The following is a 72089-nucleotide window of genomic DNA, read 5'->3' as shown; positions in this document are numbered from 1 at the left end:
TTAACCTGTCTGGACCTTTGGACTCTCTTTAGTCTACATAGAAAGGGTCTTGAAGCCAGAAGACTGACAGATTGAGAAGAAATGGAAGAATCAATAAATTGTAGATCTTAATGAGATAGTAGTAAAAGCCAAGGAATGAAGCTGGAGTGGAAAGAGGTGGTCAGAGGAGTTTAAGACTCGACATAATGTAAGGGTTGGAGCCATTGTGGGTGATGTCAAGGTCCCGAAGGAGAACTCAAGTAGCTTAAGTAAGGTGATGGCAAAGGGCATTGGTGTCAGGAGTTCGTGGAACTGGGAACTCAGGATGTTGGGTTGATCTTCTATATGGGAGCCGTTTGCCTAGCATGTGTGAATTTAGGGCAGAGAGAGGAGGGAGGAGTAAGAAGCACTGTGACCAGGATGAAAAAGTCTCAGTAAATGAGGATGTTGAAGGATGCTAGATCGAGGGAGGCGGGGTGGGGGATTCAACAAGGGTTTTTAAATAATGTGAAATGAATTAGAGAAGTGAAACTAAGGAGAATTTTAAAAAAGACAGCTGAAATTGTGGTAAAGAGGTTATTAGTGAACTTCAAAAAAGCAGCTACCCCACAGTAAGAAAAACCAGTATTCTAGAGAATATCCTCTAAATCTTTCCCCCTTCCTTTGCATTTCTGAAGTGGTTCAGGCTTTTGCTGCCTTGTATGAAGATAGGTTTCCCTGACTCTAACTTCACTCCATTCCAGTCCAGATTACTACCACCAGACAAATCTTCCTTAAATGTATTATGAGTATGTCGCTCCTTTGGTCAAAACGCTACAGGCAAAGAGGCAAGTCAACTACCTAAAAGAAAGTGATCCAAGACCCTTCTTATTTACCTAAGACTGAGGAGTTTCCAGGAATACAGGACTTTCAGTGCTAAAACTGGGAAATTTCCCAGCAAATCAGGATGAGTCAGTAACCCAGAAAAAGAAGTCTCTATTATTATCCAAAGATCCAGTAAGTTAATAAAGCCCATTAGAATACTTCCTCATACAAGGCCCACATTACCAGTAAATTGAAGATCAAAACATAAACACAATGAAATCACAGAACCACATCACAGACAACTGCCAACATCTTACAACTGCCTAGCTGCCATAATAGAATTTCCAAAGCAAAAGCTGAATCCCCAGAATCCAATTTACAATGTATATTACAATCTAGAACCATATTGCTGTTATCAGTCACAAGGTGTTTAGATCACTAAAAGTCCCACGTCCCAGGCAAACAGGGTTGATTAGTTACCCATGACGTTATTGGCTTTTTAAGAAAGCAAGAACAGAAGAGGAAAGGGAAATGTCTTTATTAATTTGTTTTCTCCGGATTTCCCATCAATCTGTGGTAGTTGTTCAGATTTCATCTTCTGTGAACCCAAAGACTATTTCTATAAAGAGATTAATAGTAATGGTGTTGGGCTATTTAATGAAATAGAAAAAAAATAACCATAAACACTACAATCAAAATAAGGTAAATTAGGGCTTCCCTGGTGGCGCAGTGGTTGAGAGTCTGCCTGCCGTTGCAGGGGACGTGGGTTCGTGCCCCGGTCTGGGAAGATCCCACATGCCACGGAGTGGCTAGGCCCATGAGCCATGGCCGCTGAGCCTGCACGTCCGGAGCCTATGCTCTGCAACGGGAGAGGCCACACAGTGAGAGGCCCGTGTACCACAAATAAATAAATAAATAAATAAATAAATAAATAAATAAATAAATAAATAAAATAAGGTGTATCTTACAAAACTAAACATACCCTTACCAGCACTCACACTCCCTGATATTTACTCAAATGAGTTGAAAACTGGTCTAGACAAAAACCTGCACAGAAATTTTTATAGCCATTTTATTTATAATTGCCAAAACTTGGAAGCAACCAAGATGCCCATTAATAGGTGAATGTATAAATAAACTGTGGTACATCCATACAATGAAATATTATTCAGCAATAAAAAGAAATGAGCTATCAGTCTGCAGAAAGATTTGGAGGAAACTTGAAAACATATTGCTAAATGAAAGAAGTCAATCTCAAATGGCTGCAGGTGCATGATTCCAACTTTAAGACATTTTGGTAAAGGCAAAACTACAAAGACAGTAAAAAAATCAGTGGTTGCCAGGAATTAGGGGGAAGGGAGGGATGAACAGGTGGAGCACAGGGGATTTTTAGGTCAGTGAAACTATTGCATGATTCTGTAACTCTGGATATATGTCATTATGTATTTCTCAAAACTCAGAGAATGTACAGCACAAAGAGTGAACCCTAATGTAAATTATGGACTTTAGTTAATAATAATGTATCAACATTGACTTACCTTTTTTAATAAACTTATTTTATTTATTTATTTTTGGCTGTGTTGGGTCTTCCTTGCTGTGGGTGGGCTTTCTCTAGTTGCGGCGAGCAGGGGCTACTCTTCATTGTGGCGTGCAGGCATCTCATTGCAGTGGCTTCTCTTGTTGCAGAGCACAGGCTCTAGGTGCGTGGGCTTCAGTAGTTGTGGCAGGCAGGCTCAGTAGTTGTGGTGCACAGGCTTAGTTACTCCGCGGCATATGGGATCTTCTGGGACCAGAGCCCGAACCCGTCTCCCCTGCATTGGCAGGTGGATTCTTAACAACTGATCCACCAGGGAAGCCCAACATTGGCTTATTAATTGTAACAAATGTGCCACAATTATGCAAAATGTTAATAATAGGGGGGCCTAGGGCCAGGATGGGTGTGAGGCAGTATGTGGGAACTCTCTGTACATTCCGCTAAATTTTTCTGCAAACTTAAAGGGCTCAAAACAGTCTATTAATTTAAAACAAACAGGAATAATTGACTCCACCCCTCAAATGTAGAGTCAATTGGCTTATAATCAAATTGAATGCATTTTTTCCAGAATATTTTTTCAGAATATTAAGGTGAAATCTGAGAATTTTACAATGGAATTATCCATAAAGTGGAAAAATCAAATTATGAAAGCATTACTGCAGTGTATTAAAAGTGAAACAATTGCAGACATAGAAAACAAACTTATGGCTACCAAAGGGGGGGCAGGGAGGGATAAATTAGGAGCTTGGGATTAACAACAACACACTACTATATATAAAACACAGTAGATAAACAACAAGTTCCTACTGTATAGCACAGGGAACTAGTCAATATCTTGTAATAATGTATAATAAAAAAGAATCTGAAAAAGAATATATATGTGTATAACTGAATCACTTTGTTGTACACCTGAAACTAACACAACATTATAAATCAACTATACAGTACTTCAATTAAAAAAAACATTTAAAAAACAAAGTGAAACAATGTCATCATATTTAATGTCTTTTAAAGGACAAAATTATAAAATAAATGGTGAGAAATTTGGAAAAATAAATTTGCAACAAAATGACACTTGAAGGGTTGGAATCTTCATTGTAAAAGGAGATTTTATATTCTAATGAAGAAATAAGCAAACATTCTGATAGAAAAATAAGCAACGATTACGAACAGGGGATTCACAAAAAAAGAAATACAAATAGGCAATTAACATTCAAAGCATTCAAATTGAATAAGAATCAAAGAAATGAAAAAGAAATGCCAATATTCACTTATCTAGAGGGTGTAGGCACTGAGCACTGTCCTACACTGGTCGTTCTGGTATAAATGACTATGACTTTTCAAATTTTCAGCATACATCAAAAACCTTAAAATATGTGTACTTTTTGACTAGTAGTTCCACTTCCAGGAATTTATTATTAGGAAATAATTCAGAGGAACTAGCAATGTACTACAATTCATACTGCAGTCTTAACTATAATAGGAAAAACTAATAGGAAATAATCTAAATCTAGGAGATCAGTTAAATAAATGTTAGGATACCATACAAGGTAATATTGTAGTTATCGAAAATGGTAATGAAATATTTTATAATTCATTGACATGAAAAGATCTCTACATCATACTGTCAAATTATAAAAAGTTTCAAAACAACTTGTATCAAATGAGCTCAGGTACACAAATTTGAGAGGCAGTGTTATGTAATGGGTCAAATCCAAGGCTTCAGCATCAGACAGACATGCACTCACAGCTCTGAGATCTGCTGCTTATTGGCTGTGGAAGCTTGGGCACATAATGTGACCCACCTAAGCCCTAGTTTCTCATCTGTAAATTCAGGATAATAACAGTATCTACCCCTTAGGTATGTTGTGAAAATTTAAGGAAACAACTTACACAAAGTTGTCAGTAATGGCAAAGAAAATTGTCTGAAAAATTACTAAAATTTTAATAATAGTTGCCTTTTAAAAAATATTTATTTATTTGGTTGCCCTCGGTGTTAGTTGCAGCAGGTGGGTTCCGTAGTTGTGACATGCGAACTCTTAGTTACGGCATGCATGTGGGATCTAGTTCCCTGACCAGGGATTGCACCTGGGCCTCCTGCATTGGGAGCGTGGAGTCTTACTCACTGTGCCACCAGGGAAGTCCCAATAATAGTTGCCTTTGGATGGTGGGTTTTGGTGTGACTTATGACTTCTTTTATACTTTCCTGTATTTAATTAAAATATATATACATTACTCAAAAAACCCAACAAAACCATTTTTTATTACATGCAAAGAAAAATGACTAAAATATATCTATTATTTGAAATATTACAGCAAGAATGCATTTACTTATTACTTATGGAACTTTAAAAAACAAACTGCCAGGATATAGACTAAAATATCAAAAGCAATTAATCTCTGGATGATAGAATTCTAGATGACTTATTTCCTTTGGTATAATTTTTCTCTATTTTCTAAGCTCACACAATGCACAGATAGTACTTGTATAATAAAAATATATATATAGAGAAAAAATAATTATGTAGATTATTTATCGATGTTGAAATAGCTTCACAAATAGATTACTAAGTGAAAAAAACCAAAAACCACCAAACAAAATGTAAATATGTACATACATAGTAAGAAACTAAAAGTGCATACACCGAAATGTTAATAGTGCTTATCTTCTTTTTAAAAATTTTTATTGGAACATAGTTGATTTACAATGTTGTGTTAGTTTCTGCTGTACAGCAAAGCAAATCAGTTATACATATACATATATTCACTCTTCTTTTAGATTCCTTTCCCATATTGGTCATTACAGAGAATAGTGCTTATCTTTAAGTATTTGAATTATGGCTAAGTTTTGTTCCACATTATATTTTGTGTTTTCAAATATCCTGCATTAGTCATTTATAAATTCTATAATGAGATAGAAATATTACTAAATAAATAAGAAAAGTTAGAAGCACATAAATGATAGAATAAGAGATTATTTGGGTTAGAACCCATAGGCTTTCATGTTAGAATATAAGAGCGTGTGCTAGAATAATAATGTGGCTCCTATAACTGGAACATAGAAGACAGTAAAAAACAAAACCAAAACCAAAAAATGTTCTCTGAATGTATGCAGAAAAGATAAGGTTAAAATTGTGATATTCTGATACTCACAGGCTAGGGTAAGTCCAACGCCTGTGCAGGCTGCCTGCCCTCCCAGAGATTTGCACCTAATATCACCGTGAACTAGCAAAACTAAAAATTTTCAACATTGGCATCTCTCTCCCCTAGGTCATTCACAGGTCTCCTTCATTCCTGGAGATTAAACATCTTTCCAGGGTCCTAGATTCATGCCATTTCTCCTGGTATTTCCAGCTCCTCACTCCTAAATTAAGTGAGGGCCAACTCTGCACAAGAAGACAGACTATTTTAGAGAAGGTATGTGCCTCACATTTGGCTTTGCATTTCTTCAAATCCAGGCTCCTGCTGATGAGACTGTTCTAGTCCCAGAAGCGAATGCGGACCAAGGCCAGATCCTGCTGCCACCATGAGGAATGGAGTTGCACCAATGTGCAGCTAGGTGCCTTTGTAGTCTCAGTCTTTTCTGCTGCCAGAAATAGTTCTCCATCTCTGCCTATTGGTAATCACCAGCTGAAGCTTCGAGCAAGATCCCTTCTCAACAAGAATCCCACCCATGAAATCCTACTTCTGAAATCTTGGTCCCCTGTATGACCACACCAGATGCTAATCACATACAGTTAGGTGAAAGCAGCCTGACCAGGATCCTGCATCATGCATGTGGCTACACAAAGCTTCTCACCAGGCACATACACGAAGGACCCTTGGGGTAAATGCCCACTCTTTATTACCAGCTCATGCTGGCCCCAAATCCTATCAGGTCTCTTGCTCAGCAGCTGCGTGGGACAGTGTGGACTCCCCCACGGATACTTTCGACTTTCTGACTTAGAGTGTCCCAGACACTAATCACAGGCATAGAAGAGGTGAAGAGATAAGAGCATTACAAGAGCAAAAAGCTAAGAGTCGCCAGAGATGACTGATGGGGAAAATATTCTCTCAGCCACTTTCATTTATAACAATTTCAATCCCACGACAGAATCTCCCACAGAATCACCGTTTCTGTAAATTCTCCATTTCTGTTCTAGTCACTTGAGTTCTCTTTACTTTGGAAGGAAGGATGGAAACCTTGAGCTCCCCCTGGAGGTAGGAGTGTGCTAGTAAGAGTCTCCTTGGACTGTGGCTCCTGACTCACCCCACCCAGTTCCTCTTAGCAGCGTCCTTAGTTAACTTGGTTGCTGACTTTTGCCCGTTTCCAGTCACCTTCTAGGTGACCTGTCTACAACTTCCACGACATCTGACTGGGGCCTCCATGCTCTTTGTATTTTAGCTACTCTAATCTTGATGATAGAAAGGGCCCCTTACCCAGCTGCACAGCTCGTTTCGCGGTCTTGTCTTCCATTCTCTTCTAATACAAACACTTTGTTAGGCGTATGATTCTACTTGACATCTCCCCAACGTGTTCCTTTCCTCTGTATCCTTATTACCCTTCATATTACCTAGAATTCTTTTCCTTACCCTCAGCCCTTATCTCCATTCTGAAAATCTTTTTCATCCCTTAAAAGCCCAAGTCCCAGGGCAGTTTCCCCATACCCACCTCTGAAATCCTGTAGAACTTGTTTATAATGCACTTATGTATGCTGCTTTGTATTTTAGTTATCTATGTATAGCTTATCTTACTGTATCCAACCAAATGCCCAGCATGATGACTAGTGTGCAGAAAATAAGCCTTAGATAAATGTTGAATTTTGTTGTTGAAGGATGATTTTGAAACCGTGCACTTCAGACTGGGACTTGAACCCATGCGGCCGGGACTCAAATCCAGCCAAAACCCACGGTCTTCCAACTGAGATCACACACCTGGTTTTAGGACTTAACGAAGCTCAGGTTCTTAATGTCGCAACACAGAAAGAATTCAGTGAGAGACAAAGTGATAGGTAAGAAGTGGATTTATTTAGAGAGGAACACTCCACAGACAGAGTGTGGGCCATCTCAGAAGGTGAGAAAGGCACCAGGGTATGGGGTTGTCATTTTTATAGGGGTGGGTAATTTCATAGGCTAATGAGTAGGAGGAGTATTCCAGCTATTTCAGGATTTCCAGGAATTGGGCCACTGCCCACTTTTTGATCCTTATGGTCGGCCTTAGAACTGTCATGGCGCCTGTGGGTGTGTCATTTAGCTTGCTGAGGTGTTACAATGAGCGTATACTGAGGCTTAATGTCTAGTGGAAGTCGACTCAACTGCCATCTTGGACCTATTGAGTTCTAATCACTTTATGTTATGTCCTCGGGCTAGGTCATTCCTTCAAAGGTTGTGCCCTGCCCCTTTCCCTCCTGTTTCAATTTCAAACATCCCATTTGCAAAGAACAGAGATAATCGCACTTTTAAAAAAAAAGAGGGGGGCTTCCCTGGTGGCGCAGTGGTTGGGAGTCCGCCTGCCGTTGCTAGGGGACACGGGTTCGTGCCCCGGTCCAGGAGGATCCCACATGCCACGGAGCGGCTGCGCCCGTGTGCCATGGCCGCTGAGCCTGCGCGTCCGGAGCCTGTGCTCCGCAACGGGAGAGGCCGCAACAGTGAGGGGCCCGCGTACCGGAAAAAAAAAAAAAAAAAAAAAAAAAAGAAAGAGGGGAAGAGAGAGAAAGAAGAGAAAAGGAATGAGAAGATAAATGTCCTGAGAATCTGAGCCTCTTGTTGAAAGAGCTTTGGATTGAACATCAGGGACCCTGGCTCTAGTCCCAACTTAATAAACTAAATGACCACTAAACTATCCTCTAAAGAACCAAGGCAGTGGGTTATATGAACTCTATAGTTTATCACCATGCTGAAATTGTATGATCATCTCCCTATTTAGGCACACTGATAGCTAATTAAACAAGATATCATTCATTCAGATTCACCTACCACAGAGCCTAGCATAACATGTGTGCTAATAAATGGTATAATAGCTACTCTTTTTTTCACACATAGTGGGAACATTCTGCAACATTCTCAATTTTAAGAAAGGGAAATTTTGCCTTTATCCACTGAAGATGGATGCATACAGGACTATGTGTCTGCTAATATGGTAATAAAGAACCATACAACTTGTTTAATCAAAAATATTGCTGAAACATTTGTCTTCCCTCTGGATATGTACTTTATGGAAGAACTTTCAGTGGTTGGGTCTCTCATTAGGCTGAAATTGTTTTTCTTACCATTTTTTTCCTCTAAGTCTTGCCATATGTCATTTTAGGTAGAAGCTTCCATTCCAGCAAATAAATGGGAAACTGAAAAAGAGCTATGCCAAAACAAATTCTTAGTCAACCATGTCATAGTCTGGGAAGATGTGGAAAATCATTTGACAAGACTCTAAATGGTAAGCAAGGAAAGAGAAGGGTAACACTTGGAAGCCAATGAAAAATGGGAGAGAATTTTAAGAAGTTATGCCAGGAAAATAAACAGATTCTAAGGGATTAAACTAAGTTTCTGGAACCTAGGACGATTGCAGAAATTCAGATTAATACATGTACCAACAACTCTTTTATCAAGGATTTTATAGAAATGAGGAGATCTACCTATGGGACTTTTAGAGTTTGCTAAAGTTTAGTTCTTTTGATTTCTAAAAAGCTGATTAAATTTCAATATTTTATTATGATGTTTTCCTGACTTATTTAAGAGAATTCCAAACTACCCACTGTCCTGCAAATATGTAATGTTCTTTCAGTCCTCTGTGCCATCGTGGATGCTATCTCCTCCTCCTGGTGTCCTCCTTTCTCCCTCATCCTTCAAACCATATTTCAAATCTCTGTGAAGACATCCCAGACTCCAGTCAGCAAAGTACGTTGCTCCCACTGCCGTCCTACAGTCTTGGCTCAGAGCTCTATTATTTTCATAATCACTGGGGCTCTGGCTGGGTGAAGGCAGGTGCACTCAGTTGGCATCAGCATGGAAAGTGAGGAGGAAACTGATCAGGACAGCAGTACTCAATTACAAGAAGTTAGGGGCCTTACTTTACTGAGCGTCTAATATTACATACTATGATCTGTTTATTTTTTTTAAACTTTATGAAATGTTTTCTCCTGGTGCTGTTCTGAGTATATTCTGAGTGGCTCTTCATAGAAGCCAAATTGTGGGGAACAAAATCTTGAGGAGGAGGGTGCTGACCCAGGAGGGTGGAGATAAAGACTGCTCAGTCTCAGAAGACTATAAGAAGCGAGGTCTAAGTTTACCCACTCCCACGTCTTCACTTAGTAATCCTCCTACAGTTCTTCAGATTTCAGCTTCCTTAGGAAAGTGTCTCATGCTCTTTCTGATGAGAACAATCATAGCATCTGTACCTCTCATTTACAGCATTTACCGTAATTATAAATCTATCTGTATATGAGATTCTTTGATGGGTATCTGTTCCTACCACTAGGCGCATGAGAGTAAGGCCTCATGTCTGGTTTTGTTCACCACTGTGTTGCAGGAAACAGAGTGGGGCCAAGAGGATAGTCAGATCCCAGGTCTCAGGCGAGTCCCTGGGACAGCTGCTGAGTGTGGGTTCTTGGCTTCGTGCAGGAAAGAATTCAAGAGCGAGCCATAGTAAAGAGAAAGAAGCTTTATTCAGGGAGAAACACACTCCATAGACAAAGTGTGGGCCATCTCAGAAGGTGAGAGAGGCACCAGGGTATGGGGTTGTCAGTTTTTACAGGGCTGGGTAATTTCATAGGCTAATGAGTGGGAGGGGTATTCCAGCTATTTGGGGGAAAGGGTGGGGATTTCCAGGAATGGGGCCAGTGCCCACTTTTTGACCTTTATGGTCTGCCTTGGAACTGTCATGGCACCTGTGGGTGTGTCATTTAGCTTGCTGATGTGTTACAATGAGCATATACTGAGGCTCAAAGTCTAGTGGAAATCGACTCATCCACCATCTTGGACCTACTTGGTTCTAATCAGTTTATGTCATGTGTCGGGCTACGTCATTCTTTTAGAGGTTGTACCCTGCCCCCTTCCTGTATCAGTTGTACCCTAGGTCCTAGCACAGAGCCCGGCACATAATAGGATTTCAACATTTGTAGAGTAAATGAATATTTTTACATGAAAAGCAATAGGGTAAAGGGAGTTGAAACATAGATTTAAAGGGGCTGCTTAAAGTAACTTAGCATACTGCTAATAATCAATGACAGAATCTTACACGTATGAGGACTTGGTGAGAGGGCATGAGAGGCTTATTTCTTCCTAACTGTATATATGTTGATGTCTTTTCCAACTCTCTGACACCAACTGGGAGTCCAACAATTCAATTCAACTCTGACACTATCTACCTGGAGTTAGCATCAGATCCCACAAGTTAAAGGGCTCATCCCACAAGATTCGCCCCACTTTCAGATGCCGATTCCAAGTCCCAGGCCACTCATGCTTCTGACCCATTAGATATAAATCAAGGATTACCATAACCTCCTCCTCAGGCTCAATATTTTGCTAGAATGATTCACAGAACTTGGGGAGTCACTTTACTTACATTTACTGGTTTATAATAAAGGATATGAATGAACAGCCAGATGAAGTGGTACGTAGTGTGAGATCCAGAAGGGTCCCAGTGAAACAGGAGGGAAGGGGGCAAGACATAACTTTTAAAAGAATGACATAGCCATAGGACAACGATAAAAACTGGTTAGAACCAACTAGGTCCAAGATGGTGGACAGTTCGACTTCCAGTAGACATTGAACATATTCACATAATGAATACGTTCATTGTAATACATTAGCTAAATGACACAGTCACCAGTGCCATGACAGTCCTGAGGCCAACCATAAAAGGTCAAAAAGTGGGTGGTGGCCCAATTCCTAGAAATCCCCAACCCCTCCCCAAAATACTTGGAATAATCCTCCCACTCATCAGCCTATGAAATTACCCAGTCCCTAAAAACTAACCATCCCATATCTGGGGGCCTCTCACCTTCTGAGATGGCCCACACTCGGACTGTGGAGTGTGTTTCTCTCTAAATAAATCCACTTCTTACTTATCACACTGTCTCTCACTGAATTCTTTCTACCATGAGACATGGAGAACCTGAGCTTCATTAAGTCCTGAGACCAGGTGTGTGATCTCAATTAAAAGACCATGGGTTCAAGTTCCAAATCTGAGTTGCACGGTTTCACCAGTGCAGGAGCTTCTGTCCCTGTGCAGTTGGGTTTTGCCACCCTCCCAGCACCTTGATGTGCTCACCACTTCAGAAGCTCTCTGGACCCCATCATTTAGGGGTTTTTATGAAGGTTTCATTACATTGGCATGATGGATTACATCACTGGCCATTGGTGATTAAACTCTGTCTCCAGCCCCCTTTCCCCTTCCAGGAGGCGGGGCTGAAAATTCCATACTTCCAGTCAATGTTTGGTCTTATTGGACACCAGCCCCCATCTTGAAGCTATCTAGAGGCTTCCCAAGAGTGGCGTCATTAAAAGACACTCCTATCACCCTTATCACTCAGGAAATTCCAAGGGTCTTAGGAGCTATGCCAGGAACTGGGGATAAAAAACATATATATCCTTCTATGATACCACAGGGTGGGAATTAATTTAAGGGCATAAATTTAAGGGTATATACAGCTAATAAGTAGTTTGTAATTATAATGCTGGCAGAGTTGTTAACTGAGGTTTCAAAGGTAATAGTAAGTCATTTGGTTACACTTGTATTTCAACACAATTAATTTCCCATTAACTTCTTCACTGGGGAAATTCATGACATCAGCATGTCTTCACTCAGTAATTACAGCACTCCCCTCCCCACTTCATCTAGCCCCAATACCATCTTACTCTGAATCATTTATCTGATAATTAGATGTCTTAGACACTCTTGAGAATGTGTGGCTGAATTACATATTCTGGCACTATGATAGCTTTTCTAGGAAGAGAGGGGTGGATGCCCTTTAATAACCTTAGGCCCCATACAAGATTCATGAACTTAGGTCTAAACTTTCTTTACTTTTCCTATGCTCCAACATTTAATATATCAAAAGATACTTTCCAGTACAAACTATAACTAAGCTGATAATTTAAGGGGAGAAAACCAGACCTTGTCAATTTACACACTGCTGCTCAAAATTGTTGCTGACAGGGTAAGAGAAAGCAAATCATATACAACATACAGATTAAGACATTAAGTCATTCATTCCCTCAAGTTTATGTTGAATGCCTGACACTAGGCATGTAGGAGACCTCTATGATAAAATGAAAATAGGACGCCTAGAGGATGTGACGTGAACTCAAGCTACCAGCAAGAAGCTCCCAATCTTGATAGAACAAAAGATTATAGAACAAAATCTATAATTAAATACTAAGATAAAAGAAGCATTCTACAGAAATATGAGGGAAAGGCAAACAAATCAGATTGGGGATTAGGAAAGATTTCCCAGAAAGCTAAGTTTTCAAGGATGAGCTACATAAAAAGGATAAGGTAAAAAACAAACAAATAAAAAAGGGTAAGGTAAGAAGGAGAGAGTATTTTAAGCAAAAGGAAACATATATATGAAAGAGCTCACGACTTAATCAGTAAACTACAATTCATGACAGATCTTTACATAAAAACATGCAATCTATGAACATTAATAAATACAAAGCTCTGTTCCCAAGCGAAAGTACATCCATTCTTTCAGATATGCTGGAAGGAGTTAGTGGTCAGGTGAGGTAATTTTAGTCCTAGTCATGTCAAGTGACGTAAATGGATTTAGGCTAGTTCTAAATCCATTTTCATTAATTCCTTTGTTTGCAGGGTGGCAAATTCAAATGGCTACCATGAGTGAAGCTGGCAGGTCGGGGACTGAGGTGAACTGGAGTGAGGGCTGAGGGGAGCTGTGTCCATAGACAGGGGCGGGCAGCCTGCGACATCAGCTGATTGTACCTCGCCAGAGGTAGCCTCTGCGCTGCCTAGCCTTGCTTCTCTCAAAGCAAACCAGAAACCTCGTACAACTTTGAAATGTTGATAACTAACTCAACATTTTTTTTTTTTTTTTGCGGTACGCGGGCCTCTCACTGTCGTGGCCTCTCCCGTTGCGGAGCACAGACTCCGCATGCGCAGGCTCAGCGGCCATGGCTCACGGGCCCAGCCGCTCCGCGGCATGTGGGATCTTCCCGGACCGGGGCACGAACCCGTGTCCCCTGAATCGGCAGGCGGACTCTCAACCACTGTGCCACCAGGGAAGCCCTAACTCAACATTTTTACATGTTATGCAGGCCAAACAATTTATGTAGTCCAAATTCAGTCTGCTGACCACCACTTTATGACCTTTGATCTTTGTATATTTGATATCTTTGCTCTTAGCTTCCAATTTTTCACAAAAACTACAAATGGTATTAACCCTTCATGTTCAGTAAGAACAAACACAGCTAGAGTATCAACAGTGTTGGAAGGAAGAGACATACAGTTAGTATAGACAAAAACAGATGTAGTAAAAAATTGAAAGTGACAAACGTATGTACTTGTAGGATAAATTGTTCATTAATAATGACAATTCTGAAGGACAAGGATCCAATCATTCAATCATTCCTATACCGATGCCATCAGCAATAATGAGCAAAAAGAATGAAAAGTGACTGTCAGAATGAAAGGCTTTAACAAGTGTGCACCTAGAAAAGGGAGATCAATGCCAAACGCCTAAATAAAGTTAATTCTGGACAAAGACCGCCGTGTGTTTAGGAACTTAAACACTGAACATGATAAAAATGCTGCTGTGAGAACTTCTGACACAGCCACAGTTAGGTTCCATAGTTTACGGATATTTTAGCTTCCAAGGAGTTTCCCACACTTGTAGCCATCACCAAGGAGGGGAATCACCTCTCCTGGCATATGTTCAACATAGTGGAAACTGGTCTATAGGAAAAGGTAACTTACAGATTATTAGAAGGCAAGAGAAAAGAGCATGTCTGGTTTGCGATTTTAAAGACTAACTGGTTTTGTTAAAGCAAACATTGTAAATGTTTAAAAATCCAAATAGTTTAAAAAGATATACAGTAGCAAACAAGTTTTTCTTTTGCGCTAAACCCCCAGTTCTCCTCCTAGAGGTGACTACTATTAAGAGTTTCTTATATTTCATTTCATATTAGTCAGCACATATTATACATTTATTTCTGCAACTTTTTTCCCATTTAATATATTTTGGAGATTGTTTTATATTAATTCATATAGATATACCTTATTCATTTTAAAAGCTACATATAAAAATATGCCATAAGTTATATAATCAACACTCCATAGATGAATTTATATTGTAGTCTTTTGCAATTATAAACCGTTAAATCTGTCAGTTTTGAAATCTTTAAAGAATCTTTTTGGTGGAACTGTACCCTAGGCCTGCAAGCTTAAACGTCTCTTAGTCCGTTTGGTCTTGGGAACAAGTGGACCTAAGAACAGCCATTTGGAAATGAATTTGTTCATAAAAAGAGAAGAATCTGTGTCTGGAAAGAGGGTAATGTGACAGAATGATTAGCTAGGAAACTAAATTCAAAATTAGCAATATCCTAAAGGGCCTCATGTGATAACCTAAGGAATTTGACTTTATCCTGAAAGTTATTCAGAGCCACTAACTGGTTTTAAGCAGAATGGCTATGACATGGTTATAGTTATGTTTTAGAAACTTACTGTAAAAAGAATGAGGAGAGTACAGTGGAACCAGAAAAGAAGTCAGGAGGCCAGGAGAACTATATAAGTAACTCAGGAAATAATTTATGATGATTTTAACTAAGTGATGGCAGTGGACTGAAGAGGAGGGGTATGATATTAGAGAACTATTAAGGGAGTAAAACTACAGTACTTTGGACTGACTGCACAAGGGTGTGATTGAATGGGCAGAATCTAAGATGAATACCAGGTTTCTGGATTGGCCCACTCAGTGGATGGTATTAGTCACCAAGGCAAGAGGAGCAAGTAAACGGAGAAGGATGTTCAGTGAGTTTTGAACATTTGACATTGACCTTCTGGAGCATGTAGGTGGTTATGTCAAATAAGTAGTAGAACATATAGGTCTGAAGCTCAACAAGAGCGCTACACACCAATAGCCGTTATCAGCATATATTCCATAGTTGAAACTATGAGAATGGAATAGGTCAACTAAGGGTTACATATTTGTTGATAGAACAAAAGGAAGAGATGATGGGATCTTAAGGAAAGGAGACATTTAGGTGGTAGGTGGAAGAAAAGAAGCCAAGGAAAGCAGTTTAAAAAAAAAAGGCCTTCAATGAACATTCAAAAATTAAATAAAAGTGACATACATGGGACTTCCCTGGTGGCCCAGTGGTTGGGAGTCTGCCTGCCAATGCAGGGGACACAGATTCGAGTCCTGGTCCGGGACGATTCCACATGCTATGGAGCAACTAAGCCCGTGTGCCACAACTACTGAGCCTGAGCTCTAGAGCCTGATAGCCACAACTACTGAGCCCACGTGCCAAAAAACCCAAAAAAACAAACAAACAGAAAAACTGACATAACAAAGAACTTGAATATTGGCATAATAAAGGATTCAAATAATTTTATCTTGCTTGAAATTCACAACAACCCCACGGTATTTAAAGCAGATGCTACTATCAGAGTCCCATTTTAGAGGCGACTTAAGCTGATTTAGATGACTAGCCCACGATTTCACAGTTGTTGGGTTTTTTTTTCAATTAATAGGACTCATTACTTTTATTTTTTTTTTTAATTTTTATTTATTTTTGGCTGTGTCGCTGTGCATGGGTCTTCATTGCTGTGCACGCAGGCTTTCTCTAGTTGCGACGAGCAGAGGCTACTCTTCCTTGCGGTGCACGGGCTTCTCATTGCGGTGGTTTCTCTTGTTGTGGAGCACGGGCTCTAAGCACACAGGCTTCAGTAGTTGTGGCATGTGGGCTCAGTAGTTGTGGCACACGGGCTTAGCTGCTCCGTGGCATGTGGGATCTTCCCGGACCAGGAATCGAACCCATGTACCCTGCATTGGCAGGTGGATTCTTAACCACTGTGCCACCAGGAAGTCCCAATTTCACAGTTTTTAAATAGTAGAGCTGGAACTATAACAGGTCTTCTATAGATCTTCATTCCACCATGCTGACTCTAAGTTGCTTATGATTCAGAGATATACAGACTAGCAAAACCAGGAAAGCAGATGTGGGAAAGAGATGATGCTAGTACATTATCAACCTCCCTCAATAACCCCGATTCCCAAGTTTTTTATACAGTAGGAATTTAAGGCTCGGAGAAGTTTACAAAGACACTGTGGGCCTTCCATGGTGGCGCAGTGGTTAAGAATCCACCTGCCAATGCAGGGGACACGGTGCGAGCCCTCGTCCAGGAAGATCCCACATGCCGCGGAGCAACTAAGCCCATGTGTCACAACTACTGAGCCTGTGCTTTAGAGCCCGTGAGCCACAACTACTGAAGCCACCGCAATGAGAAGCCCGCGCACCGCACGAAGAGTAGTTCCCGCTTGCCGCGACTAAAGAAAGCCTGCATGCAGCAACGAAGACCCAACACAGCCAAAAATAAATAAATTAAATAAGTAAATTTATTAAAAATATATATATTAAAAAAAAGATGCTGTGGACTAAGGATGCCATACCAGTAAACAAAGGATATTGTGTCCATCAGGCCATCATGTTACAGCCCCCCTCCCCACGCTGAAGGTGAGGCCTGAGGGAACTTTGGATGGGAAACAGCCGAATACTGGCCCTAGACAGCTAAGGTGAATATCAAAGGAACGATTTCAATGAGCCAGACTCTTGCACCTTCCCACAAATAGAAAAGTTCTAAATTCTTAACTTGAGATGTCTGGTTTTCTTTAATTAACAGTAACTTTTTGATGTTCCGATTACCTGGTTTTTGTTGCAAAACTCCTATATATCCTGGCTCTTCCCTTACCTCTTCAGAGCAGTCCCTCAGAGCTATCTGAGAGGCTGACTCGGAGGCTTGAAGTCCTCAGAATGTCCGCCAAATAAAACATAATCTTCAACTTTTAGATTGTACATATTTTTTTTAAGTTGACAACACTGATACTGCGCAGGGCCCTGTGGCGCTCCTGGGCACAAAGCCTTTCTCTGTCCTCCATTTCTTTGATTATAGGGAACAGCCTTCATTCAGCCTCCATGACCTTCCTTGAGTTCCAATGGCAGATTCAGGCAGTTGCTAATTAGGGAAGGGAGGGGATGCAGACCAGGGAGAAACAAACAGTCAAGAGTAGCCTTGGGGCAAGGTCCTGTTTCACCATCAATAGAACACACAAAAATATCTTTGAGTTATTTTGCAGATGTTGAAACCCCCTCTAGGTGAGAGAAGTTAAGGATTCATGATGGTATGCTGCCCACAAATATGTAGACCCCAGACCAGTTGGACTTGAAGGTTGATGATGCTGACTCCTACTTACCTCACCACCAACCCATGAGAAGAATGCACGACTATTACTACCTTGATCCTTATCGCATACGCCTGACCACGAGCCCCGACTGTAAGACCTCTCCCTGTTCCCCAGGGAGGGGAGCACAGTTCTTGAGGCACTAGCCTATTGTGCTCCCCCTTTGCCTGGCAAAGTAATAAAGCTATCCTTTTCTACTTCACCCCAAACTCTGTCTCCGAGATTTGATTCGGCATTAACACCTTACCTTAAAACTCCAATTCTTATCAAAAATTACCGAAAACTCCAATCCTTTAGCATTCACAAGCAAAAAGGCATTAACGGTTTGCATACAAATATATGTGCTCAGAACATAAACTAAATAGCATCTTTTCTATATTATAATCAGTACAGCACAAACTATGGGACTTCTTAAGGCCTTGTTCTACCCCACACAATGTTCTTTATTTCATGCAAATGTACTGGCCATGGGAGATACCCTGTGTTGTTTTCACTAGCATGACATGAATGAGTGTTAGAGATAAGTAAACCATCTCCTTATGTAACAGGGAAGAGCCAATTCTGACTCCATGTTGGATCAGTTTCTTTTACTTTAACCTTTGCTTTTCGTTGCTTTTGTTATTATAATCACTGTCTATAGCTGTAAGCATACATAATGGCCTGTCACAGGGAACCCTACCCCTCTCCCTGACTGTTAAACTAAAGTGTCTTTGTTCAGCTCACAGAAAGATATTCTGACCCTGCCCACCTGTGAATGGCTGCAGAAAAGAAAAAATTAACACATCTCCTCCCTGATGCAGGCCGTGCGAGATGTTTTGTAAGATAAATGGCCTTTTTACTTTACTTCCTCACCTCCTCCCTCTCTGTTCTATAAAAGAAACTGGCATCCAGGCCCCTATAAGATGGCTTTGGGGGGGCCCTAGTCTGCCATCTTCTCGGTCTGCAGGCTTTCTGAATAAAGTCGCTATTCTTTGCCTCAACACCTCATCTACTGATTTATTGGCTGGTTGTGCAGAGAGTAGGGGGAGCTTGGACTCGGTAATACCTATAAAGATATTAACACAGCATTATTATTATGGGCCTGCAAAAGCTTAGAAATACTTTCACTATAATCCACCCTGTGATAGTGAAAATTGTTTCCCTGGAATTTGACCTGAAAGAACAGAACTTGGTCAAGTTTCAGCACAGATCTTGTGGAAATGAAACAGGAGGGAAGGGGGCAGGGCACAGCCTTTAAAAGAATGACATAGCCGTTGAGGATATGACATAAACTGGTTAGAATCGGTTAGGTCCAAGATGTCAGAAGATTTGACTTTCAGTAGACGTCAAATTGAGCCTCATTATACACTCATTGTAATACATTAGCATGCTAAGTGACATACCCACGGGTGCCATAATAGTTCCCAGGCCGACAATAAAAGGCCAGAAAAGTGGGCGGTGGCCCAAATTCTGGAAATCCCCACCCCTTCTCCAAAATACTTAGAATAATCGTCTCACTCGTTAGCCTATGAAACTACGCAGCCCATAAAAGCTAACCACCTATATTTCTGGGCCTCTTGCCCTTCTGAGACGGCCCACACTCTGTCTGTGGCGTGTGCTTTTCCCAGGGCTGCCCTCGCCTCTTGAGACGGACTGCGTTCTGTCTATGGAATTCGTATCTCTCTAAATAAATCCACTTCTTATCTATCACTTTGCCTCTTGCTGAATTCCTTCTGCACTGAGACATAAAGAACCTGAGCTTCATTAAGTCCTGAGACCAGGTGTGCGATTTCCATGAAAAGACAGCGGGTGTGGGCTTCTCTGGTGGCGCAGTGGTTGAGAGTCCGCCTGCCGATGCAGGGGACACGAATTCGTGCCCAGTCCGGGAGGATCCCGCATGCCGTGGAGCGGCTGGGCCCGTGAGCCATGGCCGCTGAGCCTGCGCGTCCAGAGCCTGTGCTCCGCAACGGGAGAGGCCACAAGAGTGAGAGGCCCGCGTACCGCAAAAACAAAAAAAACCATAATAAGATCCCATTACATACCCACCAAAATGGCTAAAATTAAAAAGACTGACAATACCAAGTGCTGAGAAGGATGTAGAGTAAATGCAACTCTCATACATTGCTAGTGGCAATAAAAATATGGTACAACCACTTTGAAAATGGTTTGATAGTTTCTTATAAAGACAAACATACATTTGCCACATAACCAAGAATTCCACTCCTAGGCATTTATCCAAGGAAAATCAAAACACACGTCCACACAAAAACTTGTCCATAAATATTCATAGAAGCCTTATTCATAATAGCCCCAAACTATAAACAGCCCAATTGTCTATCAACAGGTATATGGATAAACAAATTATTATGTATCCATACAATGAAATACATACTCAGCAATAAAAAGGAATGAAATACATATGCATGCAACGACACTGCTGAATCTCAAGAAGTATGTATGTGTAAAAGACTACATACTGTGTGGTTCCATTTACATAAAATTCTAGCAAATGTAAACTAATCTATAGCAACAGGAAACAAATCAGTGTTTGCGTAGGATGGAGGTAGAGGAGGAAAATGAGTGCAGAGGGGTGCTAGGGAACTTTTGGGATAATGGAAAATTCTATATCTTGGTGGCAAGGGTTACACTGGTGTCAAAACTCATTGAATGGTATACTTTAAATAAATGCAGTTTATTATATATAAATTATACCTCAATAAAGTATAAGAGACACTATGCATGCCAGGTGCAATGTTAGGGCCTTGTGGAACACACAGATGATTAGATATTACAGTTCCCTAGGCTTCCCAGCAGAAAATGAAATGTGCATAGGGTTCAGTAAAGATAGAAGTTTGTTTTCTTCATACTGTCCCTCCTAATTCACCTATCCAACAAATATTTTTTGAAGTCCAATTACATGCAAGGCGTTTGGCTCAAAGTTAGAAGTTTATAAAGTCATGTAAACAATCTTCACAAGGTCCCTGACCTCCCGGAGCCTCCAGTTTCAAGGGGGAAATGGCAATGTGAACTACAATCTACAATGATGATTTCTGTGATTGGGAGAATATAGGATGTCAGTGAAGTGCATTTGTGTGGTTAGCGATGACTGCCTGGAACAGTTAACATCTAAGCTCATGTTGAAAGACTGAGTTTTAGTTAACCAAAACAAAGCTACCTGTCACCCCAGAAATGTCATCCCTTTCAGTATCAACAGTGACATACAATTTTTTTGTGTATACTGTTTTGGATTAATGCTTCCCCAACTAACCAGTTTTTCAAAAAGTTTTTCAAAATTGGGGGTAATTTATCCATGCTTTTAGTTTAATACCAAAAATGTACATGGGTGTTAACCAAAACCCTAGTGGTTTCATGACTGAAGTCCTCACCCAACTTTGCATAACTATGTATATAGTTGATTTACAATACTTCGGGTGTATAGCAAAGCAATTCAGTTATACATATATACATCTATTCTTTTTCCGATTTCTTTTCTTTATAGATTATTATAAGGTACTGAATATAGCTCCCTGTGCTATACAGTAGGTCCTTGTTGTTTATCTATTTTATATATAGTAGTCTGTATCGTTAATCCCAAATTCCAAATTTATCCCTCCCCCGCAGTTTATATGCTAAACCTCATTTTATATAGTTTAATTGCAGATTTACACATTATTTACTGTGAAATAATCTGATACAATTAATTACACCGTCAAATCAGAAAAAAAAAGAAAGTAATAGTCTGCATTTAAGATATAGTAAAAGTAACCTTATTAAATCTATTTCTTCCTCTATAAGAGAGTAGGGAGTGGTTCCTAATGAAGAACCCTACCCTAAGGTGTTTGGAAATCTGAGGGATGGTTTTGTCACAATGACTGGGAGAGCTATTTGCATTCAGAGGTTAAGGCCGGGGTGCTAAATGCCCTGCAATGCTCAGGACAATCTCCCACATACCAAAATCACTCTGCCCTCAATGCCAATAGCATCTGCATTGAGAAATACCATTAGAAGGTCTCCAATGGCCTTTCCAGATCTAAAAGTTTTTTAGTGAATTCTAGTCACTCATTTCCACTGGTATTGCTTTTATTCTAAATATCAAATAAAATAAGCAGACAACATCAGCCAACTAGGCATCTGTGATGATTAATTTCACGTGTCAGCTTGGCTTGGCAATAGTACTCAGATACACAGTCAAACATTATTCTGGATTAAACATGTGAAGGTGTTTTGGATGAGATTAACATTTAAATCAGTGGACTTTGAGTAAAGCAGATTGTTCTCCATAATGCAGGTAGGCTTCATCCAATCAGTTGAAGGCCTGAATAGAACAAAAAATGACCACCCACAAGAGAGAGAAAATTCTGCCAGCAGATGGCCTTTGAACTTGAACTGTAGATTTTGAACTTTCCAGCCTTCATAATTGAGTGAACCAATTCCTTTAAACACCACCCCTCATACACACACACACACACACACACACACACACACACACACCCCTACTGCTTTTGTTTCTCTGGAGGACGCTCACAAATATAGCATCCTTGTTCTTTGTCATAAGATTTAGGAAATGTGGAATGGATAAATGAAGTTAAGGGAAATTATCACGTTTACCCTAGATATGGATGGCCATGGTCTCATTAAGTGCACACCTCAAATCTGAAATATTTCAAGTATTTGAGTTCTAGACTGCCCTTGAGCATTTTACAGAGAATGTTTTCCTCTACACTTTTAAACTCATGGGCACTTCGAGGAGTGTAATCCATATGTTTCTGATTCATTTACACTTAACTCATCAAAATCTCTTTTCACAGTTGTCAATCTGAGCTTTCTGAATGCTTTAGCTCTATCAAGTCTTTGTTCTAAGAACCAGAAGTCACCTTTTGCTCAAAGAAATGAAATAAAGTCAGAACCCAAGTTGGAGTAAAATTCGAAATGTACAATTTGTTTTAATTTAATTTTTTAAAATTTTTGGCTGCGTTGGGTCTTTGTCACTGTGCACGGGTTTTCTATAGTTGCAGTCAGCAGGGGCTACTCTTTGTTGCGGTGCGGTGGCTTCTCTTGCTGCGGAACATGGACTCTAGGTGCACAGGCTTCAGTAGTTGTGGCTCTCAGGCTCTGGAGTGCAGGCTCAGTAGTTGTGGCACATGCGCTTAGTTGCTCCACAGCATGTGGGATCTTCCCGGACCAGGGCTCGAACCCGTGTCCCCTGCACTGGCAGGCGGATTCTTAACCACTGCGCCACCAGGGAAGCCCAAAAGGTACAATTTTTAAATTAGTTCTTACCCCCTTTTTAAAATCACATTTATTTTTGCTTATCACATCTTCACTAAGCAAAAACTGCCTTGTACCTAAAGCCTATTGAAGGTTCTCAGGCATATTGTTAAATATACACAGATCTTCAAAAGAAGCAAGTAATTTTTGTATCAAGCATATTTACATTAAGTATATTTCTTTTCTTGCCTTGGTTATATATACTGATGGTGGACTGTTTAGTGAATCCAAGGATACGCTGTTCTAGAGGCTGTTTTTTGTTTTTTGTTCCCAAGTGCTCATGTTTTTTGCAAAGTCCATGTAATTTAATCTATGTAATTACCTTTTCAACACAAAAACTTCCGTGATGTTGTCTTATTCCAACAAAAATAGCACTATCTGATCCAACAGATTAACACTCCTGAGGCATCATACAATAACAAGCCAATGTGGGCATGGGAAAAAGGAAAACGAAATATTGGCAAAGAAATTAGAAATGCAATTTTGCACTTCTACGGTGCTAACTCACATTTTTAACTTAAACATCAGATCTCAGGACTGTTTGGGCACTCACTTTAACTTATAGATAGTAGTGAATTTCTTAAGGCTGATTAACAGTCTTTCAGACAATTTAAAGATTATAAATGTTAAAAGAAAAAACAACTCCTGTTTCTCTGGCTTTGATAGCTAAACTTTTATTTCAGAATTGTGCATTTATCTCTAATATTCCAGACTCTAAGATAATGACAGTTAATTAACCTGGCAATAATTGTAGTTTATTTTTCAGAGAATTAAGCACACAATATGAACCACGTGCCAGACAAAACCTGGTCTTCAAACAGCAAGGTACTTAATGCTTAAAATCAAAATTAGATACAGAGGTGTTTTTTTTCAGGGAATGAATGAGAATTGGGCTATTTAAAATAAATTCATTTAGCTGATTGCTTTTTAAATTAAAATAACCTTTTTTTCTCAATCCCAAAGTAATACATGCTTATTACCAAAAACACAGAGAAGTAGAAAGAAAGAAAGAAAGGATATACTCAGGTCCACCCACCCAGAGATAAACATGTTGACATTTCAGTGGGAAGCCATATGGTGCAGAGATGAACTCAGGTTCCAGCCTTAGGCTGTGTGCATTCAAACCTAGCTCCACCACTTACCACCTCTGTGAGCTAGTAATTTAATTTCTCTGTCTCATCTTCCTCATCTGCAAAATAGAAGTTCAAGGATGTGGTGAAGATTATGAGATAGATCATGCAATGTCCCTGGCATATAGCAAATTTTCAATGAATGTTAACTCTTTGTTCAACTTTCTAGATTCTTTTTGTCTTAGCATTTTCATCCAGGGACATTGCTGGGTTTGATTTACATTTGAAAAGAGCACTGAGTGTCTCAGAAGATAGTCACTGAAGATAGTTATAATCAGTAGTGTCTCAGAAGATAGTTATAATCAAAATATATTTTTCTTCATATTTCTTTTTTATTTTATAAGGGGAAGATTGTAGATAAAATCTTGCTATTCCTAAAATCAAGGCTGGTGATTTTAAAGCACAAGCAAGCTTTTCTTTCATAAAACAAAACAAATTTATCATTCAACAATTTTTCATGCAATAACAAATATTTCAAGCTCTTCCACACAGATTGTCTCATTTAATGCTCATATAAAACTCTTTTGAAAGCACAAGACATTAGAATTATCTCCATTTTTTGAGCTAACTCTTCCCTTAGATTAATGATAGGTCATTGTCATTTCCACTTGCCCTTGAAGACTATATTTAGATATGGGGAGAAGTAAAATTACATGTCTCTCTGCTCAACACTAAAAGTTAAAAAGTCCACCTGCTTTTCCTCCCTTTTTTCTTATTTAGAGATACCACCACTCAGGAAGTCAGCCAAACTATAAACCTGTCACTCTATGGCCCTCTCTCTTCATCCCTCACAGTCCATGAATTACAGAGTCCAGTTGATTATATTTCTTAAATACCTCTGGAAACAACCCTTTACTTTGCACCTTCATTGGCACTGTCTGAGTTCGGGTCTGCAGTGTTGCAGTGGTCTTGGAGTTCCCCTCCCTGCCTCCAGTGTTACCTGCTGATATCTGCCAAAGGGAAAACTCTTCTTTGACCACCATTACCCACAGACTAATGGCAGAAGGCTTTTCATAATCCGGCCCCTTCCCAACTAACAAGATACCTATTTATAAACCATCTACCCAAGTATTAACATTATGCTGTGAAATATACCTCTCCAAGACTAAAATACAAATATCCGCTCTTTAGGGCACTCCCTTCCTGTTATCAAGGAAACCAGAAGGTTGAACTAGCGATCATAAGGTAGTACTTGGTAAGCAAAGTCACTGCATAATCACGAGGGGGATTTTATTCTGGCTATAATTGATCCCAATAAACTTTCCTTTATCCACAATAGAGTGTGCTTTTCCAGTGTTTGGAATACAGTATTTGCATCCACTGTGTTGTCTCTGTCTCTCAGACTCTGTTAGGAAAGACTGATAAAAATGTATTTTCCTAGCTAATTCCCACCTCTTTATGAAGTCTTCTCATATTTCCACCCAGTTAAAATTACATATTCCCCTGCCCATCCTATCCTAGTCCCGTATTCAGTGTTGGGTATTTCTACTATAGGACTCGTTAGTATTTTTATCACTATAGTTATTTATGAAGGTTGCTTTCTCCTAGAAAGCTGCGAGTGTTAGTGATAAAAAGGACTAGCACTTGGGTCAACCAGATGTGGGTCTGAATTCTGATTCTCCCACTTACTTGTTGAGTGGCCTTTGTCTAGTCCCTTAACCTCTCTGAGCTACTGTTCCCTCATCCATAAAGTGTAGATAATATAGTACTAGCTTCACAGAGTTATTGAGAGAATTAAAAGACAAACTGCATGGAAAACAATTTTCACAGTACTGGATGCATGGAAAACACTCAATAAAGTCAACCTTACTGATCATCTTTGCATTCAGCATGGCAGTGAGGAATCCTGTGACTAGGATGGGATCGATTATACAGCCTTGCTTTTACTTTTAGTGGTTTATCGATTTGGGAAAGCAAGAGCATTTTCTCTTTTAAAACATTTTGTGCATTATTGAGTGAAGAGACTTTCTCAGACAGTTAGAAATATTCATTTGGTTTACCTCTGTCTTCTTACCAGACTGTAAGTTACTAGAGGAGAGGCAAGATGTTTTGTTTTGTTTTTGTTTTGTTTTTTTTTTTGTTTTTGAATCCCCAGAAACTAGAAAGTACCTGGCACATAGCAGGTCCTTAAAAATATGTTTACTGAATGAATAGATAAATTTCTAGAAGCTGTTCATAAGACAGTTCTGAGTTTATCATCTAGACCAGTGGTTCTCAAAGGTGGTCCTTGAATCAGCTGCTCGGGCATCACCTTGAGTTTGTTAGAAGTGCACACGAAGGGACCCCACCTCAACATAGCGTATCAGAGGTTCTGGGGTGGAGCACAGCCAACTGTGACTTAACAAGCTATCCAGCTGCTTTTATGCCTGTTACAGTTTGAGAACCACTGACCAGATAGTTAACACCATTCTATAAATCTCAAAAACATTATGTCAAACAAAAGACATCAGAGACAAAAGAATTATTCCTTTCACATGAAGTTCTAGAATAGGCAAAACCAATATAAGGTGAAAGAAACCGGAATACTAGTTGCCCTGGAGGGTGGGGTAAGGGGTCGGGGTAGGGATTTGAACAGAAAAAGGCATGAGGAAAGCAGATGGCATGGGTTTATGCCTATGTCAAAACTCATCAAACTGTTTACTGAAGACCTGTGCATTTTGCTGTATTTAAATGCAATGCCAACAAAAAATTAAAGTAATGCCCTTTGAATTCTTTCTGTATAAGTTATCAGCAGGAGATCTATTTTTACATTACAATCTTAAGATGATCTGCAAGGTCCTGCATGATCTGACCCCCTACCTACTTTTTCTAGCCTTATCTGTCACCACTGCTTCTGTCACTTTTTCAGTCTTTCATCAACATTGACCTTTCACTTTCCCAATGGCATGTATTTCTATCCTGCTCCAGGGCCTTTGCACAGGTTGTTACTACTCCCTTGAATGTTTCTCATTCTTCCTTTTTACCTGGTTAACTCGCATTCTTCTTTGGTTCTCATTCTTTTGTCTGTTCCTCAGGGAAACCCTACCAAATCTCACTTAGTTGTATGTCCATGGAAACTTTTGTAGGGCTGCTGTGTACACTTGTGCAGGTTATTCATCTTAACAATGGTTCCCAGCTGAGGTAATAGTGGCTAAAATCCAATTTGTACTCTACTTACAAAGACTTGCACATGGAGCAGGGCTGTGTTGCCTGGAAAAGGGCTGCCTTTTTCTGATTCATCAAAGGCATAGTCTGTTTGCCAAGCTGTGCCTACTTTAGGTTGCTTCTGTCTATTGAAGTGCCTCTTAAAATATAGCACAAAGATACTGCACAGGCTAGCAGCAGCCCTGGCCTTGTACTTCCTCTTCATAGTATTTCACAGTTGTAATTTTACATTTATTTGTGTGATTATTTGGTTAATATTTATTTCCCCCACTAGACAGTAAGCTCTAGTTTTGCTTGTTATCAAGTATTTCCAGCACCTAGAACAGTGCTTGGCACAGAGTGAGTACTCAGTAAATATTTATGAAACGCATGAGACATTTTTTACTGCTGGAAGAATATTACGCTTTTTGAAGGTAGAGTCTGTATCTTATTTTCCCTTTTTCCCTCCTCCCCCACTCCACCCCTTACAATTACCTTACTGCTTTGCACATAAATGGCATTCAGTAAATTCCTCCTGATTGATTTAAAAATGTTCAAAGAAGCCATAGATGTTCTATTCACAGAAAAGTGGATCTGCAAGCATATGATTACACACTGCCTGGGTGATGATGAACAGCTGCTATTTATGAAGCAAAAGAGACAAAAATCGTTGAATGAATGAGAAATAGACTTCAATTGAAATGATAAGGATTTAATTTAGCTTTTGAAACTCATTTCCTGATATGAAGTTTACAAGATACTAGAAGACAATACAAAGTGAGGCTGTGAATTTTCTTTTTCTTTAAAAATACATGATCTTTGAGAGTTTCCCAAGATAGATCAACTACTTGTTTAAGGGCTAAGGGGTATTTCATTTTTTAAAAAAAATAAATTTATTTATTTTTGGCTGCGTTGGGTCTTTGTTGCTGCGCGTGGGCTTTCTCTATTTGTGGCGAGCGGGGGCTACTCTTTGTTGTGGCGTGTGGGCTTCTCATTGCGGTGGCTTCTCTTGCTGCAGAGCACGGGCTCTAGGCATGCAGGCTTCAGTAGTTGTGGCATGTGGGTTCAGTAGTTGTGGCTCACGGGCTGTAGAGCGCAGGCTTAGTAGTTGCGGCACAAGGGCTTAGTTGCTCCGCGGCATGTGGGATCTTCCCGGACCAGGGCTTGAACCTGTGTCCCCTGCATTGGCAGGCGGATTCTTAACCACTGCACCGTGAGGGAAGCCCTAAGGGATATTTCTGACTTGCGTTCTCAACAATCTAAGATAGATTTTTTTTTTAAATAAGGTTTTTCGTAGGGGATAATTTTACAGAACTGTTGCAAAGTTTCTCTCATTAACATCTTACATCACCATGGTACATTTGCCAAAATTAAGAAATTGAAACACATAACTATTAACTAAACTCCAGACTTTATTTGGATTTCCCATTTCTCCAGTTATGTCCTCTTTCTGTCTCAAGTGAGACAGCTTTTTGATGTTCTTCAGTGGTGTATAAAAGATTGGGTACTCTAAATATCAAGCTCTGAATAGAAATCCATAAATCTAGAGTGGCCTGTGTCCTTCATCTTGAGGCAAAAGTACTTTCCAATCAACCAGACTTGAATATGATCCCTAGCTCTGCCACTTTGAAAAGCTGTGTGCCTTTGGGCAAATTGTTTAATTACACTAAGCAATGGTTTCCACATTTGTAAAATGGAGGTGGTGAGACCTCTCCAACTGCGATGGTTTCTGAAATCTTTCACAGTAAGGGAATTCAGTGTTGAAAAACATGACTTTTGGGCTTCCCTGGTGGCGCAGTGGTTGAGAGTCCGCCTGCCGATGCAGGGGACACGGGTTCGTGCCCCGGTCCGGGAAGATCCCACGTGCCACGGAGCGGCTGGGCCTGTGAGCCATGGCCGCTGAGCCTGCGCGTCCGGAGCCTGTGCTCCGCAACGGGAGAGGCCACAACAGTGAGAGGCCCGCGTACCGCAAAAATACAAAAAACACAAAAAACTTATGACTTTTTATAGGTAACTAATCTTTTGCATTTATTAAACTAATACCATAAAAATATCACTCTAAATAGCATACCCGTGATGTTTTATATATGTTAAATTAGAAGAGGGCTGGGGGGAGGGATAAATTGGGAGATTGGGATTGACATATAACACTACTCTATATAAAATAGATAACTAATAAAGACCGACAGTATAGCACAGGGTACTCTACTCAATACTCTGTAATGACCTATATGGGAAAACTATCTAAAAAAGAGTGGATATATGTATATGTATAACTGATTCACTTTGCTGTATACATAAAACTAATGCAACATTGTAAATCAAGTATACTCCAATAAAAATTAAAAAAAAAAAAAAAAAGAGGGCTCAGAGGATCCTGACTAAAGACTCCTTAACCAAACTTTAGTCAGGCTCCTATGAGCCCTGTTCTCAACTAGACCTTATCCTTCGACCTGCCTAGTTCAGTTGTAGCAAGAATTCTGCTAAGTCAGTTTAGAAAGAATCCTCCACCTTTGATACCTGATAACCCTGGCAAGTCAGTTTAGGAAGAATCCCCCTACGCTTGAGGTCTCCTCTAATAAATTTCCATCCATCAACCCCCCTGTAGGGGTGGAAAGACTTTCCCTCTACCGTCCTATGTTTGAAAGCTGTATCTATGAAATAAACCAAAAACAAGCTAGTTAACAGGAGAAAATGTTTACAAATTTATTTATTTTTAATATTGTATGCACAGGAGCATTGCCAGGGGAAAAAAGTGAATATCAAAAAAAGCAGTGATATTTGAGAGTTTACATCATCTCAGTAGGGAAAGGGGAAAGAGGATGTATGCCGCTTAGAGGAGAGTAATGTTTTGGAAAGATGAATGGGCCCATAGAATAGAAGGGAGACAATGGTCATTTGTGACAAATTTTCTTGGATGTGGTGTTGAGTTCTGACTTCTAGTCTCCTCTTCCATGATAAGAGTCAATCTTCCCTGGTTGATGAAACTGCTGGAGAGGGGATATATGAGAGTCGATTTCCTTCTGGAGTATCTATCTTTAGGCAGATAAGTGGAGCTCAGAGAAGTCTGTGTTTCAGGTGCCTTCAGCTCAAAATAATTAGTATGCCAGACTACAATTCTGCAGCCTGTGGAACAAAAACCACATTGACAGAAAGATAGACAAGATGAAAAGGCAGAGGGCCATGTACCAGATGAAGGAACAACATAAAACCCCAGAAAAACAACTAAATGAAGTGGAGATAGGCAGCCTTCCAGAAAAAGAATTATGAATAATGATAGTGAAGATGATCCAGGACCTTGGAAAAAGAATGGAGGCAAACATTGAGAAGATGCAAGAAATGTTCAACAAAGATCTAGAAGAATTAAAGAACAAACAGAGATGAACAATACAATAACTGAAATGAAAAATACACTGGAAGGAATCAATAGGAGAATAACTGAGGCAGAATAACGGATAAGTGACCTGGAAGACAGAATGGTGGAATTCACTGCACAGAACAGAATAAAGAAAAAAGAATGAAAAAAAATGAAGACAGTTTCAGAGACCTCTGGAACAACATTAAATGCAAAAACATTCACATTATAGGGGGTCCCAGAAGGAGAAGAGAGAGAGGAAGGACCCAAGAAAATATTTGAAGAGATTATAGTTGAAAACTTCCCTAACATGGGAAAGGAAATAGCCACCCAAGTCCAAGAAGCACAGAGAGTCCCAGGCAGGATAAACTCAAGGAGAAACACACCAAGACACATAGTAATCAAATTGACAAAAATTAAAGACAAAGAAAAAGTATTGAAAGCAACAAGGGAAAAATGACAAATAACGTAAAAGGGAACTCCCATAAGGTCAACAGCTGATTTCTCAGAGAAACTGTACAAGCCAGAAGGGAGTGGCATGATATACTTAAAGTGATGAAAGGGAAGAACCTACAACCAAGATTACTTTACCAGCAAGGATCTCATTCAGATTCGAAGGAGAAATCAAAATCTTTACAGACAAGCAAAAGCTAAGAGAATTCAGCACCACCAAACCAGCTCTACAACAAATGATAAAGGGACCTCTCTAAGTGGGAAACACAAGAAAAGAAAAGGACCTACAAAACAAACCCATAACAATTAAGAAAATGGTAATAGGAACATACATATTGATAGTTACCTTAAACATGAATGGATTAAATGCTCCAACCAAAAGACACAGGCTCGCTGAATGGATACAAAAACAAGACCCATATATATGCTGTCTACAAGAGACCCACTTCAGACCTAGTGACACATACAGACTGAAAGTGAGGAGATAGAAAAAGATATTCCATGCAAATGGAAATCAAAAGAAAGCTGGAGTAGCAATACTCATATCAGATAAAATAGACTTTAAAATAAAGACTGTTACAAGAGACAAGGAAGGACACTACATAATGATCAAGGGGTCAATCCAAGAAGAAGATATAACAATTATAAATATATATGCACCCAAAATAGCAGCACCTCAATACATAAGGCAACTGCTAAAGGCTATAAAAATGGAAATATATAGTAACACAATAATAGTGGGGGACTTTAACACCTCACTTACACCAATGGACAGATCATCCAACAGATAATTAATAAGGAAACGCAAGCTTTAAATGACACAATAGACCAGATAGATTTGATTGATATTTACAGGACATTTCATCCAAAAACAGCAGATTACACTTTCTTCTCAAGTGTGCATGGAACATTCTCCAGGATAGATCACATCTTGGGTCGCAAATCAAGCCTCAGTAAATTTAAGAAAATTGAAATCATATCAAGCATCTTTTCTAACCACAATGTTAAGAGATTAGAAATCAATTACAGGGAAAAAAATGTAAAAAACACAAACACTTGGAGGCTAAACGATATGTTACTAAATAACCAAGAGATCATTGAAGAAATCAAAGAGGAAATCAAAAAATAGCTAGAGTCAAATTACAATGAAAACACGATGATCCGAAACCTATGGGATGCAGCAAAAGTGGTTCTAAGAGGGAAGTTTATAGCTATACAAGCCTACCTCAAGAAACAAGAAAAATCTCAAATAAACAATCTAACCTTACACCTAAAGGAACTACAGAAAGGGGAACAAACAAAACCCAAAGTTAGTAGAAGGAAAGAAACCATAAAGATCAGAGCAGAAATAAATGAAATAGAAACAAAGAAAACAATAGCAAAGATCAATAAAACTAAAAGCTGGTTCTTCGAGAAGATAAACAAAATTGATATCCCATTAGCCAGACTCACCAAGAAAAAGAGGGAGAGGACTCAACTCAATAAAATTACAAATGAAAAAGGAGGAGTTACAACAGACACCACACAAATACAGAGCATACTAAGAGACTACTACAAGCAACTCTATGCCAATAAAATGGACAACCTGGAAGAAATGGACAAATTCATAGAAAGGTATAACGTTCCAAGGCTGAACCAGGAAGAAATAGAAAATATGAACAGACCGATCACAAGTAATGAAATAATTGAAGCTGTGATTAAAAATCTTCCAACAAACAAAAGCCCAGGACCAGATGGCTTCACAGGAAAATTATATCAAACATTTAGAGAGGAACTAACACCCATCCTTCTCAAACTCTTCCAAAAAATTGAAGAGGAAGGAACTCTCCCAAACTCATTCTATGAGGCCACCATCACCCTGATACTAAAACCAGACAAAGATACTACAAAAAAAGAAAATTACAGACCAATATCACTGATGAACATAGATGCAGAAATCCTCAACAAAATACTAGCAAACAGAATCCAACAGCACATTAAAAGGATCATACACCATGATCAAGTGAGATTTATCCCAGGGATGCAAGGATTCTTCAATATACACAAATTAATCAATGTGATACACCATATTAACAAACTGAAGAATAAAAACCATATGATCATCTCAATAGATTCAGAAAAAGCTTTTGACACAATTCAACACCAATTTATGATAAAAACTCTCCAGAAAGTGGGCATAGAGGGAACCTACCTCAACATAATAAAGGCCATATGTGACAAACCCACAGCAAACATCATTCTCAATGGTGAAAAACTGAAACCATTTCCTCTAAGATCAGGAACAAGACAAGGATGTCCACTCTCACCACTATTATTCAACATAGTTTTTGGAAGTTTTAGCCACAGCAATCAGAGAAGAAAAAGAAATACAAATCAGAAAAGAAGAAGTAAAACTGTCACTGTCTGCATATGACATGATAGTATACACAGAGAATCCTAAGGATGTCACCAGAAAACTACTAGAGCTAGTCAATGAATTTGGTAAAGTTGCAGGATACAAAATTAATGCACAGAAATCTCTTGTATTCATATACACTAATGATGAAAAACCTGAAAGAGAAATTAAAGAAACACTCCCATTTACCATTGCAACAAAAAGAATAAAATACCTAGGAATAAACCTACCTAGGGAGAAAAAAGACCTGTATGTAGAAAATTATAAGACAATGATGAAAGAAATTAAAGGTGATACAAACAGATGGAGAGATACACCATGTTCTTGGATTGGAAGAATCAATATTGTGAAAATGACTATACTACCCAAAGCAATCTACAGATTCAATGCAATCCCTATCAAATTACCAATGGCATTGTTTTTACAGAACTAGAACAAAAAATCTTAAAATTTGTATGGAGACACAAAAGACCCTGAATAGCCAAAGCAGTCTTGAGGGAAAATATGGAGCTGGAGTAATCAGACTCCCTGACTTCAGACTATACTACAAAGCTACAGTAATCAAGACAATATGGTACTGGCACAAAAACAGAAGCATAGATCAATGGAACAGGATAGAAAGCCCTGAGATAAACCCATGCACCTATGGTCAACTAATCTATGACAAAGGAGGCAAGGATATACAATGGAGAAAAGACAGCCTCTTCAATAAGTGGTTCTGGGAAAAATGGACAGCCACATGTAAAAGAATGAAATTAGTATGAAATTAATACCATACACAAAAATAAACTCAAAATGGATTAGAGACCTAAATGTAAGACTGTACACTATAAAACTCTTAGAGGAAAACATAGGAAGAACACTCTTTGATATAAATCACAGCAATATCTTTTTTGATCCATCTCCTAGAGTAATGGAAATAAAAACAAAAATAAACAAATGGGACCTAATGAAACTTAAAACCTTTTGCAAAGCTTTTGCAAAATCATAGGAAACTACAAACAATACGAAAAGACAACCCTCAAAATGGGAGAAAATATTTGCAAACAAACAACTGACAAATGATTAATCTCCAAAATATATAAACAGCTCATGCAGCTCAATATTAAAAAAAAACAAACAACCCAATCAAAAAATGGGCAGAAGACCTGAATAGACACTTCTCCAAAGAAGATACACAGATTGCCAACAAACACATGAAAGGATGCTCAACATCACTAATTATTAGAGAAATGCAAAGCAAAACTACAATGAGGTATCACCTCACACCAGTTTGAATGGGCATCATCAGAAAATCTACAAATAATAAATGCTGGAGAGGGTGTGGAGAAAAGGGAATCCTCTTGCACTGTTGGTGGGAATGTAAATTGATACAGCCACTATGGAGAACAGTATGGAGGTTCCTTTAAAAATTAAAACTAGAACTATCATATGACCCAGCAATCCCACTACTGGTCATATACCCAGAGAAAACCATAATTCAAAAAGAGACATGCACCCCAATGTTCATTGCAGCACTATTTACAATAGCCAGGACATGGAATCAACCTAAATGCCCATTGACAGATGAATGGATAAAGAAGATGTGGTACATACATACAACGGAATATTACTCAGCCATAAAGAGGAATGAAATTGGGTCATTTGTAGAGACGTGCATGTATCTAGAGACTTATACAGAGAGAAAGTCAGAAAGAGAAAAACAGATATCGTATATTAATGCATATATGTGGAACGTAGAAAAATTGTTCAGGTGAACTGGTTTGCAGGGCAGAAATAGAGACACAGATATAGAGAACAAACGTATGGACTCCAAGGGGGGAAAGTGGAGGGGTGGTGGTGTAATGGATTGGGATATTGGGATTGACATATATACAGTAATATGTATAAAATTGATAACTAATAAGAACCTGTTGTATAAAAAAATAAAATAAATCAATATTCCAAAGCAGCATACTGCAGGTGGCATGTCCTGAACTCTTTCACCTCCCACCCCGCCACTCTTCTCTTTGATTATAAATCCCCACCTATCCTTGCTGTATTCAGAGTTGAGCCCTCTCTCTCTCTCCTTCTGTGATAGTCTTGACACTTATTACAATAGTCCTAAGGTTCCTTACTGTTTTAACAAGTGTCAGAATAATTTTTTAACATTAGCAATAATGAACATTAACTAATTTCCATTTATTATCCCTGACTCATTAGACAAATTTTTAAAATATCTCTCCTAGTTTTAATAAAACTAAAATATTTTTTGAAATATTTTTGCTTTGTTATGGATAACATGCATGCTGAAAGGCACTTTCCTTCCATATGTCCTTTATCCAAATGTTCAGCACTTTTCTGATTTTATTAGTAGAAGGTGACTCCCACTGATCCCAGATACACAGAGTAATTTGGATTGGAAACGCTTTAGTTAATTATCCTTTATTTGTAGAACTATATTCACAAACATCCTTATCAACAGATAAGTGGGGTATGTTTGTCTCTGTCCGTGAAAATGTCATACCAAAGCACATCTTACTTTCTCAGTGGTGATTCCATACCAGTCTCATCTCTCTCTCACCAACTGAGGAGTGCTTAGCAGCGCCTGGCACATTAGGAGTTCAACAAACGGGCAATTACTATTATTAAGGTATGAACTTTAATTTTTTCAGCTTCGTTATTTTTTCTGAGTCTTCATTGCAAAAGCTTCTTATTCTGCCCTGCGTTTGCTTTACCTTCCCTTACTCATTCTCAACTGACTTCTCTCCTTATCCCCAAGAGTGACTTGCAATCTGCAGTTAATGAAACAGAGATAATGGTATTCTCTGTGTTAAGGCATCATGCAGAAGTAGTTCTAATACATTAGAATTTTATCGTGGGTCACTCTATACTGTTTATCCAATGGGTGATGTAATGAGGTCTAAAAGACAAAAAAATAATATCAAGTAAGTGATCAAGAAGTATTAGGTGCCTTCCTATAGCTTCATTTTTACAGATGAGGCCCAGAAATATGTTGTCACAGCTAAGTTCCAAAAAAGGGGGAGGGAGGGGAAACTGGCTTTTATTTCTTGTCATAGTTCTCCTTTTCTGGGCTATTCATTTGGTTATGTGTCTTAATCACCCATCTAACAAATCCACGAGGCTCACCCGTGTATTTGGCACCTGTCAACCGCCAAGATACGGTAACACAGCAAACATTTTGGTGAAGCATAACAGTTTGTTGCCTTCCCCTAGAATTTTATTGTACCTGGTGTGCCAAAAAATATTGTCCGTCATTTGTCTCACAGTCGCATACATGCTTGGAGTTGACCATTGACTCTTAGGCCTTGTCGTTCAGGGCCTTGATAATCCTTTAACAGGTAAAAGAAGCACTCTGGAATGTAACCCATTGGAGTCTAGAATTATAATTTTAGTATATTCCTACCTGAACCCTACCCAATATTGGTACCAATTGGACGAGGATAAACATTCATCGCAATAAACATTCACTAGAATAAATATTCATCAAGAAACTAGGAGGCATTCAGGGATTATGATTTTGTAGCGTTTAGAAATCCATCTGGACTACGGAAACCCGGTGGAAGACTACCTGGTTCACAAACAAGATTTCAAAGAGGAGGGGCTTGGAGGAGGCGGGTCCGGACAACCAAGCGCGAGAATACGCCCCAGCGCATGCGCACCCATTAGCGGGTAACTCCCATTTGCTAGGTAGGGGAGGAAAGTGAGAAGCAGTCTACGATTTTAAAATTTCTCTTCGCAACCGAAAATTAGATTGTGATCAGTTCCGTGAATAATGTGAGAGCGTTATTCTCCGAGTTCAAGATTAAGGACCCTTGGCATACACCGCTAAATCAAGAGGTGACTTCTCGTCTCGTCCCCCGTCTCCTGGGACATTGATAGGCTAGTCCATTCCACAGACTTTCGAGTCCTTGCAGCGGGTCGGGGATCGAAGGATTGGGCCAATAGCGGCTGAAACGTCTTTGGAAGGAGGAAGGGGGTGAGGGGGCATCCCTCTGAGTTCCGCCTCTCCTTTTTCGAGGCGGTCGTGGGGAAGGGGGACGTACGAACTATTGCCCTCGAAAGCCAAGGATCACACCTCTCCGTGCAAACTGCCGGGAGGGCGGCGGGAAAAGGGCAAGACGGGAGTGGGGAAAGGGAAGGATCCAGGAAGCCGCGCGGGAGGGCGCGCGCGCGCGCCCCTTTTTCAGCAGTGTGGCGGGGTCGCACGCACGCCCGCCTCGGCGGCTGGGCGCGGTTTGCGACAGTGGGGGGAGTGGTGGAGGTGGCGGCGGCAGTGGCAACTTTGCGGCAAGCTCCGGACGGGCTTGCTTGACGGCGGTGTGGCGGAGGCCCCGCCCTAGGCGGCAGGAACCTGGAGGGAGGCGGAGGAATATGTCCGAGAGGGAAGTGTCTACAGCGCCGGCGGGAACAGACATGCCTGCGGCCAAGAAGCAGAAGCTGAGCAGCGACGAGAACAGCAACCCGGACCTCTCTGGAGACGAGAATGTGAGTGCAGCGCTGAGCAGTCCGGACGGGACTTTGGAGTGAAAGTTTCAAATTCTTTTTAAACTGTAGGCGCGGGGGCGGGCAGGCGGCTGTGGGGGGAGGGAGAGGTGTCACCCTCTACTCAGGAAAACGCGGGCGTGGAGGAGAACATCGAACTTGTCTCTACGGGGATTTTGAGCTGCGGCCGAGAGCGAGCGGAAACTTGACGAAGGAGAGTGGTTTTAGAGAGAGCGTGGTGGTGGAGGTCAGAGGGCTCTGAGATCTTTTTGCGTGCATGCGGAGTGTCTGGGCCTTTAGGCAGATTTTGGGAGAGTGCGGATCTGAGATTCCAGTAGTTTAAAAGGCAAGTTAGAGGTTTTTCTAAGACAGTTGGAAGGAGGGGCCAGCATGTGTTAATGGACTTTTAAAAAGGAATTTAGGGGCCGTGTCACTCGTAGACCCTTACCGACTGTCCAGGATGGGAAGATTAGCTCTTAGACGTAAGAGATTTCGGTGACTCTTTTAAAGGGGCTTTTGTGTCCGTTCCTGTCTTGTCCGTGGAGAAGGGGCGTGCCTGACAGTCGGCTTCTCTTCAGGAGGAGGAAAATTGAGAGGGTCGTCTACTGACTTGGAGGGGGAAACGACCCTTGAGGAAGGAATGAGAAGGGACAGTTACTCTTTTGTAAGTTTTCACTAAGATAAAGGGGATGACCTGGAAGATTTTAGGCCGCTGTGGTCAGGGTAGATGTCTTTAGGTGTGGGCTCTTGGCTTCGCATGTGTAAGGTGTTTTGGAATCAGATTTTTTTTTTTTAACTCTTAAATGGATCTTGGTAATGCTCTAGTTCGTCGCAACAGTTGATCCCAGTGTTTTTAGGTAAGACGCCAGTAATGACCGAACTGACATTAATTTTCAGTTTCATGTTTTAAGTTTATATCCAGTAAGGTCAGCAAAATGTCTTCACAGTTCACTCAACGAATTACTACTCTGAAATGTGAACCCTCCGAGGTAACAACATCTGATTATCTTTTTTAAACCTTTAAAGTGTTATAGGAAGGTGGTGTAAGTTGTTCTTTTTCTCAGTTTAGCTAGTTTTAAGAATAAATGTTGTACCTTACACACCCAGTTCCTAAGTTCTACATCACTGCATCACCGACTGAAGCGTATATATGGCATGGTGTCAAGACCAGAATTTTCACTGAACAGATGGGAAAGAATTCTTTTTGCAGATAGAAGAAAGATATTTGGCAGATTGTCAGTTTGTGGGATTTGGACTTGAAATTTCTGGAAGGCTTAGGTGTTGAATGTTACTTTAAATCTGTTTTTTTCCTGTTTGTGCTTCCCAAGCTTATTATATATTGGGATCTAACATTTTTGACCCTCTTCATTCCAGCCCTTGGTGTCTGTTTTATTTCCACCTCTTCTTAAATTTCTCTAGGCAGATTAGGTTAGTGACTAGGAGCACAAACTGGATCTCTTAGGTTAAAATCCCCACTCTACTGCTTACCGGTTGCTTGATCTTGAGCAAGGTGCTTGACCTAGTTGCCTTAGATTCTTATCTTAAAAATGGGGATAATAACGGTATTTACCTCATGGGATGTTTGTGAGGATTAAATGAGATAATATAGGTAAAGTGCTGAAAAGAGTGCCTGCCCCTTAATAAGTACCATACAAGTGTTAATTACTATTACTTCTTTTGTAATCACATTGTCTAGACTTATGTTTCTGGCCCTTCCACATATTAATCAGGCTGAAATGTAATGAAAATATCAATAACCTATTAGACTGAGGAAAATTTCAGGGAACCAAATAAATTGAAAGGTTATTTTCTTTTTACAGACCCTTAAGAGGAATGTACTCCTTGATGCATACTAAAGCTATTCAGAACTAGATGATTGGACTAAGCCGTTGTTTTGGTTCCTCCATTTGGCTGGGACTTTTAACCTTTATTGTGCTTTGGACACCTTAATAAATCCTGTGAAACCTTCTCAGAATAATAGTTTCAAATGTATAAAATACAATATATAAGATTACAAACAAAATCAGTGATAAAATTATAAAAAAAGTTACAGAATGTTAAAAAACAAATTTAAGATTTGTTTTAATAAAGTGCTTTAATATCAAGTGCTTCTTTATTAGCACATTAAGTAACTAGGTCTGCAGTGACTCTGATAGTTATGATGGGCATAGACAATTTTTGAGATCTACAACAACTATAATGTGATATAAAAATACCTGATTTCATTGGTGAGAAAGTCACAGCTACAGTAACATTAGCATGTATGCTGCCTGCATTATAATAGAAGGAAGTAATAGATTTCACTTAAAGATAGTGAAAATTAAAATGCAACTTTAAATTTATTTATGTATTTGTTTATTTTGCCGCTTAAGTTCACAGGTCCTTTGAATTTCATCCAGGGACCCAGATCTAGGACATAGGTTAAGGGAAGCGAGTAGAGAACTCTGTATAAAAATGAGTTCAGAAAAAGCTAACAAGGGCAGGTGGTTTTACTCTTGAGGGAGCCAAATAACGACAGGAAGGCCAAAAGCAAGTGGAGGAAAGAATGTGGTGTTTTTGAGTTGGAGTGAAGGTAGTCTGAGCGCTTGCTACGGTTAAGGTGAATCAAAGAATTGGAAGGACATTAAAGTTTTTTTCAATTGAGGTATAATTGATTAATAACATTATATTATTTCAGATGCACAATATAATGATTCGATATTTGTATACATTGCAAAATGATCAGCACAATAAATCTAGTTAACATCCGACCTATTTTAAGTTTGTTTTATATGTATCTGCCATTCTATTAACTTTTTAATATGACTGTAGAGTAGTTAGCTTATGGAAGAATACTAATAGTTGTCTGGTACTGAGATCAGAAGGCTGAATCTGGAGACATGTCTTTTGCTTAAGCAGCCTGTGGCAAGATTAAGGGCCAAATTACTATCCCTGTTTCCTTGTTGAGCAAATGCACATGGTAGTGCCATATATGTTGCATAGTACCATTCTGTATTTTGAGGAGGGGCCAAGGTGGAAGTCAGTTTGTACACATATTAGATACTTAGGAAAGGTTTGAATTTAAAAATAAAATGAAAGCATTGTGAATGTATTTCATTTCCATTTGACTGTTTGATTTCCATTTGGTCTTGATTTGCCTATTTGAGGAGATGGGTAAATTAAGTGGTTAAAAGTTTATACACATACACACACACGCATACACATACATGTAATGTGCCCCAATTATTAACAATGTTTTGTGGGGCTTCTTGATTAGCAGTTGAATTTTTAGAATGGAAAGAAGAATTTTCCAGACTGGGAAGAAGCTAGTGAATAAATGTCTAACCGTTTTATCATTTCATTTCTCTAGTGTTGAAAGATAATTTTCAGAAAAAGAATAAATTTTCAGAAACATTTTATTTTACTCATATGAGGGAACTGGGCACGTGTAAGTCAAACGGTACAAATGTATATGGATTAAAGGAATGTAGAGATGAAATTGCAAATGGAGACAAAAACTTTTCTTCAGCATGAAAGGGAAGACAGTTTGAACCTCTACCTTTGGATTATGCACAGTGTAAGAGATGTAAGATTGTTCAAAGGCAGTGAAGGGGGTTAGAATCTGATAACACGGAGGAGCGTGCAGTAGTTATATAGTTTTCCAGTGAAACACAAAATTGTTTTCTACACTAGGTTTTAACTGTGTAAATACAACTGAAAGGTAGGGAGAAATAGAGATTAACAGTGATTTCAGGACTTCCCCAGTGGTCCATTGGGTAAGAATCTGCACTTCCATTGCGGGGGTCCGGGTTTAGTTTCTGGTCAAGGAACTAGATCCCACATGCATGCCGCAACTAAGACCCCGGGCAGCCTAAATAAATAAGTAAATATATATTAAAACAACAACAATAAAAAAACCCCCAGTGATTTCAACCTAGGAACTGAACTCTAAAGTTTTACATTTCTATATCTATAAAAGCTGATTATATTTACATTAAATTACAGTCTAGATATTGAGCATTACTATGTGCCATCTATCCACTTCATTCTCTTTCACCCTAGATAACCAGTATATTTTAGAATGATTTGTGTATTTTTTTTTAAAGCGTTCCATTTTTGTAGGAACCATTCATTTTGAAAAACCACCCCTAAGAACTGCTGTATAATACCATATAGTTTTTAAGGAATTAATATGAATTTTTAATATACTTTCTGATACTCCAGTTAATTTTTAATGTTCTGTAATATCATAAAACCAACTTTAGGAAGCAGTAATTTAAAAATAACCTCTGAGACAATGGTTCCTAATATGTGTTCTCATAGGTGTTAATAGGCACTCCATGAAAAAAAGCTTCCTCTGGAATGAATTTAGTAACTACTGCCCTAAGGTGATATAGGTTTAAATAAATCTCTTTATTCCAAGGAACACTTTGGAATATGTAATCAAAGGAGGTAGTGAAATCCTCTTCTCAGAGTAGAGGACCATTAATATAGCTTGTGGACTGGAGACAAGGTATAAGTTAGGTGAGTTTTCAAGGTTTCCTGCAGTCATTTCTACATTTGGAAGGATTTTACTTTACAGTGAGTTTCTGGAGCTCTATTATATGAGTATTTTAGAGCTATGAGTCAGATTTCACTTGTATATAGCACATAACATGTAGAACCTAAAAAAATTCTAAATGGTTTAAGTGTTATAAATAAGCAGAGTTTGAATGATAATCAGGATTTTCATCTAAAGTAGGAAGCACTAACACTGTAGCCTCAAACGGCCACCCACTCCCATGCTCCAAACTGAGCAGCAGTCAAATAAATTATGAAGACATGTAGGTCAGTCAGATTTAGGAGTCATAGCTTTTGGTTTTGAATACCAGCAGCCCTAACCAGCAAGACACCATTTAGGCTCTCTAAGCAACACTTCCTTATCTAACAGTACCTTGTATGAAGAGCAGTAAAGATGAAGTGAGGCAATGTAGTAAAGTGGCTGGCACAGACCAGTGCCTTGTTATTTAAAGGCAGTATTATTCTTACCATTAGCATCATCATGGTTAGCTTTTTTGTTTATATTTTTGCTGAAATATCAAATATCCACAAATCCTAATGTGTTTGTGTTTTATTTTTATTTGGAGACAAGAATAAATTTCTTCATTTCTTGCAGGATTTATTAATTCTTTTAGGCCAGTCAGTAGCTACCCAGTATGAACTCATTTCCTAAGTACAGTATTGCTGTTTCATATAATTTTTTCTGATTTGCTGCTCATAGGATGATGCTGTCAGTATAGAAAGTGGTACAAACACTGAACGCCCTGATACACCTACAAATACGCCAAACGCGCCTGGAAGGAAAAGTTGGGGGAAGGGAAAATGGAAGTCAAAGAAATGCAAATATTCTTTCAAATGTGTAAATAGTCTCAAGGTATGTACAGAAAGACACAGTCTATGTGCTGAATGATGGGCTCCAGAGTTATTTCTCAGTGGTAAACATTTTATGCTCAAGATATTCGGTCAAGTTAAAAATATTATAAAATTATAATAATCTGAAGTTTTGTTTGTAGGGCAGACTGCATAGTTATTATAATCCATTCCACATTTGTTTAGCTTTTTTTTGTTTGTTTTACATTAAATGAGTAGTACCTAGTATTGCATCTGGTTTTTCTTTACTGTTTTTATTGATTTTGAGAAATGTTACTCTTCATATTTTGGTAAAACTTAAAAGCATAAGCCACTTTCTGGTACCTGTTACTGAAAAAAACTGAATGTGACTCATTAACTTTGAGTTAGCATAAATTGAAACAGATGTCTTTGTGCAGTCTTTAAAAATTTAACTCTTTTATTTGTAATTGTTTTCAAAGAAAAAGGTAGAAACTAAAAATTTTTTTGAATATTCAATATTTGGAAAAAATAGGTTGGAGTTATTTAGATTACTACCTTCCTCAATAGTGTTTTTATTTTTAAAAAGGATTACTGGTTTACTTTAAATGTTTTACATGTATTCATTTCCTGTTTTTTAAATTTGGGGGTGTTTTTCCTGTGCTGAGCAAAAATATACATTATGTTATCTTATACATATGTTAGATAGATTCTTTTAAAAATATCTAAATATACTTTAAAGTCTTCGGAAAGCATAAGAAGCTATGGCTTTATGGAAATTATTTTCCTGTCTATGTAGCAAAATGCCTTGCTCAGTGTGTCAAATTATATTGTCTTAAAAGGAGGGAAATTAATCTCAGTGGTTGTTATTTTTTTTTTTTCCTTCTTCTAAAGCAAAGTGTCCATTGTAGTTTCATGTTAATATTTAGGTATATTAACCTATTTTTTACGTAGTATATCTGGAAGGTGGTTTTAACTGCCATTTGGATATTTTGATTAAATATTTCCAAAGCCTAAAGCTATGGCTTTTTGAAGGATAAGAAATAAATGTTGTTATACTTTAAAAGTGAAATCAGTGCCTTAAAGTGAATATGAAAGTTACTATTAAACACCAGGAGATTGCCAGTATAATTAAGGCTGAAAAATAACTTTGTGAACAAAACTGAATACTTGTAGCACAGGGAACTCTGCTCAATATTCTGTGGTGGCCTAAATGGGAAAAGAATTTGAAAAAGCTGCATATGTATGGCTGAATCACTTTGCTGTGCACCTGAAACTAATACAACATTGTTAATCAACTCTACTCCAATGTAAAATAAAAATTTAAAAAAACCTGAATACTTGTTTTTTTACATCTCCTTATAGCCTCCTGGTAACTGTGAAGTTACAGCCCGCTGCCTCCCCTGGCCCCCACTGTTCAAGTATTCTTGTTCATTATAAAACTTCTTGGGTTGTTTTTCTTTTAGGACCCAAATTCAAGGTTACTTAAAGTTGTTTCTATAGAACTGTAGAAAGCAGTGATTTGAATGGAGTCTGATATGCTTCACTGTACGAGGGAAATTAAACCTAATAAAGTTTAATGAGTACTGGAGAAACTATATTAACTGTTAGGTTATTTGTTATTTCAGAAAAATAAATTGTGTCCTTATGTCGTAAGGGATTAAATGCCTTTGCCACAATTACCCATTTTATTTTGATTCAGAAGCATGCAGTTGGGTTTAAGGATATAGAAGGCAACTATCAAAGTATTTTCATTGATGAGTACTTGTTACCTAACCTTTGATTTAAATCTTTAATTGTTATAAAGCTTTATCATGCGCCAGTATTTTAAAATGTGAAAACTGGACTAACGGATACCTTTTAAGTGTCAAAAGTCAGTTTATGTATGATATATAAAACTGCAACTTGCATTTTGGAAAAAAATTATAATGGGAATGGTCAGTTTAGTACCATTTTTTGGTCTCTAAAATATATTAATTTTTCTTATTTCTTGGTTATTTTATAGGAAGATCATAATCAGCCATTGTTTGGAGTTCAGTTTAACTGGCACAGTAAAGAAGGAGATCCATTAGTGTTTGCAACTGTAGGAAGCAACAGAGTGAGTGTTAAGGGGACTGTTTGGCATTTGGCTTACCAGAGTCTGGTGTTAATATAACATTGAAGTGTAATGATTTTGAAGTAAACTTTGTATAGGTGGTTTGACAATATTGTTCCTTTATGTAAAAGTGAAGCATTCTAGAAACTGACAAAATTAAAAGTAATATTCATGACTGAAAATATATCTTAATTTCATATATACTCCCAATTGTTCATGAAACAGGTTTCTATTTACATTTTGTACTCATAAATATTTTGTTTTGAGTGGCTGAAAAAATTGACCTTGCTTGTTAGAAGTGACTGTGATAGTTTGTCAATTTAGGGTAAGAAGTCTGTTATTTCTTTTTTGTTTGTTTTTGGGTTTTTTTTGTTATTTCTTAAAAATAATAAACATAATTAGTTGCTCTCTGTAAATGGAAGGCGTAAATCCAGTGGATTTATGTAATAGTTACTGAAAATATTTTAATTATATGCAATAAACATTTGTTTTGAATTGTTTTTAGGAAGCAGAGTATCTTGAACTGAGAGAATGCATAGAAAAAACCATGCTGGGCATGTTTTGATGTAAATGATTAAACTTTTAAGTTAAACCTGGGGCTGAAAAAGTGGATTGCACAGGCTTGTTTATTTCCGTTCACTTCTAAATAAATGGGAAAAAGGAAGATTCCCTAGTGCTTACCAGGGAGAATCAGGAGTTTTCTGTTAAGCTGAAATCACTTCGGAAAAATTGTCCTCCTGATAAGTCTTTACTGTATTAGCTGACATTCTGCTTATTCATTAGTACTGTACTAGGAGTTATGAGAAGTAACAAAGAAACAGATTGGCGTATTTGGAAAAAGAAAGACGGAGGAAGTTGACTACTTGGTATGGATTGACAATAAACAAAGTCACTTTCTTTACCTTTAGCACAAGAGGGTAGGGGAAGGAGGTGAATCTGAGAGGTGTTCCATAAATTGTTATTTTAATTGAGTGAAATTAAATTTATGCTTCTTTAGTAATTGTGCTAAGCATTTTAGAGAAATAAAAGACCATGATTTTTAATGCACGCCGTTTCCTATATTTGTTTGCTGTTTTAGTGTTAGTATTCTGTTCTCAATCAAAATTAACTTGGGAGTTGTCAGCTGAGTATTTTTCAAATGTCAGCATATTTCCAAGCTTTTTTATTCTGAAAGTTTGAGGATCATACAAACACACATGCATCTATTCTGGGCTAGAACTTTGCTATTCCTGTTTTCTAAAAAGTAAAATTTGGCTTTAAGTAATTTCCTGGAAGTCTTTAAGGAAGTTTTAATTAAATTTAAGGCTCTGTTGCTTTTACTGGTCATTGAAGTTCTGAAAATTTGAAACGCTATACTCAAGTTGATAACCTGGAATAACAGCTTTTTTTGGTGTTTAGCCAAATGTAGGTTGTGATATGTAGCTTGAAAACAACAATTCAGAGGGAAATTGATGTAGTTTGAAGAAGAGATTAAGGTTATTTTTTCCGAAAATTGGGAACATAATCCATTAATTCATTTGTATCCACTTTTCAGACATCACTATAAGCCTGATTATACTTCACTAACTTCACCATCATATTAGTATAATTAGAATTAGTATAGTTTGTGCTCCAGTATGCTCATTGTAATGTTCCAGGCTTTCTAACCAAAAGAATCCCTGTTCTCATTTAAAATGACATTGAATTATACGTTACTGAATTATAAAAAGGTCTGCTGTTTGGACTTCTTTTTTTTTTTTTTTTTTTTGCGGTATGTGGGCCTCTCACTGCTGCGGCCTCTCCCGCTGCGGAGCACAGGCTACGGACGCGCAGGCTCCACGGCATGTGGGATCTTCCCGGACCGGGGCACGAACCCATGTCCCCTGCATCAGCAGGCGGACTCCCAACCACTGCGCCACCAGGGAAGCCCTGGACTTCTTTTTTTAAAAAAAGAAAGAAAATAAAGCAAAATAATCTCTTAAGACAACCTAGTTAGCATCCATATAAGGAATTTTTTTTAGAATATTAATGTAGCGATTATCTTGTTAATAGGTGATGATAGATGATTTAAAGGATCTTTATAGAGTTCTTATAGACTCTTATTAAGAATAATAACATGTTATTGCTAACATGACTAAGCTGTAAGAAGAATGGAAAGAAATTTATAAAAAATTTAGTATTATAGAGTAAGCCCTCTGTATCTGTGGGTTCCACATCCACAGATTCAATCAAGTGTGGATCAGAAATATTCAGAAAAGAAAATTCCAGAAAGTTCCAAAAAGCAGAACTGGAATTTGCTTTGCACTGGCAACTATTTATATAGCATTTACATTGTATTAGATGTCATAGTGGTCTAGAGATGACTTAAAGTATATGGGAGGATGTGTGAGGCTATATGCGTACACTATGCCATTTTATATAAGGAACTTGAGCATCCTCAGATTTTGGTATCTGTGGGGAATTCTGGAAGCAATCCTCGGCAGATACCAAGGGACAACTGTACATAATTGAATAAAGTGTATATATTATTAATTTTAGAATATGTGACGAAAAGGCTACTGTACATCAGAAAGTTAATATTTGATGAGCAATGTCCATGAGAAACTTATTAGGCAAATTTTAGATTTTCTTTTTTTTAAAATTTAATTTATTTATTTATTCATTTTTGGCTGTGTTGGGTCTTCGTTGCTACACGTGGGCTTTCTCTAGTTGTGGCGAGGAGGGGCTATTCTTCGTTGCGGTGCGTGGGCTTCTTATTGCAGTGGCTTCTCTTGTTGCAGAGCACCGGCTCTAGGCACATGGGCTTCAGTACTTGTGGCACACGGGCTTCAGTACTTGTGGCTCGCAGGCTCTAGAGCGCAGGCTCAGTAGTTGTAGTACACGGGCTTTGTTGATCCGTGGCATGTGGGATCTTCCTGGACCAGGGCTCAAACCTGTGTCCCCTGCATTGGCAGGTGGATTCTTAACCACTGTGCCACCAGGGAAGTCCTAGATTTTCTTATATGTAATTAATAATGTTCTAAAACTATCCAAAGACTTTAAAGCTTTAAAGGAGGATAAACCACGGGAATTCCCTGATGGTCCAGTGGTTGGGACTCCCTGCCATAGGTCTGGGTTCATTCCCTGGTCAGGGAACTGGGATCCTGCAAGCCTTGTGGTGCAGCCAAAAAAAAAAAAAAAAAAGATAAACTACAATTTTAGGGAGTAGTTATACTTTACTGTGAGGCATTCAACTTTATTTACTTGGAAGAGTTGGTGCAATTACATGGATGAGATAAAAGTTGAAAACATTGGAAATAGAAACCATTATTATTACTGTAGTATTTAATATATTCTGAAAATTATGTAATGCATTAGGCTTTATAATAGCTTCCTTAAGTTTAAAGGAGCTCTTTTAAAGCAGTAGTTTCTGTAGCATCTTTGAGATACATTTGTGACTAAAATATGTTCAAAAGCTGAAGAGTGTGTTTCTACATTCGAGATAAAATTTACTGTATTTTTGTTTTCATTAGGTTACCTTATATGAATGTCACTCACAAGGAGAAATCCGGTTGTTGCAATCTTATGTGGATGCTGATGTATCCTTTCCTGGGTTTTCCATATTGTTGGCTAAAGAAATTGACTTTCAATAAGTACCCCAAAACTTTTGGAAATTAGTTAGTTCTCTAAAGTTATATTGTCCTTTCTTAACTTTAACCAATGCTATCTTTCACTGTCACCCAAAAGATTCCTAGTATCTAGTTTTCCTGATTCCTAGAAAGCCATTGTAGGGTGGATATGAAGGAGGACAGTGTGGGTATCTGGAGATGAGCATTGGAAATCCTGTAATAGAAAATGAAAGCAGAAACTTCCTGTTTCTTTGACCTTGCTTGGAATTTTATCATTTCAGGGCAGTTATATTGGTGAACTTGGGTTAATCAGAAGCTGTGCCTGGCAGTCATACCAAGTATTTGGTCATCAAAGCCTACAGGGAAAAAATAAACATGTGCAGTTTGTTTAGGAAATACTGTAAAACATGGGTTTATAAAAAAAAAGCTTTAAAAAGCCAAAGGGTACAACAGTCAAAGCTTGGTGATAAGATTTCTTCCAGATCCATTTGAAAAAGCTAGCAAATAAGAAAAAACAGGAACATTTAGTCTTCCCTTAGGTGATAAGAAAAAAAGTAACCTGTAGTCGTACTGGGAAGGTCTCACACAGGAAAAGGTGGAAAACTGAATAGTTATTGATCTTTATCTAGAGGCACACAGAGTTACTGAGACAGAGCCAGGATCAGCAAATTACAGCCTATAGAGCTGGCCACCTGTTTTTTGTTTGTTTGTTTGTTTTTGCAGTACGAGGGCCTCTCACTGTTGTGGCCTCTCCCATTGTGGAGCACAGGCTCCGGATGCGCAGGCTCAGCGGCCATGGCTCATGGGCCCAGCCGCTCCACAGCATGTGGGATCTTCCCGGACCAGGGCACGAACCTGTGTCCCCTGCATCGGCAGGCGGACTCTCAAGCACTGCACCACCAGGGAAACCCCTGGCCACCTGTTTTGTAAATAAATTTTTATTTGGGACACAGCCATGCCCATTCATTTACACATTGGCTGTGTCTGCTAAAAAGACAGGTAAATAGTTATGCAAACAGCAAAATAGTAATCAAAACTGAGTGGAAGGACTGGATTTGTTTGATCATTTGGTATAGATTTTAGACCTAAAATCTCCATTGGTTAAACCTGGTAGTGTAAAGAAAAATGGGAACTTCTTTGTCAAATACTTCAGCAGTTCTTTGGAGGTTTTTGTGTATAGTATTGTGATCATTGATGTGTTTACTTTTCAAAAACAAATTATATTTCTTAACTGGCATTTCTTAGGCTGATGAGAACTTTTACACTTGTGCATGGACATATGATAGCAATACAAGCCATCCTCTGCTAGCTGTAGCTGGATCTAGAGGCATAATTAGGATAATTAATCCCATAACAATGCAGTGCATAAAGGTGGGTTTTCTTGTTAAATTATAGATCTGCTTTTTTTTTTTGAATGCACACCTGCAAAAGCTTGTCATGTTGAATTTAAAACAGAGTCAATGTCTGTGCAATTTCTAATTTGGTTTGTACTTTGCCTATTGCTTCATTTAGACAAGTCTTTTGAGACCTTTGTCACATTTGGGTAATGCAAATTAAGGGATAAGTGGGAAAATTTTATCATTTGAACTATTTTCTTTTAAAATAATTTCTGTCCTTTTGTCTTGCTTTAGTCTGAGGGGCTTTAAATGAACAATAAGAAAAGAGTGAGCTCATTTTCCAAAATCCCCTAAATAGGGGGTGTAGAGTCAAGAGCACCTTGTAAAGAACTGAAAAGTGAAGCCTTGAAAGTTGATACTAAAAAAATTTCACAAATCACATTAACCTTGGGGGTACATTAGAATCACCTGATAATCGTTTAAACCCTTGCTGTGGTTCAAAATATCTGCAAATGGGACTTGAACATCTTTTATTTTTCCTTCAAGTTGGTTGCTTTTAATATGCAGCCAAGGTTGAGAACCACTATTTCAAGTGAAACTATTTTTCCATTCTCCTAAGATTAATGAAAAAGAATTTATTGATTTTTATATGGAAGTTGAAGAAATGTTTTAAATTTATTATAGCACTATGTTGGCCATGGAAATGCTATCAATGAGCTGAAATTCCATCCAAGAGATCCAAATCTTCTCCTGTCAGTAAGTAAAGGTAAGAGAAGCAAATGTTTCTTTAGTTCGATTATTTGGGAGTGAGTATTTTATTTTAGGGACAAACTGTTCTAAGGAAAAAAGCCAAATTTAAAAAGAAGTAAGTTTTAGAAAAATCTTATCCTACATTAGCATCTCCAAACCAAGAATTGGAGGGTGGAACCTTGAAATACACTGTTAACATACAATGTAAATAAAATAATTGGTACTGAGGATTAAATGTGTATTACCCTTATTTACCATATTGTATTATGATAGTTTTAGAACTTTATGTGCAATTGAATTTTCATATTAAGCTTCATTAATTTTAAGTGGCAGATCACCAAAGTTATGACATTTTTAATAGTTTGAAGGTGGTTTTGCAAATCATCTTACCATTCTTTCCAATCATGTAGTAAGAAATAATCTGAGGATCGATATTGCTTTCTTTTGACTCTCTCTATGTAAACTTTTGTTTTATAAAGGATTCCCTGTAGAATTCCTTAAAATGCTAAGTTATCCAGTGTAAGCTCTTTGAAATTTTTCCCTTATTTATAAAGAGAAAGCATTGCTTTGCTCTGTATGGCTGTGTCGGCATTATAAGTTTATTCTGGGTTCAGACAGTGCTCTTAATCATTCTTAATCATTTCTGAGCTCTCTAAAATGATTTGGGTTGTTCTTATCTCTACATTCTGTTTTCGATTGCCCTTTCTCGTTTCATTTCTACATTATTATTCTAGTCAAGTTTATTCTTTTAAACTTGTCACACTGATAACCTAACCCCCACAGTCTGCTCATATTAAAAGATGTCCTCAAATTAAAACTCTTACATGAAACATGTTTCAGTATGATTTTTCTTTAACTATCAAGGCTTGTTTGGAAATAGACACCTAAGAAGAGAGCTAATAACTTTTTCTCTTCTTTTAATAACATTAGCTGGGCTCAGGTATTCCTTTACAAGTAACATAGGCCATAATGTGTTACTTGTTCTTAATGTCACAACTTTTTAACCCTGTTCTTCCCCCACTGTGTCAGTAAGAGCATTTTTCAGACAGCTTTTCAAAATGAATAGGAATTTTTCCATAAGTAATGCTCAAGGAAGGAAAAGACAACCTATAGAAAAGGAAAAAATATTTGCAAATTATGTATCTAATAAGGGACTTGTAACAAGAGGTCATACAGCTCAGTAATAAAAAGACAACCAGATTAAAAACAGCCAAAGGTTTTGAATAGACATCTTTCCAAAGGACTTGCACAAATGTCCAATAAGCACATAGAAAGGCACTCAGCATTATTAATCATTAGGGAAATGCAAATCAAAAACACAGTGATACAGGCGAATTCTATCAAACATTTAGAGAAGAGCTAACACCTATCCTTCTCGTACTCTTCCAAAATATAGCAGAGGGAGGAACACTCCCAAACTCATTCTACAAGGCCACCAATCATCCTGATACCAAAACCAAAGATGTCACAACAAAAGAAAACTACAGGCCAATATCTCTGATGAACAAAGATGCAAAAATCCTCAACAAAATACTAGCAGACAGAATCCAACAGCACATTAAAAGGATTATACACCATGATCAAGTGGGGTTTATCCCAGGAATGCAAGAATTCTTCAATATACACAAATCAATCAATGTGATACACCATATTAACAAATTGAAGGAGAGAAACCATATGATAATCTCAATAGATGCAGAAAAAGCTTTTGGGTTTGACAGAATTCAACACGCATTTATGATAAAAATTCTCCAGAAAGTGGGCATAGAGGGAACCTACCTCAACATAATAAAGGCCATATATGACAAACCCACATCCAACATCATTCTCAGTGGTGAAAAACTGAAACCATTTCCTCTAAGATCAGGAACAAGATAAGGTTGCCCAGTCTCACCACTATTATTCAACATAGTTTTTGGAAGTTTTAGCCACAGCAATCAGAGAAGAAAAAGAAATATAAATCAGAAAAGAAGAAGTAAAACTGTCACTGTTTGCAGATGACATGATACTATACATAGAGAATCCTAAAGATGCTACCAGAAAACTACTAGAGCTAATCAATGAATTTGGTAGAGTAGCAGGATACAGAATTAATGCACAGAAATCTCTTGCATTCCTATACACTAATGATGAAAAACCTGAAAGAGAAATTAAGGAAACACTCCCATTTACCATTGCAACAAAAAGAATAAAATACCTAGGAATAAACCTACCTAAGGAGACAAAAGAACTGTATGTGTAAAACTGTAAGACACTGATGAAAGAAAGATGACACAAACAGGTGGAGAGATATCCTATGTTCTTGGATTGGAAGAATCAACATTGTGAAAATGACTATACTACCCAAAGCAATCTACAGATTCAGTGCAATCCCTATCAAACTAACAATGGCATTTTTCACAGAACTAGAACAAAAAATTTCTCAATTTGTATGGAAACAAAAAAGACCCCAAATAGCCAAAGCAATCTTGAGAAAGCAAACTGGAGCTGGAGGAATCAGGCTCCCTGACTTCAGATTATACTACAAAGCCACAGTAATCAAGACAGTATGGTACTGGCACAAAAACAGAAATATAGATCAATGGAACAGGATAGAAAGCCCAGAGATAAACCCACGCACCTATGGTTACTTTATCTTTGATAAAGGAGGCAAGAACATACAATGGGGAAAAGACAGCCTCTTCAATAAGTGGTGCTGGGAAAACTGGGCAGCTACATGTAAAAGAATGAAGTTAGAACACTGCCTAACACCATACACAAAAATAAACTCAAAATGGATTAAAGACCTAAATGTAAGGCCAGACACTATAAAACTCTTAGAGGAAAACAGGCAGAACACTATGACGTAAATCACAGCAAGATCCTTTTTGACCCACCTCCTAGCGAAATGGAAATAAAAACAAAAATAAATAAATGGGACCAAATGAAACAGAAGCTTTTGCACAGCAAAGGAAGCCATAAGACGAAAAGACAGCCCTTAGAATGGGAGAAAATATTTGCAAATGAAGTAACTTACAAAGGATTAATCTCCAGAATATCCAAGCAGCTCATGCAGCTCAATATCAAAAAAAAACAACCCAATCCAAAAGTGGGCAGAAGACCTAAATAGACATTTCTCCAAAGAAGATATACAGATTGCCAACAAACACATGAAAGGATGCTCAACATCGCTAATCATTAGAGAAATGCAAGTCAAAACTACAATGAGGTATCACCTCAAACCGGTCAGTATGGCCATCATCAAAAAGTCTACAAACAATAAATGCTGGAGAGGGTGTGGAGAAAAGGGAACCCTCTTGCACTGTTGGTGCGAATGTAAATTGATACAGCCACTCTGGAGAACAGTATGGAGATTTCCTAAAAAACTAAAAATAGAACTACCATATGAGCCAGCAATCCCAGTACTGGGCATATACCCTGAGAAAACCATAATTCAAAAAGAGTCATGTACCACAATGTTCATTGCAACACTGTTTACAATAGCCAGGACATGGAAGCAACCTAAGTGTCCATCGACAGATGAATGGATAAAGAAGATGTGGCACATATATACAATGGAATATTACTCAGCCATAAAAAGAAAGAAATTGAGTTATTTGTAGTGAGGTGGATGGACCTAGAGTCTGTCATACAAAGTGAGGTAAGTCAGAAAGAGAACAACATACCGTATGCTAACACATATATATGGAATCTAAAAAAAAAAAATGGTTCTGATGAACCTAGAGCAGGACAGGAATAAAGAAACAGATATAGAGAATGGACTTGAGGACACGGGGAGGGGGAAGAGTAAGCTGGGATGAAGTGGGAGAGTAGCACTGACATATGTACACTGCCAAATGTAAAATAGATAGCTCGTGGGAAGCAGCTGCAAGGCACAGGGAGATCAGCTCGGTGCTTTGCGACCACCTAGAGGGGTGGGATAAGGAGGGTGGGAGGGAGACGCAAGAGGAAGGGGATATGGGGCCATACGTATGCATATAGCTGATTCACTTTGTTTTATAGCAAAAACTAACACAACACTGAAAAGCAATTATACTCCAATAAAGATGTTAATAAAAAAAATACCACTTCATGCCTACTAGGATGACTATAATCAAAAAGACAATAAAATATGTTGATTAGGTTATGGAGAAATTGGAACCCCCCTCATCCATTGCTGGTGGGAATGTAAAATGTAAGGACATTGGAAAACAGTCTGGCAGTCCAAAAATGTTGAACATAGAATTACCACTCCTAGGTGTGTATGTCTTCAAGAGAAATGAAAATATGTCTGCACAAAAACTTGGACACAAATTGGAATCAAGAAATCATTTTTGTAGCAATGTTAATTTCCACTACTAACACAATATATTACTGCCTCTTAGTGTTACCTATGTAATATGTCAATATTCATGTGCAGTATGGACATTGCTATATTTCAAGATATATTTATGAGTATTGCTTTCTATTTTGTTGCTGATGTTTAGTGGAAAATTAGATTGCTCAAATTACAGTTAATAGCATGTTAGTAAGGTCTATAATACTCTAAAATTATGTCACTATGAATGTTTCAATCCTATTTTGGGATTTACTATAGAAATCTTATAATTTGTCCTCTTCAGTTTGTAAATGTGGATATGGTAGAGAGAAAAGCTAGTACCTTGTTCTATGGCATATGCAATAATCAAATTTAGGACCAGAGGAATATTTCTTTCTTATCTTGAAAGTATGAGCTCATACCTAGTTAAATCTACAGGTGATATAAATATTTTAAGTTCCTATATGGTATGGATTCCTTATTAATCTTTACTGTGAGTAAGCTTAGTCCAAACTTTGGTAGCTTTTTCTTCTTTAAAGAGCTTTTGAAAGTCCACAGTAAATGAATGATAAAAGTTCATATTAATTTTTTTATGTCTGTACTAGATCATGCTTTACGATTATGGAATATCCAAACGGACACTCTGGTGGCAATATTTGGAGGTGTAGAAGGGCACAGAGATGAAGTTCTAAGTGCTGTAAGTTGAAAGCTACAGGGCAGTGACCTTCAGGTGTACAAAGCTGTGAACAATACCCATAGAACTCTTTCCTTATAAGAAAGCATGTGGTTTGTTTCACCTAGTCTGGCAGACAGTTATTTCATTTACTTGTGACAGAGAAGGTTTTAACTTACAGATGAAGAAGTAAAGCAAAAAGGCTCTTTGTGTTTTATCTGTACTCAGTGCCTGGATTCTCATGAACGCATACTATGAACTTGTTCTTTTCCTTTTTTAATCTAAAATCACCAAGTTAACATTTGTTGTTTCTCAGTTATTAAAGGAAAAGGTTAACCTACTTGGCAATTAAGAAACTTTTTCATCTTTTATTTGAAGTTGAAATATAAGTTACTCATTTCTAGGAAGTGTTGTTCACACTGAGTTTTAGATAACTCTTCCCTTTGATGGCATGGTGTTATCTTTATACTTATGTATTATAATCTATTGATCTATTGTAATGATATAAATGTTTTTAGTCAAGTTTCAGATTTTTATGTTATTTCAGATTTACTTGTGTTTTGTGTAGAGCTTACTTATTTAGTAGTCTTATAGCTCATTTCTTTTCTTCTTTTTTTTTAAACTATTTAAAGGGGCACCATATTTTGAAGCATGTGACATTTTAATTGGAGGTACTAACTATTCCTGTAGTTAGGGTTTGTATACTTTTGTGAGAATTATACCTACCTTAAAGGATTTTCTAGAACTTGCAACTTGGATTTTCTAGAAGTTGCAATAGCAATCTCCACCTGGTTCTGTGTGTGAAAAGACTACTGTCCTTCGTTAAAGACTAATGAGAGCTCCTGGCTCTAAGGGTGTCTTGCTGCTGTTGACAGTGAGGTTATTAGGAAAAGAGCAGCTACAAGACTTGTGGATTCAATAAACACCAAACCTAAAGTTCTCAGGCAGTGTAAAACAATGTTCATGATTAATTTAAAGGTTGGATTAACAGAATATCTAGTTTAGTGAGGAAAATACTCTCCTTAAATAGAACTCTCTACTGTTATTTCTCTAAATGAGAGCAGGAGTCTGTATCTCTTCTCTGTAACAATAGGAGTTCACTGCTAGAAGGATTGATGTGTGAGATTTTCCTTAACACATGTATGTACCATGTGCTAAATTAAATATCATCTCTGTGCCTCAGTGTCTCATCTATGTAATGAGGTGGAATAAGGTTATAATGGATGATCTGTTAGGAGCTTAGTAAAAATTAGTAAACAGCAAATGAAAAAGTTTAAATATGGTATTTCCTTTTTTAGACATTTTTTCCTTTATTCTTTTAAAAAGTGAACTCTAAAACCAAGGTACCTGAAGTCTTGTGACTTAGGTGTACAAATAAAGTAAAATTTCAATTGTTTAAGGACTCATAATTTCACATACAGATGTCAGTTTCATTGCTTGATCAGGGTTAGACAAAGAAAAGTAACATAACCATTTAGGTTTTTGTGTCATAGAATAATTGTTTTACCTCATCATTCGATTCACCTTCAAAATCAAGCAAAGGAAATATTTGAATAAAGATAATTGAATAGATAAAATTAAATTCAGTTTACTTTTTTGCCTTCCGTATTGTATAAGCTCATATACTGTGGTGGTGACACATCAGTTAAAATAAATCTCAAAAGCAGTAAAAACTTTGTGGCTTATGGCCTACATATATGAAACCCAAAATGTTAATATGGTGGTTTGAAATACAATTTTCACAATACTGGACATCAGATGAAAATTAGATAGCATAATTTGGGGAAATAATTTATATATTTAATTTAAGCTTTTCTGTTTTACATACAGGATTATGATCTTTTGGGTGAAAAAATAATGTCCTGTGGTATGGATCACTCTCTTAAACTTTGGAGGATCAATTCAAAGAGAATGATGAATGCAATTAAGGAATCTTATGATTATAATCCAAATAAAACTAACAGGTAACAGTTGTAGTGCTTAAAACAATTTGCTGTCTCATGCTGTTGAATAGCGTTTCACTCTTTCCAAAATTATTGTATAAGTCTCCAACACTGATTTTAGAATCCCCTTTTAATAACTTTAAGGTATAACTTACATGCCATAAAATTCACTGATTTTAAATGGAAGGCCTTTATTTTTGTCTATATGTTTGTGGCTTATTTTTCAAAATCCCTTTCAGTTGTATTTTTATCTTAATTTAGTAGCACATTTCACTTATTTTTATTTAGGTATGCATGTGCTAATGTTATTAGCACTGCTTGTCAATACTGTAAGTTCTAATTCAAGACAGTAAATAATAATTTTATTTTTCACTAATAATGAAAGAGCTTTATTTTCAGTCCTTAAATTTCATATGCCTTGAAACTATTATATTGATTATGTTTCTAAGAAAATAAATTATTTGAAAACTCACACATCTGTGGAAGATGATTGTATAAACAGAAGAAGTAAATCATAATTTTAAATGGGGTTCTTAGCTTTAATTCATGATAAAATAATGCTTTCCTTTAAGTGATACTCACTTCATTAAATGGAGAAAATTCAAAAGCAGGAGCTTTGAACCAAGGGGAGGGACTAGCTGTGGAAACTTGGCAGTTTTCTTAGTATATTTTTGAAAAACCTCAACTCTTAATTCATTTACTATCTTTTTCAGAATCTTATCAAGCTATTATTAACACTTTCACTGTGACTATCATATGTTTGTAAATGTTAACTTTGTTTGCACTTTTCATTTTAGCAGAGTTAATTTTCTGGTTATCAAGCCAGATTATTAATAGATTGGTAGTTGAATTTGTAATTAACAGTAAATATTTTAATAGACATGCATCAGATCTCAAGCCTCTAAGAATTAGTATGACTTTCGATTTTTATTTTAAAACGCCAGGGCTTAGTATAATATTCAGTTTATGTTTTTATATTTTCTAGAGCTCTGAAATAAATAGAAGTTATACTTTACAGCTTACAGAAAATAACAGTGAATTATGCTGGTCTTCTTGAGAGAGGTTTAACCGTAGATTATAATACATATTTGGCTGAAAAGTAATTAATAAAATTTTAGCAGTAAAGAATTTATATCAGATCATTAATAGCATTTTAATGTTTTAATAAAGAAAAAATCCAGGAGTTCCCTGGTGGCCTGGTGGTTAGGATTCCAGGCTTTCACTGTCGTGGCCTAGGTTCAATCCCTGGTTGAGGAACTGAGATCCTGCAAACCGCAAAAAAAAAAAAAAGAAAAAAAGAAAAGAAAAGATCCTAGAATTTGAATTGGAAAGAGTATTTGAAATGATTCAGCCCAACATCCTTTTTACATATGAGGGAAAAGCAAAGAGAGGACATGTGAGTTGCCCAAGACACAACTAATTCATGGTATATGATACTTCTGCAGTTACTTCAGTTTAAAAACTGAATCAGGGGCTTCCCTGGTGGCGCAGTGGTTGAGAATCTGCCTGCCAATGCAGGGGACACGGGTTTGAGAACTGGTCCGGGAGGATCCCACATGCCGAGGAGCAAGTAAGCCCGTGAGCCACAACAGCTGAGCCTGCACTCTAGAGCCCACGAGCCACAACTACTGAGCCCGTGTGCCACAATGCCTGACGCCCACACACCTAGAGCCCGTGCTCCGCAACAAAAGGAGCCACCACAAAAAAGCCCATGCACTGCAATGAAGAGTAGCCTCTGCTCATCGCAACCAGAGAAGAGCCCGCGTACAGCAGCGAAGACCCAATGCAGCCAAAAATAAAATAAAAATAAATAAATAAAACTGAATCACTTACTAGATTAGAAATATTAGGTATACATTTAATTAACTTCAGAATTGGTAGCAACTTCTCTAGTTTATGGTCTTCTCACAAATATCTTTAAGGAAAAGTTGTGCCATATTTTACTTTTCTAAATACAGGAGAAGTTCTAACTAATAAATGTCAAATTGTTGTCAGATATCATCTTCAGAAATTGTTCTAGGAAGGATTCTCACCTAACTTTACCTTTAGCAGACTTTGAAATGATGTCATTGTTCCTAAAAGATAATTATCTTTTGAAATAATCTAGATGTGTTTACTTTCATAGACCATTAATGCTTAATTTTAAAGGATTGAGTAGGTAGCTTAGTATTTTCTATGAGAAATTTTCAGCTCTGTAATCAAGTGTCTTTGGTTATTGGTTAGATAGCCAGAATTGAAGTGATTAATTTTGGCCTATATGTAGTAAGGCAGGAAGCTGCAATTTTTATAAATGAAATTTCATAGGATGAATACAAAATTCAGTTGAGAGGTAATAATGGAGTAAATGTAGAAACAAAAATGAAATGAGATTTTAGCTCTGAGTAAACAGATAAGAAGGTATTTAGTTTTGTAGAAACACAGAAGAATTAGTATTCATATATTTTATTTTTCAAAGTTTTATAAATCCAAAAAGGAAAATTAGTGAGCTTTTGCTACACGTTTTTCTCTTAACTTTTGATATTTCCATTTCAGGCCATTTATTTCTCAGAAAATTCATTTTCCTGACTTTTCTACCAGAGACATACATAGAAATTATGTCGATTGTGTGCGATGGTTAGGTGATTTGATACTTTCCAAGGTATGGTAACTGCTGTTAAGCTGTATTTCCATTGTTTGTGTGAGTTGGAACTTTGCAGGGAGCACAGTTTTTTATGCAGTTGGTAAATTGGATAACAGATGGGAAATTGCTTTTTTTTTTTTTTTAAGTCTTAAGATAACTTTGAAAGATTTGGAAATTTGTTTTAGGCATAAAACATCCTGATGAATTATAATTTGTGTTCCAATAAGATGAAAAATGTTACCTTGCAAGTTGATACTGTTCTCTGATATCCAGTGTTATTGTAAAATAACCAATATCTAAAGCCAGTAGTGTGGTTGTTTTTTGTTGTTGTTGTTTTTAATGTTTGTGTTCATTTCAGTAAACTTACATGTACAAAAACAGATGGATGGAGTTGGTTCATGGGATGTAGTTTGCCAACCCCTGCTCTAGTATGTTGATACATATGTTTATATATATATTTTTTACTGATAATTTAGAGAAGTTGGTGGTGATGTCATCTGAACATTTAGGATTGTCATATTTGGAGAAACTGCTATCTAGTTTCTTTTCTTGATACAGGTTTCAGGGCATTTCACATTTTCTTGGGCAGAGCCTGATTTATTTTTTCCTTGGCCATGAGGGTATAGTTTTACCTTTCTATTTTTTAACTTTTGATCTTGAAATTAGATTCACAGGAAGTTTCAAAGACAGTTCAGAGAGGTCCCATATTGCCCTTCACCCAATTTCCTCCATTGGTTATTACATCTTACATAGCTATAATACAATATCAAATCCAGGAAATTGACATTGTACAATGTGCGTGTGTAGTTCTATGTCATTTTATCACATGTGATTTTGTCATTTCAAGAATGTTATGGTATGGGACCTTTTAAGATTTTTTTTTTCACTCAGTGTAATGCCATCCAAGTTGTTGTGTGTATCAATAGGTCTCCCTTTTTACTGCTGAGTAGTATCCCATGGAATGGGTGTACCACAGTTTATTTAACCTTATGCATCTATTGTAGGACATTTTGATCCTTTCTAGTTTGGGCCTATTACAAATAAAGCTGCTATTGAACAATCGTGTATAGGTTTTTGTGTGGACTTACTTAAGTTTTCACTTCTCTAGGATAAATGCCTAGAAGAGCAATTGCTAGGTCATGGTTAAGTTCGTTTAGTTTTTTAAGAACCTGCCAAACTATTTTCCAGAGTGGCCGTGCCATTTTACATTCCCACCAGCAATGTATGAAAGATCCAGTGTCTTCGAATCTTCGCCGGCATTTGGTATTGTCACTATTTTTTATTTTAGCTGTTCTGATAGGTGTGTAGTGATACATCATCGTGGTCTTAATTTGCATTTCCCTGATGGTTAGTGGTGTTGAACATCTTTTTCATGTGCTTATTTACCATCCATATATCCTTTCAATGATGTCTCTTCATATCTTCTCATTTTCTGATTGGATTGGTTTTTGTTTTGTTTTGTTTTTTACTGTGTTGAGTTTTGAGAGTTCTTCATATATTCTAAATATAAATCCTATGTCAGATAAATAGTTTGCAAATATTTTCTTCCAGTCTGTAGCTTGTCTTTTCATCCTCTTAACAGGGTCTTTTACAAATGTTTTTAATTTTGATAAAGTTCAATTAATTTATTGATTTTTGAAAAAAATTATTATTTTATGGATCATGCTTTTGATATTGTGTTTAAACGCTCTTCACTGAGCCCTAGGTCCTAAAGATTTTCTCCTGTGTTTCCTTCAAAAAGTATTGTAATGGTTTATGTTAAATTTAATGGTCCATTTTAAGTTAATTTTTATATGAGGTTTAGGTAGAAAGTTCATTTTTTGCCTATAGTTATCCAGTTGTTCCAGCTCCATTTGTTGAAAGCCTATCTTTCCTCCTTTGAATTGCTTTTGTACTTTTTTCAAAATTGTTTGGCCATACTTGTATGAGGCTGATTCTAGTTTTTCTATTCTGTTCCCTCTACCAGTACTACATACACAGGCTCAGTTACTCTAGCTTTATAATTAGTCTTGGAGTTGGTAGAGTGATTTCTTCCACTTTATTCTTTTTCAATATTATTTTAGCTATTCTAGTTGCTTTGTCTTTCCCTATAAATTTTAGATAATCTTGTCTACATTTACTAAAAATCTCGCTGGGCTTTTTTTTGGGGGGCGGGGAGATTTTGATTGGAATTGTGTTAAACCTGTATATCAGTTTGGTGGGGAATTAATATCTTTACTCTGCTTAGTCTTCTGGTCCTTGACTATGGTATGTCTCTCCATTTAGAGTAACTGTAATAAATGGTATTTCTGATTTCCATTTCTTTGTGTTCATTGCTAGTAGATAGAAATAAATTGATTTTTGTGTATTAATCTTGAATCCTTCAATCTGTTTGAACTACTTATAGTTCAGGAAGGTTTTTGTTTGTTTTTGGTTAATTACATGGGATTTTCTACATAGATCATAATTTCATTTGCAAATAAGGACAGTTTTTATATCTTCCTTTCTGAACTGTATTTTTCTTAATTTCCTTTTCTTGTCTTATTTCACTGGTAAGCTGCTAGTCCTGTGTTGAATAGCTGTGTTAAGAGCAGACATCCTAGGCTTGTTTCTGATGTTAAAGGGGAAAAAAATTCAGTCTTTCACAATTTTGTAGACGTTCTTTATCAAGTTGAGAGCTTTCCTTCTGCCTAATTTTTTCAGAGTTTTATCATGAATGGGTGTTAAATTTTGTCAAATGCTTCTTCTGCATCAACTGATATGATCACTGGTTTTTCTTTTTTAGCCTGTTAATGCAGTGGATTGCACTGATTGTTTCTGAATATTGTATCACTGGAATAAGCTTACTTGGTCTTGCTGTATAATTCTTTTTATATGTTACTGAATTCTATTTGATAATATTTTGTTAAAGATTTTATATGTATTAATGAGATATGATATTGGTCTGAAGTTTTCTTATTTATATTGCCTTTGTCTGGTTTTGGTATCAATAATACTGTCCCCTAGGCCTAGAAATTTTTGAGGAGGAGTTTAAAAATTAAACACTCAGTTTCCTTAAAAGTGAAAAGGTTATTCGAATGAACTGTTTCATATTGAGTGAATTGTGGTAGTTTGTGCTATTTGAGGAGTTGATCCATTCCATCTAGTATAAAATTTATGTGTGGAGAGTTGTTTGTAGTATTCCCTTATTATCCTTTTGATATCTGCAAGGTCTCTAGTGATAGCCCCTGTTTCATTCCTGAAGTTAGTAATTTATATCTTCTCTTCTCTCAGTCTTTTTAAGGGTTTGTCAAATTTTCTTCTGTCATCTCCTGTCTTCCTTCTTTCCTTTATTTTGCCGTGAGTTGTTTTTGTTCTTCTATTTTTACGACGGGAGCTTAGATTATTTAGTTGAGACTTTTCTGATGCAAGCATTTAGTGCTATAAATTTCCCTGTCAGCACTGCTTTAGCTTCATCTCACAAAAATTTTGATATGAAGTGTGTTGTGTAGTTTCTAGGTGCTAGGAAATTTTCTTGTTGTCGTTCTCGTATTGATTCTAGTTTGATTCCATTTTGGTCAGAATATACTCTTTATGATTTTGATTCTTTTAAATTTTTTGAGATTTGTTTTATGACCCTGTTTTGGGTGTGTTCCATGGGAGCTTGAAAAGAATGTATATTCTGCTGTTCAGTGGAGTGTTCTATAAATGTCAGTTAGATCCTGTCAGTTGACAGTGTGGTTGAATTCTTCTATGTCTTTGTTGATTTTCTGTCCACTATTCTATCTAATAATTAATAAATTATTGAGAAATAAGTGTTGAAGTCTTCAACTATAATTGTGGCTTTTTCCCTTTCTCCTTTTAGTTCTGTTACATTTTGCAGCTCTGTTGGTTGGTGTATACACATTTGGTATTGCTTTGTCTTGGTAGCTTGACCCTCTTATCATTATGTAAGGTCCATCTCTGTCTCTGGTAAAGTTTTTGCTTTGATGGATCCTTTGTCTTACAGTAGTAGAGCCATTCCTGCTTTCCTTTAATTAATGGTATATCTTTTTCAAACCTCTTTTGTTGTTGTTGTTTATTTATTTTTGACTGCCTCTGGTCTTGGTTGCTGTGCCTGGGCTTTTTCTAGTTGCAGCAAGTGGGGGTTACTCTTCATTGCAGTGCGCGGGCTTCTCATTGCAGTGGCTTCTCTTGTTGCAGAGCATGGGCTCTAGGGTGTATGGGCTTCAGTAGTTGTGGCACATGGGCTCAGTAGTTGTGGCTTACGGGTTCTAGAGTGCGGGCTCAGTAGTTGTGGCGCACGGGCTTAGTTGCTCTGCAGCATGTGGGATCTTCCCGGACCAGGGCTCGAACCTGTGTTCTCTGCATTGGCAGGTGGATTCTTAACCACTGCACCACCAGGCAAGTCCCATCTTTTTCAAACCTTTTACCTTTAATCTACCTGTATTGTTATACCTGAAGTGAGTTTCTTTTTTTTTTTTGCGGTACACGGGCCTCTCACTGTTGTGGCCTCTCCCGTTGCGGAGCACAGGCTCTGGACGCTCAGGCTCAGCAGCCATGGCTCACAGGCCCAGCCGCTCCACAGCATGTGGGATCCTCCCGGACCGGGTCACAAACCCGTGTCCCCTGGATCGGCAGGCGGACTCTCAACCACTGCGCCACCAGGGAAGCCCCGAAGTGAGTTTCTTAAAGATAGCATATAGTTGGGTCATATTTTTTTAATTCACTTTGCCAAAGTGTCTTTTAGCTAGTATATTCAGACCATTTATATTTGAGCCTTAACTTACCAATTATTACATTAAGTTTACTATTTAATTTTTTTCATTCTTTTCATTTCTCTGGGTTTTTTCGCCTATGTGCACATATTTTAGAATTCCAATTTGATGTATCTATACTACTTCTGAGTATATTTCTTTGTGTAGCTTTTTTGGCATTTGCTCTGGGTGTTACTGTATATATATATATATGTATATGATATATATGTGATCAGTCAGTATATCAACATTTTACCACTTCAAGTGAAGTATAGGAAGCTTACCTCTCTCTTTCTCCTCCACTTATAATTGTCTCAAATATTCCCTTTACAATTGAGAACTTCATCAAAGAGTATTACAATTTTTTGCTTCAACTGCCAAACAGAATTTTAAAACTCAAGAAGAAGAAGAATGTTGTGTTTACTCATTATGCTTTTTCTGTTGTTCATTCCTCCTTTCTGATATTCCAAGATTCCTTCTTATATCATTTCCTTTCTGTTCATCAAACTTCCTGTAGCCATTCTTTTAGAATGGTGACAAATTCTTTTAGTTTTTCTTAGTCTGAGGATGTCCTCATTTCCCCTTCATTCCTGAAGCATATATTCACTGAATATAGGATTTTGTGTTGATGGTTCTTTTCTTTAAACATTTGAAAAATGTTGTTCCCCCTCTTTCTGGTCTCTGTCATTTGTAATGAGACATCTGCCATCATTGAATTGTTTTCTTTTTCCTATAGGTAAGGTGTTCTTTCTGTCTTAACTGCTTTCGGGATTTTTTTTTCTTCGTCTTTAGTTTTCAGAAGTTTGAATGCGATATGCCTGATATTGATTTCTTTGAGTTTATCTTTTTTGGCGTTCACTCACCATCTCAAATCTAGTAGGTTTGTCTTTGGGGACATAATTTGTCCCAAAATTGGGAACTTTTCAGCCATTATTCAAATTCTTATTTAGCCCCACTTTCTTCCCCCTCTCCTTTCGGAACTCTGATGATGTGAATATTGTTTTTTGTTTGGTTCCTGAGACTCTGTTATTTAATAAGTCTGTTTTCTTTCGTTCAAATTGGGTAATTTCTATGTTCTAACTTTAAATTTACTGACTCTTTCATCTCTCTTTTTTTGCTGGTGAGTCCTTCAGTTGTTTTTTATTTTAGCTATAGTTTTTTTAGTTCTAAAATTTACATGTGATTCTTATCTTTTATTTCTTTGCTGAGACTTTTTTTATTGTTTTAAATGTGTTTGTAATTTCTCATTGAAGCATTTTTATGGTAGCTGCTTTAAAATCCTTGTCAGATAGTTCTAACATCTATGTCATCTCAGTGTTGGTATCTCTTGATAATCTTTTCTCATTAAAGTTGAGATTTTTACATTTCTTGGTATGACAAGTGAATTTTGATTAAGATATCGGTATTTTGGTTACTGTTACAAAACTCTGGATCTTACTGATATTTAAGCAGGCTTCCTTTGATAAATTTTCAGCTGGGGAAGGGGAGTGCTGCTTCATTATTGGCAGGTGGCAAGGGAAGTTCAGGTTCCCCACTTGGTTGACTTGGTGATTTTGTCTCTTTACTACTGGGGTGGGAGTTCAGGCTTTTCACTGGGCCTCAGGTGATAGCACCCTAGCAAGAGGGGTTGGGAGGCCTCAGTACTGCTCCCCGAGTGTCTCCACTGACACTGAGAGTGGTGGGTGGTTGTGAACATTCTGACTCTCTGCTAGGCTTCCTCTAATACCACCCCAGGCAGAAGGTGAAGAGGAGAGTCACCTCATTACCATGAGGGGTAGGGAGGAGTCAGGGTGTTACATACTTGAAGTGTTCAGTTATCACCTGAGAAGGGACCCCACTGGGACTTTGCTGGTCCACATTTGTGGATGGGTCCACTGTTTTTTCTGTGATATTAAGGGTTTACCTAAAAATTTTCTCTCATGCTAGGTTGCCACTTTGCTGGTCCTTTGCAGAGAGTAGGCTTTTGTTGGGGCTTTTTTTTTTTTTTTTTTTTTTTTGTCTTCACTTGTTAGCTTTGTTGAGTTGCTACCTTCTCTAGCATCCAGTCTGGGATACATAAAGAGGCAAAAGAAAACCAAGCAACTCAATGTTCTTCATGTCCCAGGGCCCCTAACCAGTCTGCCTCCTCCCTAGCCTTCAGACTTTTAAGCTGTACTTAACGAGATAAATAGGAAAAAGTACCTCTACTTCATCTGTTTTGGAAGCAGAATTAAAAAAGGAGCAGCTCTAAAATTTCTGCTCTTAGAACTTAATCAGATGATAGGAAAGAATTTCTGCATTTTAGGTGGGAAGCTGAACTGAATATTGGTGGTCTCAAATCTGGCTCCACATCAGAACTATTGGGAGGACATTGTAAAAATAGATTCCTAGGCTTCATCCCCAGATATTCTAAATCTGGCATAAGGACCTGGGAATTTGTAATGTTTAAAAACTCTCTAGATGATTTTCTAGTACAGCCATCCATCAGTGAGATTATTTAGTTCGCCATGAGGGAACTCTATGGATTAAGGATCCTTTACCAATACAGTCAGTAAGAAGCACTTGAAGAAGTATTTTACAATTCTGCTGCTTTGGCCTCCCCTCTCAGAGTTTGTGATTCAGTAGGGTTGGGGTCAAGATGAGTATTTAAAGAAAGCTGTACAATCTATATCAATCCATTTGTGTACTTAGTTAAGAGTCATCAGCCTAGGTGATCTCTAAGATACTTTACAATGAAGAACTTGTGTAACAGATCCATATCCCTGGGATTTTATATAATCCAAAAAGGGCAGAGAAGAAAAAAAGCATACTGTCCACTCCCTAATCTCCCTGTGACCCCACAGAGCTACCACATGTGGTTGTTAGGCTGTGTCCTGTAACGTTCCAGGAGGCATTCTTCGCCTACACCAGGATTTCTCAATCCTGGCCCTGTGGAAGTTGGGTAAGACAATTCTTTTTTGTGGGAGGAGCTGTTCTGTGCATTGCAAAGTGTTCAGCATCTCTGGCTTCTATTAACTAGAAGCCAGAGACATTGCCAAATATCCCTTAGCAAGCAAACCACACAGGAATATAAATAGTGCCCTCTGTTTTGCATTTTTTCCTCCCATTCTATTCTTTACCACTTGCTGCTTAAATAGAATGTATGTAAAGGTTCAGTGTTGCAGGATAGGGAAGGTGTAACTCAGCCTATTTTAATCCCATCCCCTTATTAGTGTCTTGATATTGAACCACTGCTTTTATTGCCTTCTGTATAATCTGACCTCTAAGGCCCCTTCTGTGAATTCATTAGCTTTCCTGTGACATCTCTTGAGCACCTATCATGTAGTGCAGACAGGAGGATTAATAGTTAGCCAGATATAAAGGGAACCACGGGGGTTTAGAAGTGGAATGGGGAAAGATGAAACTAGCGAAGTAAGCAGGGGCCATATTGAAGAGCTGTGTATTCTAATACAGTGTTTGTAATTTTACCTTTGCTATAAAATACTTCAAGTCTCTGGATGCTGAAGTATCTAAAGCTGAATTTGTTTTGGTTTGGAAGAGAAATTGTGACTTCAAAAATGAATATTCTAGACAGTGTAATGCTTTTGTATTGTTAAAATCTGTTGATAATCAGACTTCTTGTCCGTAAGTGTGGATACTGACTCTGTAAATATAAATGAATGTATATCGCTGGACTCAGTAGATGGATAACCAGGTTCTAAGAGCTGTGAGTTCTGAAATGATAGTAGAGAAAAAGCTTTGTTTTTAATGTTTAAAATTCAGTTCTTTGATTAACATTTCTTTTTTTCTCATTTCTGTCTCTTTTAAAGTCTTGTGAAAATGCCATTGTATGCTGGAAACCTGGCAAAATGGAAGATGATATAGATAAAATTAAACCCAGTGAGTCTAATGTGACTATTCTTGGGCGATTTGATTACAGCCAGTGTGACATTTGGTACATGAGGTTTTCTATGGATTTCTGGCAAAAGGTAGCAACATATTTTTACATTTTGAAATTATTTGACTTAAAACCATGGCAGTTTTAGTTTGCCCTGTAGTGTATCTGTATTCTATTACCTCTAAGTTTAATCTACCTTGATTTTTTTGTATTAATTGCTTTGGCCTTTGATGTTATTTATTCTACCCTTGTGGCTCTGCACACCATCTGCAGTGCTTATTATAAATGAAATTGACAGGTGTCAATGGTGGCAGTTAGGTGTTTACTTTCCGTAACATCTATTACTAAGATTTAATGTTTTGGATTAGAGTGTTAATCTTTTTATATAGAAAACCAACATGGAAGATAGAGACAAAATATTAGTTATCTAAAATTTTTTCAAAATTTGGTGTTAGAATTTTGTGATAAATTACTTGGGTATTTATTTCTATATGAAAGCTTTGGAAATTTCCTATGGCTTTTACTACAGTTCTTTAAGGCAGAATAAAGAGTACATGCTAACTGTGTAAATAAATTGTAAAGTTCTTCGTAAATTTACAAAACAACCTCCTTATTTTACTCAAGACATCTTTGTGATGCATTAGTTGCTCTTATCCTCATTTACACAATATAAGAAATATAAGATGCAAAGAAATAACCAAGAGCGTCGCCATAGGCTGGAGCTGAGGTTTTTCTGAAATAAGAAAGATGTCGTAGGATTGTTTGAAATCTTTATAGCTTGTTTTAATAATTTGATTTGGTTTTAATATGTTTATACAGATGCTTGCATTGGGCAATCAGGTTGGCAAACTTTATGTTTGGGATTTAGAAGTAGAAGATCCTCATAAAGCCAAGTAAGTATTTAGAAATTCCTCTTCATAATTTCTGACTTTTCCTCCAAAGTGTTATGTCAGCATAGAGGAAGTAATTGATACTTGCAATGCCAACCTCAAATCATTTGTAACATTTACATTCTCAGAGTATTGTAAAGTATTTCTTTTTTATTCTAATAATGATTGTTTTTCCCAAGTACTTTGGTAATAAGTTATTTCTCTTTTTTTAATATAAGTTATATAGTACCTCTTGGATTTAAAATATACCCAAATTTTATGAAATTTGAGATTGGGCTCTTAGTGAACTGTATTCTGTTTTCAAGTGCTTTCTATATGACTTGGAACATCTATTCATTTTCTGACTCATTGTTTTAAGTTAGATACTGACAGCATTATATATGCATGGTATTTAACCTGTTGTCATGTTTTCTCCCTAGATGTACAACACTGACTCATCATAAATGTGGTGCTGCTATTCGACAAACCAGTTTTAGCAGGGATAGCAGCATTCTTATAGCTGTTTGTGATGATGCCAGTATTTGGCGCTGGGACCGACTTCGATAAAATACTTTTTCTCAATCAAAATTAGAGTGTGTTTTCTGTGTACAGTAGAACTAACGTATCTTGCTAGTAAGGGCACATAGAGCATTTAGAGTTGTCTTTCAGCATTCAATCAAGCTGAGCTGAATGTAGTGATGTTTACATTGTTTACACTCTTTGTACTGTCTCCTGCTCAGACTCTACTGCTTTTAATAAAAATTTATTTTTGTAAAGCTGTGTTGTATTTTAGTTTATTTTGTTTTGTTCATTGTGACGAAAAGAAATGTTGAAAGTAATAAAATTACACCGTATCTTTTTGCAGTGATTATTATTGTTTTATTTGTGTAACTGGAGAAAGCTATATAATATAGTGATTAAGTATAAGCTCTAGAACAAACTGAATTTTAATCTTGGCTCTGCCACTAACTGACCTTGGGTAAGTAAAAGGATCAAGTGATTTAATACATGTGAAGCAATTAGAACAGTACTTGACTACACTAAACCCTTACCTTTATTGGAAATTGTATTTCCTATGGTTTTATATTTCTTAATGATTTCTTCTATAATAATTTTGTAATAAGTAAATTCTATAAGAGTTGTGACATGTAATGTTTTAATAACGTATCTTTATAGTTAAAAAATATTATTGGGCTTCCCTCGTGGTGCAGTGGTTGAGGGTCCGCCTGCCGATGCAGGGGACACAGGTTCGTGCCCCAGTCCGGGAGGATCCCACATGCCGCGGAGCGGCTGGGCCCGTGAGCCATGACCGCTGGGCCTGCGCGTCTGGAGCCTATGCTCTTCAGCGGGAGAGGCCACAGCGGTGAGAGGCCTGCGTACCACAAAAAAAAAAAAAAAAAAAAAATTTTATATATATATATATATATATATATATATATATATATTATTGCCATTCGATTTACAACTTGGTCATTAGTAATCTTAGTGAAAATACTATCAGTAGAGCAAGGGAGGAGAGGACAAAGAAGCTTAAATGCAGTGGGTTGAAAAATGAAAGAAATGGGGAGTAAGTTTGTATATTGAGTTATTGCCCCCTTTTCTAGAAGGGTATTGGTTAAGAGAAATAAGTAAATTGAGGATAACATAGGGTTGAAAGTAGTTGGTGGGTTTTCCTGGTGGCATAGTGGTTAAGAATCTGCCTGCCAGTGCAGGGGACGTGGGTTTGAGCCCTGGGCCGGGAAGATCCCACATGCCGTGGATCAACTAAGCCCGTGCACCACAACTACTGAGCCTGAATTCTAGAGCTTCTGAGCCACAACTACCGAGCCTGCGTGTCACAACTACTGAAGCCCGTGCGCCTAGAACCCGTGCTCCGCAACAAGAGAAGCCACCACAATGAGAAGCCCACGCACAACAACAAAGAGGAGTAGCCCCCGCTCGCCACAACTAGAGGAAGCCCACGTGCAGCAACAAAGACCCAATGCAGCCATCAATCAATCAATAAAAATTTATTTAAAAAAAAGTAGTTGGTGATTTTTGTCCCAAACATAGGGTGCTTTGTGCACAGTGGCAAGAACAGAATTAAAGGGACTTCCCTGGTGGCGCA

General features: G+C 37.7%; 1 protein-coding gene across 2 annotated transcripts; it reads left to right on the top strand.

The window, feature by feature from the left end:
* The first annotated feature begins 37513 nt into the window (after window positions 1–37513).
* On the top strand, window positions 37514–70970 carry EED (embryonic ectoderm development). Of its 2 annotated transcripts, XM_082844518.1 has the most exons (13): window positions 37514–37897; window positions 43134–43286; window positions 45246–45338; window positions 48827–48892; window positions 50168–50293; window positions 50944–51025; window positions 55912–56003; window positions 57810–57943; window positions 60455–60560; window positions 61731–61805; window positions 69046–69204; window positions 69933–70006; window positions 70423–70970. In XM_082844518.1, exons 1-13 carry the CDS (start codon window positions 37784–37786, stop codon window positions 70547–70549), a joined length of 1401 nt encoding a protein of 466 aa, XP_082700644.1. In that variant the 5' UTR covers window positions 37514–37783; the 3' UTR covers window positions 70550–70970. The 2 variants fall into 2 exon arrangements, with proteins under 2 accessions (XP_082700644.1, XP_082700643.1); XM_082844517.1 differs by lacking the exon at window positions 61731–61805.
* Window positions 70971–72089: the final 1119 nt, after the last annotated feature.

Source organism: Leucopleurus acutus, assembly GCF_964270905.1.
Source record: "Leucopleurus acutus genome assembly, chromosome: 8".
Taxonomy (NCBI): Eukaryota; Metazoa; Chordata; class Mammalia; order Artiodactyla; family Delphinidae; genus Leucopleurus; species Leucopleurus acutus.
This window is presented reverse-complemented; position numbering and strand designations above follow the sequence as displayed.

What these genes read in the sequence shown, in the direction of transcription:
- EED (XM_082844518.1), top strand. Translation starts at nt 37,784, where the DNA reads ATGTCCGAGAGGGAAGTGTCTACAGCGCCGGCGGGAACAGACATGCCT. An exon ending in GAGATGAAGTTCTAAGTGCT is followed by an intron (nt 56,004 to 57,809) that starts GTAAGTTGAAAG and finishes TTTTACATACAG; the next exon opens with GATTATGATCTTTTGGGTGA. An exon ending in CGAATCTTCGCCGGCATTTG is followed by an intron (nt 61,806 to 69,045) that starts GTATTGTCACTA and finishes TCTCTTTTAAAG; the next exon opens with TCTTGTGAAAATGCCATTGT.